General features: G+C 52.0%; 2 protein-coding genes across 2 annotated transcripts; both read left to right on the top strand.

Moving 5' to 3' along the window:
* The first annotated feature begins 27,570 nt into the window (after positions 1-27,570).
* Positions 27,571-58,419, top strand: Bdkrb2 (bradykinin receptor B2). The gene is made up of 3 exons (XM_006971710.4): positions 27,571-27,695; positions 51,404-51,508; positions 54,801-58,419. The coding sequence occupies exons 2-3, from the start codon at positions 51,435-51,437 to the stop codon at positions 55,909-55,911; spliced, it is 1,185 nt and encodes a 394-aa protein (XP_006971772.1). The 5' UTR covers positions 27,571-27,695; positions 51,404-51,434; the 3' UTR covers positions 55,912-58,419.
* Positions 58,420-66,855: 8,436 nt separating this feature from the next.
* On the top strand, positions 66,856-70,539 carry Bdkrb1 (bradykinin receptor B1). The gene is made up of 2 exons (XM_076551333.1): positions 66,856-67,618; positions 69,000-70,539. Exon 2 carries the CDS (start codon positions 69,010-69,012, stop codon positions 70,006-70,008), a length of 999 nt encoding a protein of 332 aa, XP_076407448.1. The 5' UTR covers positions 66,856-67,618; positions 69,000-69,009; the 3' UTR covers positions 70,009-70,539.
* Positions 70,540-70,918: the final 379 nt, after the last annotated feature.

Below are 70,918 nucleotides of genomic sequence, written 5' to 3' on the forward strand. Positions count from 1 at the left end.
TGTGGGGCAGGCTTTGAGGTTTCCTATGCCCAGTGTCTCAGTCGATTTCCTGTTGCCTGCACAGGAAATCAGCTACTACTCCAGCATCATGTCTGCCTGCACACCACCATGCTCCCCTTCATGACGATAATGGACTGAACCTCTGAACTGTAAGCCAGGCACCCCAATTAAATATTTTCTTTATAAGAGTTGCTGTGGGGCTGGAGAGATGGCTCAGAGGTTAAAAGCACTAGCTGCTCTTCCAGAGGTCCTGAGTTCAATTCCCAACAACTACATGAAGGCTCACAACCATCTATAATGAGATCTGGTGTGCAGGCATGCATGTAGGCAGAACACTGTATACATAATAAATAAATCTAAAAAAAAAAAAAAAGAGTTGCCATGGTCATGGTGTCTCTTCACAGAAATAAAAACCCTAACTAAGAGTGACACAGTGACTCTAAATCAAGTCAAGGAGACAAGCAAGTTTGGCCATAACAGCCTCTGTCCCTGGCCACAGTGCACCCACTGATGAGCAAGGCCTGTGGCCAACCCAGCATTGTCCCTCTTGCCTGGCACTGGACCCAACCCTTTGAGGTTGGGGGATGGGAAGAATGCACTTGCTGATAACCCAGGACTTGCAACTCAGCTTCATTCTGGATCCCTCCAGTTCACGGTCTGGTCCCAGCACCTCAGCGCTGGCCTGAATGTGGGCCCCAGCATGCATCTCTCTCTGCTTCTGGACTGAGGACACTGTGTGGCCAGCTGCCTCGTGTTCTTGCTGCCATGCATAGAAATTAGGAGGTAAGGGCCTTCGCCAAGAGGGAGAGGAGGAGGGAGCAGCATGGAGTGCAGAGAGAGAGAGAGAGAGAGAGAGAGAGAGAGAGAGAGAGAGAGAGAGAGAGAGAGAGAGAGAAGTACAACCTAGCAAGATGGGCAGGGAAGTGCAGACAAGCTTGCTCACCGCCCTCTAGACAGCCATGGTCCTGTCTGAAGTGGGAACTGGCTCTGACTTGCCCGGGAGAGGGCAGATGGTGGTCAGGCAGCTGGAGGAGGAGAGGTGGGACAGGTCGTGAGCTGGAGGAACTGGGGGGGGCTTCAACACATGGTGTGCTCCAAGCCTGTGAGCAGGCAGCCCCACAGGAGGAAGGACCGGCTGGCATCTGGCCTCTGCACCCTAGACACGAAGGCCAAGGTCTGCTCACCGCCACATGTCAAGGGTTTCACAATTGAAGGCACCAGGAGTTCATTGTGCTTATTTACCACTTCCGGCTGACACCACAGGCACACATCAGAAGGACCACAGGCCTCCTTGGCCTGAGGCAGGATGCTGCTGCCCACACACACAGCCTGAGGCTCTGTATCTGCCTCCATCGGACTTGCCCATGAATTCCTTCCCAGACATGATGCCCTCGCTGAAAGAAACTGAAGAAGCCCAATTTTCTTTTCCTTTGTTTTCTTGTGTGTCTATGTTTGTCTTAGCTACTTTTCTCACTGTTTTGTAAACACCATGTCCAAGGTGGCTTACAGAGGACAGGATTTATTTGGGCTACGATTCTAGGGGGTTAGGTTCCACAATGGCGGAGAGAAGGCATGGCAGGAAGACTCTGAATCACCAGGAGCCACACAAAAGCAAGGAGTGAGTGACTTGTGCCTGCAACCCCAGCACTGGGAGTGAAGGTAAGAAGATCCTGTGGGCTCACTGGCCAACCAGTCTACACAGAATTGCTCCCTCGGAGTTCAGAGAGATAACCTATCTCAAGACAAAGCCGATAAGCAGCTGATGGAAGGCAATCCGATGCTGACCTTTAGCCTTCACATGCACCTCCCTGCACAGGTAAGAATGTCTGCACACATGTGCACACATGCACGCCACACACACACAGCACTTGAGTTTGGCTAGAAGGCAGGGGTAGGAAAAGGAAGTGTGCAAACAGCCCCCGCCCCAGCTTATCTGGGAGGCCCTGAAGTTATGTTCCCAACACAGCCAAATATACGCTGTGTTAGGGTTTCCTTTTCATAACCAATAACACCAAAATATAACTTCATTAATTGTATTCATAACAGAGCTTGACCCCGGTGCTTGAAAGTGTCCCCAAGACTTCTCGGACTCAACAGAGGGCAAAGCAGGGGGAGATTTCTGTGCTTCTGTGTGCCAGGTATTTTCGTGTGAAGAGGCACACACGTGGGAAACTAAGGCCTGCTCACTTCATGCATTCAGGTATGAGAGTGTACAGTATGGAGCACGTGTATGTGCATGTTTGTGTATGCCCCACACCCACTCACAGAACGTCAGGAAGGGGCTGCTCTGTCCAGGAAGGCATCCCAAGTGGCCTCTAAGAAGTGACTGTGGGTGGCCACCATGGCAGGTTTACACTCTTCACATGCTTCGCTCCTCACATCATCATTCTGAGCCATTTACTTATCTGAGAGGCTCTTCCCAGAAACCGCAGCTGGGGAAGCCTCCAGGACCGAGGGACAGCTGTGCAGGTGGAGCCTTCTGAGTACTGGGAACTGGACCCTGCAGAAACTTCCCAGCTGCCAAGCTATCTAGCAGCCAAGGAAAAATGGAGTTCTAAAAAGAGCCCTGGATTGAACCCGGGTCTGGCTGCAAGTCAGATCTTGGCCCCTGAGCTCCTGATGCGCCTTGGACTTCTCCACCTTCCCCCCATGTCTCTCAGAGCCCCAACCTCCACATGCCACTGCAACGCCCAACCTCACAGCAGGTCCTGCTGGAGCACCTCAGTGACAGCAGGAACCCCCTCCCAAAACCCGGCGGCACATCACTGAGGCCCCCACGATCCTAGCCTGCTGGGCATGCACTTGTTCCATCCATTGTTGACTTTGTTCCTGGGTTCATAGCTTCGGCCATCACTTGGTATCTCTTTCCCTCTGGGATAGCCAGGGCCATGTTGGCACTAGTTGACAGGCTGTGGGTCAGAGCCCACGAAGAAAATAAATAAAAGGACACATGCCGTATGCAAGAACACACAGTACATGAAAAAGAGGCAGGACCGTAAAAGAAGGAATCAGTATTGGCAGACAGTCTTCACTTGTCCTGGGGGCAACATCTGAGGCCTCTTTGTATATGTGTGTGTGCCCGTGTGTGTGTGTGTGTGTGTGTGTGTGTGTGTGTGTGTGTGTGTGTGTACCATGTGCACACAGGAACACAAAGAGGCCAGAGGAGGTATGGGATCCCCTGACTGGAGTTACAGATGGTTGTGAGCTGCGATGTGGAGCTGGGAATTGAATTCAGGTCCTCAGCAAGAGCAGTAAGCGCTCTTAACTACTGAGCTGTCTCTCCAACCCCCATCCGAGTCCTCTCAGCGTGCTTTTATGAAAACTGTTCAACGTAAGAAATTAATTACCTAATTTTATGAAATAATGACTAGCAATTTTCTCACTGGAGAACATATTGAAAACGTGAGGGCTGGGAAGGAAGATGGCTCAGTTGACAGCGTTGCCTTGCAAGCATGAAGACATGAGTTTGATCCCAAGAACCTGCATTGAAATAAAGCTAGCATGGTGGTTCACCTTTGAAGCCCATCCTCTGGACAGACGGAGACTGGCAGATACTGGGTCTTACTGGCCAGCCAACCTAGCCTGTTTGGTGAGTTCCAGGCCAGTGAGAGACTCTGCCTCAAGAAAAAAAGAAAAAGACAAGGTAGACAGTGGCTAAAAAATGATACTGTGGGGCTGGAGAGATAGCTCAGTGGTTAAAGGTTAGGCTTGCAACCAAACAGGCGAGAATGATGCTCTGCTGGAGTCTGGCACCACACATGCATGTGCTTCCATGCACGCGTGTGTGTGCGCACACACACATACACACACATATACACAAAAATATATTAAAAATAGAAAGAAAATATTAGCCATATGTAGTCCAAGTGACCACCCAATATTTGGTGTTTCCTCCAGTTTGATTTTTAAGTGTGTGTGTGTGTGTGTGTGTGTGTGTGTGTGTGTGTGTGTGTGTGTGTACTGGCATGTGTGCTTATGTATGTGTGAGCGATGCAACTAGGAATGAACTAAACACTGTTCATGGTTTCAGTTTACATTTTGATGTGAATACTTTGCTACACGTTGCCGTCCAAGCTCACATTCCAACCTGCCCTCTTTCTAGCCCTGTGATCCTGGATCACTCATTTCTCCTTGCTGAGGTCCCACATTCTTATTGCCAAAGTAACCCACAGTCTCACCAAGGCACAGGCCACTGGCATTCACCAATATCCATTTCTTTCTCTTCATGACGATGCCATGAAATCGATTTCCCAGCCTCCCTTGCAGCTCAACAAAACCACATGACCGTATTCTGGCCAAAGAAATGTAGGAGAAAGCAATACTGGCTGCTTATTTTTCTACTTCCTGAAGTCTGTGGCAAAGGGTCCTTCTTTCTTTCTACCCTCGGGTGATCGTGAGGACCAGATGGATCAAGGCAACTGGGAAACAAGATGGGAAACCGAAGAGGGAACAAACCTGGGGCCCCAACCCGGAGCTTGAGGGAGGACACCAAGGGCCTGGGATGTGAACAAAAGATAAACCTTTGCTGCCTAGGAGCAGGTCAGACTTTCTTATTCCTGCAGCCTGGCAGCTCCTGGCAAGCTGTACCTTCTAAATAAAATATGTGAAATCAATTGCCCATAAAGAGCACTCCAATGTGAGCCTTTAAAAATTAAAGCACAATCAGGGAATGAACAAGCCATTTGTTGAATTGGATAATAAACACTGTTTGTGGGATTTGGGAGAAGAGAGAAGCCACCGGGCAGGGTTAGTAAAAAGGAGGTCCTCGGTGGAATCTGCCAGGATGGGTGTGGTTCTAAGTCCTGGAGAGAAACCAGGAGATGATGATTCATTTAACCAACACATCAGCCACTCAAGAGACAGGAAGCACAGTGGGGACCATCGATCATGGAAATGGGGCAGTGCCCACGCATTGAGGGGGTAATGTGCTCAGCTACCACCACCAGTGGCTTTCCCATGTCCCTGGGAACCTGGGCTCCTCTCTCAACCTTCCCTGCACCCACCCAGACACTTAACACAAAACTCGGGGCCCCCTGGTACCCTAGAGTCCTCACTCTACCCCTACTTCAGCAAGTTCTTCTGTAAGAGGCAGTCTGAATAAAATGTCCATCTCCATCCCCCATCCTCCCTCCAGACGTGCCCGCCCCTCCCAGCAGCACATCTCCACATACCCCTGTCCCAATCCATCTTCCTCACCACAGCCAGGGGGGCCCAGGAAATGCAGTCCTGATCATGGGACACACTCCACTGATGGCACTGTGATGGTAAGTATGCCAACTTGACCAGGCTTTGGTGTCCTGATACGTAGTCAAATATTACCGCAGATGTTTCTGTGAGGTTAGCCTGGGTGAGAGTGCCTTGGTAATGTGCAGACTTTGAACAGAGCACACTGTCCCCTGTAATGTGGGTGAGCCTTGCCCAATCAGCTGATGGCCCCAAGAGAACAAAACACTGGCATCCCTGGGCAAGAGAGAATGCTGTAGCAGGAAGCTTTTGAACTTGAACTGCCTTGTCTCCTGGGCTCCAGCCTGGTGGCTACAGATTTCAGACAATCATGTGAGACGATTCCTTTCAATAAATTTCCCTATGTGTATGTATGTACACATATCTTGGTTCTGTTTCTACAGAGAAACAGAGCTGTAACACACACACACACACACACACACATACACACACACACACACGTGCACACAACACCACCCCCTGGGGCTGTCAGAGCTGCCAGACCCCTAGGACAAGGTCCAAATCCCTTTCTGTGGTTTTGAGACCTCTCTGTAGGCTTGAACTCCCAGACTTGGTCTTAACACCTCCTTGAATCCCACACATCTGCTCCAAACGTCTAGTTCTCATAAACAAGCTGCTACTTTAATCCACCCAGGAGCCTCCCATAGGCCATTCTGTCCCGAGAAATCCATCCTGCCTGATCCTCCAACAAACCTGTCCCACTGGCAGCAATGAGTGTCACTTCCTCTAGTCTCGGTTTCCTGCTGTCCCCTTCTCGCAATCTCTCACCACACTTGTCCCATGTGTGACAGTGCACATTCAAAGTCTGTCCCTCCCCATACTGTGTGCCTCCCGTCAAAGAACCAGGAGAGCAACCCTGGCCTGTGCACACAGGCCAGATGGATGTAATCTTAAAGACTGAGCAGATGGTGTCAACTGTCCTCCCAATGGGTACCTCTAATTGAGCACAGAGGGAGCCCTTTGTCCTCTTGGGTCACACACACTTTGATTGCATGGCTAACGCTGAAACCAATTTCTCCACCATTGCTCAATTGAGTGATTAATTAAAGCGTGCTGTCTATGGCAGCAACCCCACCCTTGACCTTTTACCCTCATATCCGCTGCTGCCCCTCCCAGATTTTGCTTTTTCCCACCCATCTCATTCCCAGAGCTGCCAGGTCTCATCCCAGCCTCCCTGTTTGCTTTCGGTTGGCAAAGGTGAGCGAGTTCGCCGCTAATTCCCCGGGTAACCTCTCCTCTCTGGCCCTGGTTCCTCCCCTGCGAAGTGGGTAGCTGGACAAGGGGATGCCAGGGATCCCCAGCTCTGGCTGTGTGCTGTCCATATCCATTTCCTTCTGCATCTTAGCCCCAAAGCAGTAACAAGGATAGAGGGAGAGATAGGAAGAGAGAAAGAGAGAGGGAGAGGAAGAGAGGGACAGAGGGAGAGAGGGAGGGAGAGAGAGAGAGAGAGAAGGAGGGAAAGAGGGAGAGAGAGAGGGAGGGAGAGACGGAGGGAGAGAGGGGGAGAGAGGGGGCAGAGCGGGAGAGAGAGAATTGAGCTGAATCAAAGCCTCTGCTTCCATCTGCTCCCTGGGGTCCGAGTTCTGTCACAGGATGAAACTCATCTGGTCTAACGACACTGGTGTTTTTCCAGCTCCTAACCACGTGGGGATCTTCATGCCTGAGTCAGGGACAGCCAAGTCCCCTCACCCTGGCCTCTCTCCCAGTGGAGAAGCTAGGCTCAGAAGCAAGGACCTGCTAAGGTCTAGTGAGCCCTGCCTGGCCTCCTCCCCAAGGCCTTCTATCTCTCTAGGACCATGGGTAAGATCCGACTGATCCATCCAATTCCTAAGATCGAGTTTGCAGGAGGTTGAAACAGGCATCGTGAGCTTTCCAAGGGTGTCTGACCCACAGGCTAACAGTAATGCTGCAGAGAGGTGAGGGGACCACCTGTCCCTTTTGTTAAGTGGGCTGGGGAATTTAGGCTTGAGTCTCAGAGAAGCCAACAGCTCCAGCAGAAGCCAAGGCTGAAAACCTCCTGGAGAGAAGGGAGGCACAGAGGATGCCTGGAAACAAGACCACGGAATGGTGGCAAGAGCCTAAAAGGGACTTAGCCCAGGTCCTCAGCCCCACCTGCTCACGTCAGCCATGCTGACACCTGTACTGTGCCTGCCTCTCACCTCCTGCCTGAATGTCGCAGTGGCTGCAGTGGCTCATGATCCCTGAGGGGCACTCACACAGTGCAGCAAAGAATCGCCGTGGGAATGGAGACTTCATGGAAATGTCAGTGCAGAAAATGTCTTCCTGTAAGTCCCTTGGCACATACTTGGCACCCCTGGCCATGGCTCATTCATAAGGTCTCTTACACAGCTTCCTCCTTCCTGGCATCTCTCTGTGCCTCTACAGTTAGTGGCTATGTGGTGCCATTGCTCACCTCAGTGGGGTGGCCCGAGTACATCTTCGAGGAGACAGACAAACCCTAGTTCTTCTTCAGGAGTGTCTGTCTCAGAGTCATGTGTTATGGGGATCTGACTGACTTTGTGACGGTTCATTTGGGTTGTCACCTTGATTTAGAGACATTCAGGAGGCTAGTGAAGCACACCTTGTACCTGTGAGTGCTGAAGGTGTTTCCGGAGCTCACTGGGGCTCTGAGTTACTCAATGATCCGGTCCATTGATGGTTACAACATCCATTGTACTGTTGCAAGGGGGGTGGAACTGTGGGAGACAGGGACTAGTTGGAGGAAGTAGTTCACTGGGAGTGGATCCTGGAAGGCTATAGCATGCCTTGACCCACTCAGCTTCCCGTCTAGGGTGCTGGGAGCGGCTCTGCTCTGCCCTCCCCACCAGGATGAAACTGTGAACCAAAGTAGGTCTACTCCTCCCTTAAGCAGTTTTGCTCAGGTGTTGTTGGCGCAAAATACTAACCCATGGGGCTGGAGAGATGGCTCAGTGGTCAAGAGCACTGACTGCTTTTGCCAAGGACCCAGGTTCGACTTTCAGCACCCACACTGAGTGGTTCACAACAATCTGTAATTCCAGTTCCAGGGGGATCTAATGCCCTCTTCTGGCCTCTCTGTGTGCGCCTGCATATACCTAGCACACACACACACACACACACACACACACACACACACACACACACACACACACACACACAGAGAGACAGAGACAGAGAGAGAGACACAGAGAGAGAGACACAGAGAGAGAGAGACAGAGAGAGACAGAGAGACAGAGAGAGAGAGACAGAGAGAGAGAGAGAGATCTAACTCTAAGATCATGCCCCTGCCACCCTAATGCTGTGTGACAGCTGGGCTGCTCCTACCTCTTGGCCTTCTGTACACGGGCTGACAACCTCCTTCCAGGAACTTGGAGCATCCCAGAACGTCTGACTACTGCCCAAGAAACTACCCCCCCCATCCCAAGCTGCAGACATAGCAACCTTACTCTCAAAAGTCCTCATGCACACTGAGTCTGTCACCAGGCTGATGTCCTGCCATGGCCTCTGCTCAGAGCTAAGAAATCAGAGTCTGATCCTGCTGAGCAAAGGGAGGGGAAATACGAGCCCTGGTGGGTACTACAATACAGGACCCGGGGAGGAGAACCTCCCTGATTCCGTTTTGTGGCTTGAGGCGACGTTCTGCTCCTGTCTGAGCCTCAGTTTCCCCCCAGAGAGTGTAGGACTCACAGTGTCTGTTTTACAGCAGTGTTCAATGAGATGGCAGTTACAGGAAGCCATACACTGAGTTTTACATGATAGGAGATACTGGAGGCTAGCTAATAATTGCGTGTTGTCCTTGGCTGGGAAGGGGAGGCAAAACTTCCCGGTTGGCTCAGTGTTTTTCTCCAGCATGTTCCAGAGATGTGCATGAGCCCTCCCACCCTCTAACCACAGAAAGTGAAAGGCCTCAAGCCGGTCTGATGTTGCTCTGGAGAGTAAATGCAAATTGAATTAAGTGAGCATTATGATGGGGAAATGTGGTGAGACCACAGAGTGACCTTGAGGGTGGGGTACGAAAGAGAGCAGGGTCGGCAGCTGGGAGGATCTGCCCTCTGCATGGCCTAGCTGGCTCCATCCGTGGGTTCTGCGGCACTGACTCAGGGTGCTGTGGATGCAGGAAGTCCATTCCAGAAGTTTCCACTGTCACAGTCATGAGACACGTTATAGGGACCCAGGAGAGTGGAGACTTAAAGCATCATGGGAGCACTGCTCTGTTAAATCCTCCGCCCCGGCACAACCTACACCAGCCCCTCCTGGGGCCATTTCCAGAGGAGGAAGAGCTTCCGGGGACTCACAACCCAGGCAGAATTGGGGCCAAGTGGTCCACCTTCCCTCTGCATGTTGCCCTCAGAGCCCAGGGAACTGTCTCCACAGTGCATGAGTGTTGGGGACCAGCACCCTAGACTATGGGACGTTTGTAAGATGGATTCCAGAGAGCTGTCAGGACAGACAGAACTGATGTACAGGGGTCAAATGAGTGGCACCCTGGACTGGCAGCCTCAGGCATAGATGTAGAGACATTTCTCCAGCCTCCACAGCACTCACTGTATCTGTGAGAGACTTAAGAAAGCCAAGTCCCTTGACCTCTCTGAGACACCATATGCCATACTAAGGGTTTTATTTCTGAGAGGGGAGGGACCTCTTGTCCTCTGTAAGAGAATGTGAGTGAGCACAGCAGAGCGGAGCTAGGGATGGGCAGAGGACCTAGATCCTGCACTCATCAAGGCAGCCCTTCAGGCAGAGTGAACCAGGCCTCAGGCCCCGGCTCTGGCCATTAACAAGCATGGACCAGCCATTGCCCAGTATCTGCCATGTACAGGCATAGCCTTTAGGTTCCATCAGAACAGGAGCAGCCAGGATCTGATGTCTGGAATCTAAACTCTAGAATGGAGAGCCTTGTAGTAAGCAAGCATGAAGGGGACTGCCATGGAGAAAGAGTGGCCGGCTTGAGAGAAGAGGAAGGGAGCAGAGGGGAGAGGGTGGGAGCGGAGGGGAGAGGGTGGGAGTGGAGGGGAAGGGTGGACGCAGAAGGGAGGTGGAGAAGAGCAGAAGGGAGAGGGTGGGAGCAGAAGGGAGGGGGAGCAGAGGGGAGGGGGTGGGAGCAGAAGGGAGAGGGTGGGAGCAGAAGGGAGGGGGAGCAGAGGGGAGGGGGTGGGAGCAGAAGGGAGAGGGTGGGAGCAGAAGGGAGGGGGAGCAGAGGGGAGGGGGTGGGAACAGAAGGGAGAGGGTGGGAGCAGAAGGGAGGGGGAGCAGAGGGGAGAGGGTGGGAGCAGAGGGGAGAGGGTGGGAGCAGAGGGGAGAGGGTGGGAGCAGAGGGGAGAGGGTGGGAGCAGAGGGGAGAGGGTGGGAGCAGAGGGGAGAGGGTGGGAGCAGAGGGGAGAGGGTGGGAGCAGAGGGGAGAGGGTGGGAGCAGAGGGGAGAGGGTGGGAGCAGAGGGGAGAGGGTGGGAGCAGAGGGGAGAGGATAGGAGCAGAGGGGAGAGGATAGGAGCAGAGGGGAGAGGGTGGGGAGAGAGGGGAGGGGTGGAGTGAGGAGGGGAGAGGGTGGAGTGAGGAGGGGAGAGGGTGGACTGAAGAGGTGAAGTCACTCTTCCTCAGGGATGTAGCTGTTGGTAGGCTGCCCATGCTCCGAGGAATACCTACAAGTGATTGTGAGCACAGTAAGTTACAAAAAGGAAAAAAAAGGCAAAGGAAAAGAGGGACATGAAGGCATTAAATGGGAGGTAGGGGGAGAGGGAGAGGTGCTTTGGGTTGGATACAATCAAGATACATTGTACGCTTGTTTGGAATGTCAAAGAATAAGTTAAAAATTCTTTAAAATAATACCCTAATGTCGTCTCATGTGGCTTAGCAAGTGGATACTCTCCCAGGTGCACACTCCACACCTGCTCCTGGAGCTCTGTATCTTTCCTCTTACAGACTTAACGGTGCCTCCCAAAAGATGTTAAGGTCCTAAGGCCCAAACGAAGAAATATAACATTTGGGCAAAAGGTTTTGCAGAAAAATCAAGTTAAAATAAAGACCCACTGTGACTGTATCCTTAAAATTAGGGGAAACTGAGGCACAGGCTGGCACACAGAGAACATATGCAGAAGAGAAGGCACCAGCCACTAGGAGGCCTGGACCAGAGCCGTCCCAGCATCTTCTGGGGCCTGGGACCTTGCTGCACAGTGGAATCACACATCTGGCTTCCAGGATGATGCAACAGGTTCCTCTAGCTCAAGCTCCTGTGTTCCTGGCACTCAGTTCTGTCAACCGCAGCATTCATACACACCGTGTGTTCTGAACATTAAAGGGGAGCTCCTAGGGCCCCAACGGCTCTTGGGGTGCTAGTCTATCACGAAACCATCAGTAGGTAACATAAACATCACGCCTGAAGACCGCAAATGTCTGAGTCTGTGGGTCTTTCTGGAACTGAAAGCAAGCTGGAGTGGAGAGCTGAGGCCACAGTGGGAGGTTGGGAAGGGTGAGCTGGAGCCAAGAGTCCTTAGCTTAAAAATAAGAAACCTGCAGTATTTCAAGGGCCACATGCCAATGCCAGCTTACGTTTCTGGATGGGTTCCTGGACTAGCGAGGGACCAGGAGGTCACATCCTGAGAAGCAGGTGCATGACCGTGGGTGCTTGCTTGCTTGCTTGCTTGCTTGCTTGTGTGATGGGGGAGGGGAAAGCCTGAAAATCTGAGAGAAAATAGGATGTGTAGATGGGAACCCCTGGGCGGCTGGAGGCAGAGAAAGCCTAACTGGGTCTGGCTGTTCCCAGGAGACAGCAGCACCAGGGCACTGAGCTGTGCGACTCTACCTGGCAGTGCCCACGAGATGTCAGAATGATAGATTATGGTGCCTAGTCTAGTAGGGAACAGAGAGAAGGCAAGGAGAGACACAGGTGGAGAGATGGGCTGGTATGAATAGGAATGGCCCCCATAGACTTGTGTTTGAATGCGTGGCCTATAGGCAGTGGCACCATTGGGAGATGTGGCCTTGTTGGAGGAAGTATATCACTGTAGAGGGTGGGCTTTGAGGTCTCCTAGGCTCAAGCTACGCCCAGTGTGGCCCACAGTCTCCTTCTGCTGCCTGCGGATTCAGATGTAGAACCCTCAGCTCCTTCTCCAGCGCCATGGCTGCCTGCACACTGCCGTGCTTCCTACCGTGATGATGATGATGGACTAACCCTCTGAAACTGTAAGCCAGCCCCAGTTAAGAGTTGCCGTGGTCGTGGTATCTCCTCACAGCAATAGAAACCCTAACTAAGACAGGATAGGAGTTCTTGCCTCAGCAAGGGTGGAGACAGAGGCCACAGGAGCAGCTGAGCAGTGGTTACCAGAGCTAAAATGCAAAAGGGCTGAAAACGGTAGATTTGTCACATCTCAGTCTCCACCTGCTCCCCAAGCTCCTTTTGAATGTTACTAAAGGGGCAGTGACATGGTTCAGCAGCTAAAGGCACATGCCTTGAAAGCCTGATGCTCTGAGTTCAATCCCCAAGAGCCTGTGGAGGAAGAGAACCGACTCCTGAAAATGATAAAGAAATAAAAATTTTTGTGTTAATAATGTCTTGAAGTGTCTGTTGCTGCCATGGAAACACTACGACCAAGGCAACTTGGGAAGAAAAGAATTTCTTTCAGCTTACACTTCTACTACTACATCACTGAGGGAAGTCAAGGCAGGAACCCAAACAGGGCAGGAACCTGGAGGCAGGAGCTGAGACAGAGGCCATGGAGGGGCACTGATTACTGGTTTGTTCCTCGTGGCTGGGTCAGCCTGATTTCTTACATAGCCCAGGACCACCAGCCCAGGGATGGCCCCACTCCAAAGGATTGGGCCCTCCCCCATCGATCACTAACTAAGAAAATGCCCTGCAGCTTGTCTACAGCCCAGGTCTTATGGAGGCATCTTCTTGACTGAGGTCCCCTCCTCTCAGATGACTTTAGTTTGTGTCAACTTGACATAAACTATCCAGCATAATTGACCCTTGTCAACTTGACAAACACATCACCATTAAGCCACAACCTCTCCTTTCTCATTCATCCCCAAAATCTCATATTAATAACATAAATAGCTTTAAAAGTCCTATAGTCTTTACAAATTCAAACACATTAAAAGCTCAGTCCTCGTTGGGTGGTACACGCCTTTGATCCCAGCACTCTAAAGACAGAGGCAGTCAGATCTCTGAGTTTAAGGCCAGCCTGGTCAACAGAGTGAGTTCCAGGATAGCCAGGGCTACACAGAGAAACCCTGTCTTAAAACAAGCAAACAAAAAGTTCAGTCCTTTAAAAATATCTAATCTCTTTAAAAATTCAAAATCTCAGCCCTGTAGTGGTGGTGAATGCCTTTAATCCCAGCACTTGGGGAAGCAGAGGCAGGCAAATCTCTGTGAGTTCGAGACCAGCCTGGTCTACAGAGCTAGTTCCTTGACAGCCAAGGCTACACACATGGAGAAACACTGTCTTGAAAAAAAAATTAAATCTCTTTTAAAGATTCAAAATCTCAACTGTGGGCTCTGAAAAAAAATCAAAATTAAATTAAATAATTTCTTACTTCAAGGGGGAAGAACCAGGGCACAGTTACAATCAAATAAAAGCAAAACCAAACTTCAAAAGTATAAATGACACAATCTCCAATGTCAGATTCACTCACAATCTTCTGGGCTCCTCCAAAGGGCTTTGGGTCACTTCTCTGGCTCTGCCCTCTGCAGGACACACAGCTCGTCTTCTAGGCTCTGGCTGGCTCCACTCCACTGCTGCTGCTGTTGTCCTTGGTGGTCATCCCATAGTTCTGGCATCTCCAAAACCCTGGGGTCTTCTGCAGCAACTGGGCTGCACTTTCACCAATGGCCTCTCGTAGGCCCTCTTCATGGTGCCAAGCCTCAACTTCATAGCATGACCCCTTCAGTCCTAGACCTTCAACTGCCACCAATGCTGTACCTTCAACAGTGGCCTCTCATGGCCTCTCATAAGCCAAGCCTCAGCTGCTCTCCATGACCCCTTTCAGTTTCCAAAGCCAGTACCACCTGAGTGACTCTTACACATTACCACATTCAGCTGCCAGCAGAAGGTACAGCCTTGGTGGCCTCTGGAACACAACTTCTGTGTGCTGACTCTCTGGAAACACTTCCCAGAAGATTTCCCCTCAATGATGTTGCTCTCTTCTTCATCACCACTAATTTCTCAGCTCCAGCCAATCAGCATCCACTATCCCGCAAAGCAAAGGTTTCACTTTAGTAGTTCTGGTATCTTGTTAATCACAGCTGATTCTTCAAACCCAGCTGACCAGACACCACAGAATCTTCACACAAAAGGCCTGGTGGAGTCTTTGCTCCCCTCCGAAACCTTTCAGTCGAGGCCTCCATCCTCTGCACTGCCCTCAACCTTCTCATCTTCCAGGCTCCTACTGAACAACTCATGGAGCTCTCAACACTCAAAGACTTTTCTAGCCCAAAGTTCCAAAGTCCTTCCATGATTCTCCCCAAAACAACACGGCCAGGTCTGTCACAACAATACCTCACTATTGTGGTACTAATTTGTCTTAGGGTTTCTTTTGCTGCGATGAAACACCATGACCAAAAAGCAAGTTGGGGAAGTAAGGATTTATTTGGCTTATGCGTCCATACCAATATCCATTACTGAAGGAAGTCAGGACAGGAACCTGGAGGCAGGGACTCAAGCAGAGGCCATGGAGTGGTGCTGCTTACTGGCTTGCTCCCCATGGTTGCTCAGCCTGCTTTTTTGTGGACCACCAGCCCAGGGCTGGCACCATCCACAATGAGCTTGGCTCTTCCCCATCCATCCCTAATTAAGAAAATTCTTACAAGGATAAAATGCTGCAGCCTCTACAGAAAAAGGGGGGGGGTATTTATGAAAATGAACACTAAACAGAGCTCTTACTCACTAAAAATGTCACAGTGGGGGCCAGCAAGATGGCTCAACAGATTAAGGCACTTGCTGCCAAGCCTGCCAACCTGAGTTCAATCCCCAGGACCCACCTGGGAGAAGAGACCCAATTTCCACAAGTTGTCCTCTGACCTCCACACGAGTGCCTTTGCATGCTCGTACCCTGCTGCACGGATGTTAAACAGTCTCATAATTAAATACCCCAGAGCCAGATATTGGGATAAATGCTGAAAGATCAGAGAGACAAAGGAACAAGCCACAGCCATGTCTTACCTCCAGGATTCCTCAGCCTGAAAAGGCCTCCAGCTGAAGGACTTCAAGCTGAAAGGGGTCCTCAGCTGAAAAGCCTTTAGTTCCTGTCTCCTCACACCTTATATACCTTTCTCCGCCAGCCATCACTTCCTTCTTAGTGCTGGGATTAAAGGTGTGTGACTCCCAAGTACTGGGATTAAAGGTGTGTGCCACCACTGCCTGGCTCTGTTTCTCTCCTAGACTGAGTCAATCTCATGTAGTCCAGGGTGGCTCTGAACTCACAGAGATCCAGATGGATCTCTGCCTCCTGAGTGCTAGGATTAAAGGTGTGTGCCACCACTGTCTGGCCTCTATGTTTAATCTAGTGGCTTGTTTTGTCCTCTGATCTTCAGGCAAATTTTATTAGGGTACACAATATATCACCACAGTACCCCCTTAAATAAATAATATATGATAAAAAAAACTTTAATGTCATAATCAAGTCCAGAGGGGAGTCTTTGCAAAGCACACATCTATCTGATAAAGAACCTGTGGCTCTCTGTAAAAAATCTCTGAACTCATCCATATGGAAACAAGCAGCCCAATTAAAAAGTGAGAAAATGATTTAAACAAACATCACACACACACACACACACTTACACATACACTTATACACACATACTCACATATACACATTCATGTACACACATACACACACACTGACATACACACATTCACACACACACATACACACATATACACACTCACATACACATACATTTATACACACGTACACGTACACTTACACACTCATACACACACATTCACAAGCACACATACAAACGTACACACACACACACACACACACACACACACACACACACACACGACTGAGGACAAATAAGATTGAAAGGTGCTGAGAAAAATGCAAATGAACCCACAGTGAGCGGCTTGCAGCTGTTCATTGGCAAGCCAGAACCGAGGAGGTGTCTCACCTGCAAGAGCCCACCCCACTCCCAAAGGTCTCCCAAAACAGCACCACCAGCCAGGGACCGGAAGGAATGACCCCAAGATTGTCCTATGGCCTCCACATACATGCACACTCGTGCGCACATGAGCTCCTATGCCAGGCACAGGAACAGTGGCCATGAGTGACCTGAGTGTGGGGTGTCTAAAAGGAAGTCAGGCACCTTTCTTGTTGGTCTCCTTCACTTCTCTGCATATTCTTCCTGAGCTCGGATTTTGCAACCAACAAGTCTCAAAGGGTGGTAATGTTCTTCCAGCCTCTGTCTTGCTTGGGTGCACACAGGTGACTGGAATTCCCCAGTTGGGAGGGAGCCAGAAGCCATTATGAGAGATGGACACCCCAGGAGCCCTCCTCAGATGGTGGCATCAAGAGGACCCCGATTTCATGCTTTAGAGACAACATGGTACCCAGTGCCACACCTGGGCTCCTCGGCACACAGAGGAAACAGGCCTGACTACATGAGAGCAGATCGAAGGTGGTTTTAGAGGAACGTTCCCAGCAGCATAGTCTCCAAGCTGAGCTTCTAGAAAGCTCCTCTGGGTCACCCAACTTCACCAACTGAGCGCTGGACCACTGTGGAAACCCCGGAGACACCGTGGTGCCTCCCAGCATTCTGCAAGCACCGAATGGAAGGGGCCCGCTGGTGATTCAGTCGGAACACTTCCCCTCCGCCAGGCTCCACAACATGACGTCATCACTCTTCCATTCTATTGCTCAGAATGTCCCTCAATAAACCCCGGAATGAAAAAGTGACCCCCCGGGGGAAGGAGGAGGTCACCTTCTCTTTTTCTGAGTCATTCCAGGTCTGGGAAGAGTGCCTAGCCCGGAGCCCGGAAGTGGCTGTTACCACCCACCCGTCTGGGCTGCTTGGGGTGGGGGGGGGGCCCTGGCTATTTCTGGCATCCAACCCTCTCGGCTTTTGACCGGACCTTTAGGAAGGTAGTGCCTATTTATGAGACAGGACCAACAGGATGTGCTTGCTCAGTGTTACCCTAACGTGGGGCCCCCAGGGTGGCCCCTCCCCCACCCTCCCAGCACTACCGCTTTCATGACCCACCAATAAACACTGGAACTGACCCAGCCAGGAGGACAGGGTGGGTGGCCTTTAGAGGTATTCCAGAGTGCCAGGTTCTCCTCTTGTCAACCAGGGCTTCCATCTCTGAGGTGTCCTCCCACACCCCATCTCTTTCAGGGGCTCTCCCAGACCCCCGCTACGCCTACACACACACACACACACACACACACACACACACACACACACACACACACTCACACACACACAGGCCCAGTGTGAGGCTCTATGCCTCCCCCCCCCCCCCGCCCCCCACCCCCCCCCCCCTGCTTTATTTATTATCTTCCCGGAGGAGCAGCCTTTCTAGAGGCCCTGGCTCTGGAGGTTCGGGCTCCTTGGTTGTCACCCTGGGTGGTCCCGTTCCTTCTGTACACTGGAATCAGCCATCCTAGTACCGCCCACCTCTTGGGGCTGTCAGAAGGAAGACTCACAGGAATGGGGAATCCTCTCCTCTTTTAAAGTCTGGAGGGGGAGTGCGGCTCACCTGCATGGTGAGAAAGCAGAGACAGGTGTCCCAGCCCAGGGCACTCTGTGAGGGCGCATGACAGCGGGGCCGAGGTGGTCATGTGGGTGTGCATGTGTCTGATGGATGGACTGAGGAATAGGTGGGTAGGAGTTTGGGGAAGGCTGAAAGGGGGTCAGACAGAACTGGGTTCCCAGCTGTCTGCAGCCAAGCTGTGTCAATGGAGCACCTGAGTGTGATGGGTGGGTCACAAGTGCACCCTGTCCTCACCCCTACAGAGGTGCAATCTCACGGCAGCAGGTGAACAAGCAGGCACCCGGTCCAGAGCACCATTCCACATGGTGGGCGTCTGTGTTAGACGTGTCGAATAGGGCAGCATCCCCTAAGCTGGGATGGCGTCGAGGCTCTGGAGGCTGTGACTAAAGAGAAGAGAAATTGGTCTTGGCAGCCGAGACCAGAAGGGACCACTCTCCATGGAGTCGGCAAGTGTCCATGTGCTGTGGACAGTCACCCAGGTAGCACAAGGGCCTAGAGAGTGAGGCAGGGGTCAGAAAGGACCAGGAGGCCTGGGACACCAGGGTGCAGGTCCCACAGGCTGCAGGTCCCACAGGCTGCAGGTCCCACAGGCTGCAGGTCCCACAGGCTGCAGGTCCCACAGGCTGCCAGCACAGGAGCCTCAGCTCATATGCTCAGGGCTGTGAAACCATAGGAAGATGGTTGGCCATCTTGAAAACCCCTCTGGATAGAAAGTGGAATAGTGTTTGCTCCCAGGCCAGGATTCGTTCACGACACAGGGAACACAAAGGTCCCAACTTCAAGTGACGGAGTGTTGTATTATTTGGTGCTAGCCTGGCAGATCTAGGCCTCTGCATCTGTCAAAACCCAAAGGACTGGACACCACAAATCCTAACTGCCCTATGTGTTTGTTTAAAAAACAAAAACAAAACAAAACAACAACAACAAAAAAAAAACCCCGTTAAAACCATCCCTTCAGAGGCTGAGACTGTCGCTCAGTTGGTAAAGTGCTCGCCTAGCATGCATGGGACCCTGGGTTCGATTCCCAGCACTGCACAAACTGTCTGTGGTGGTGCACACCTATTAGTCCAGGACTCAGGAGGTAGAGGAAGGAGAATTACAAGTTCAAGGTTTTCCTAGGCTACACATTGATTTCAAGACCAGCCTGGGCTACATGAGACCCTGTCTCAGGGGGGAAAAATCACTTTAGCAGCTATGTGGAAGGGAGTGGGAGGCAGGAGGGCCATGGGAAACAAGCTAGGTTCTCTAGGAGACTCCAGGCAAGAGCAGCTGAATCCTGGCAGTTGGTGGCTGTGGAAACAGGAGCTCAGGTTGGTGGCCAATGGGAGCCTCAGTTTCCTCAATGGGACATGTGTGTCAATTCCCACCTGTTCTCATGGCGGCAATACCTGCAACCTGGCAGGACCTGTCCGGACCAAATTGCTCCCCATTTAGAACTGGACAATGCGGGATGGGGGTGGGGGGTGTCCTGTGGCTGCCTCAGGATGCCTGTACGTGAGCTCCCCATCCAGAGAACAGCTGCAGACACACAGAAAGCAGCTGAAGGTGAAATGGGGGGAATCACTCAGCCATGAAGGGCACCTGGCTGACGGAGCCCCCACCCCCAACCCCACCCCAACCTGTGGGTCCCCTGACGTCACCTCCCTGACAGAGGAATGCAGCCAGAATGTTGTGTATTTAGAATACTTCTCTCCCAGGGAGGCCCAGACCTTGAGCAGGGGCTAAATTAGGATCTGACTGAAGTGAGAGGAGGAACGGAAAACCGGCAGCTCCAGGAAATCGATCCCAGCATGCCTGGGAAAGTACAAGCACAGAGGAACACTCTCAGGGACAGGCAGAGCACTAGATCAGCAGGGTTGAGGGGTCACGCTTCACCTCAACCACCAATGAGCTGGGCCGCCTTGGGCAGATTATTCACCCTCTCTGGTCAGTGGAAGCAGACTTCAGACAGCCACAAAATTCTTCTTACATAAGGGTAGTGATGGAGAGGAAAGACCGGGTGAAACTCCAGCGTCCCCTTGGTTAAAGCATTCTTCCAGAAGCAGCAGGCTGTCTACCTATCTGTGAATGCCAGGTAAAAAGAAGTATGTTGCTGGTGGGACCAAAATGGTGCTGCCATGTGGAGAACAGGCTGGCGGCTCCTCCCAAAGTGAAGCACAGGGCTGGCGTATAACCCAGGACCTGCCTGAGCATGATGCAGAAGGACTGAAGCAGAGACCAGCAGAGCCTCCCAGGGGGATGCTCACAGCGCATGGTTCACGACAGTCAGAGCAAGCAGCTTCGGAGTGGAGCGACCACACCATGGGACGTTATTCAGTCATGAAAGGGTTGGAACCTGATGAACGCTAAGATGAGGATGGACTTCCTATCCATTTTGTCAAGTAGCTCAGGCTAGGCACGAAGGTCCCCATGTTGGATGTTTCCAGACACACGGGTTATACAGAATAGGTGACTCTGTAGAGACAGGAGCTTGCTGATGGACAGAGCCTTGGGGGGACAGAAGAGCGGGGTGACTGGTTCGTGAGCACAGCCCCCCTTAGGGCTGATGGGGTGTTTGGGAACTAGGCATGTGCCAACATGGCCGATTCCCCTGGGTTCAACAGAAAGACCGTTTAGTGTCTCGTGAGTTTCTCTTTTCTCAATGGAGGAAGTGAAGGGTGCTTTGAGCTCCTGCCAAAAATGAGACATGATGCAGTGGGGCTGGTGGCTGCCTTCTGGCTGTCCAGCAGCCCCTGATGGATGTGTTCCTATTCTCACTGCTCCCACGGGGACTTGCGGTTTCATGTCCCTGCAGGTTATGAATGGCCCTGCCGGGCTGAGGTCAAGGCCTGAGTTAGAGCTGCCTGGCCCCAGCCACATGCCTGGCCCTCTGTTGGTGGCCTTCTCTCAGCTCCCTTATCTGATGTCACCACTGGCAGAGCTGACTATCACACTCTAAAAGGACAGGGTCCTGGAGTTCTGTGTGCTAAATCAGCACCAGAGGGCAGGAGGACCCTGGCAGGTCCTGGTACCTGAGAGGACAGAGACAGGCAGAGGCACAGCCCAGAGATGGTGGGGACATTGTGTTGGGCCAGAAACTACAGGAAAGGAGTGCAGGGGGAAGGGGGCAGCAAACGTGGAGAGCAAGAGGACTAGGTGTTAGCGGGCTGGACGCCTGGGCAGCGAAGGGGGCGCCTGGCCGACCCACAGGCAGGACGGTGATATGGATAATCACAGAGGACCCCTGCCTGCTGTGCCATCAAACATCATGCCACCAGCGGTGGTCAAGAAGATAAAGTCTGAATCTGGGACAGGGAGGGAAAGTAGGAACCGTTCCAGGTTCCCTTAGACACGCACTCCTTCGCATCCTCAAACATACCGGCCGATTTCCCCTGCCTCCTCTGTTCTAGGCTCCTGAGTCCTTGAAGAAGATCTCACCTAAGCTGTGCTCCACCGCTAACTTGAGGGGCTCCTCTTCCTGAGCCTGGGTCTCCGACAAAGAGGATGGGGGAGGGAGGGGGATCGGGCAGCTGAGTGGAGTATGAGAGAAGAGATAGCGCGAAGACCCAGTAAGATCAGTTTCCTGGATTCCCAAGCAGTGTCAGAGTTAGGAGAGGGTCGGAGGGATGCCGGGAACCAGCCCTGGATACCCCCGTGAAGTACTTCCCAGCTTGGAAAGGCCCCGGCCAGCGCGCTGGCCTCAGGAAGTGAGTAACTGCCTCTCCCTGCCTCCTGGCAACCGCGCAGGCCAGGCAGAGTTAGGAAGTGCGGGACCGACTGATGTTGAGGGAGCCTTCCTACAAGCCACTGATGGCGCCATCCTTAGAGAGACAGGCGTGCATCCTCCTCCCAGAAGGAGCAGACAGAGGGCAGACAGGCCTTCCAGCAGCCCCTCTCCCAGCTTCCCCCTGCACTGGGAGTCGCTAAGACCTCACTTGTTTCAAGTTTATTCATTTCCAATCCATTCCGCAAGCCTAGACAAGGGGCCTAGTGTGTCTCCTCAGCACTGTGGCAAGGGGACCAGGCAAGGGGTCCAGCATATCTCCTCAGCGCCATGGCAAAGAGCCTGAAGTGTCTCCTCAGAGCTGAGGTAAAGGGCTCAGCCTATCTCCTCAGCACTGTGGCAAGGGGACCAGTGAATCTACTCGGTGCTGAGGCATCCCTAACCATGAGGTGCAACAGCTTCAGGGACAAGACAGACCTACGTACACATCTCAGTCTTTACAACATAGAAGAGTTAGATGTCAGAGTTGGGGTCTGCCTTCCAAGCCCTGGTGAGGAACCTAATTTTCACCCCTTTCCCTGGTGTCACCCATCAGCTGTCTTCCTGGAGGATCCTTCTAGGTCTCAACCAGAAGAGGGGGTGCCTGACTTAGTGGGCTCAAAGTGAGTCTGAGGTTGGGGTGCTCTACCCCGACCCACTCTTCCCATCTGCACCAGGACCCGCTTTTAGACTCTGAAAGAAAACATTCCTCCTGTAATATCAATGGCCAGAGACCCCATCACATGCCTCCCACTCAGATGCCTCCACTACACTGGCTACCCACTTACACCAAGCGCAGCTGTGGAGAGAGAAGGGGAAGCCACAGCTCTGAGTGCCTCTCCTTCCAAGGTGGAAGCCAGTACAGAGCCTCCCCCCCTAAGCTGAGAAGGGGGAAGCAGGTGAACTTGGCCTCGCTGTCACCTCTCAGGGTGCCCTGCTCAGTAAGGAAAACACAGCAAAGGGTTGAGGGGTGAGCTTGATGGGGCAATGGGACACTTGCCTAACGTGCATGAGGTCTCAGGTTCGAACTCCAAGAAAGGAAGAAAGAGAAGGAAGAACAGAAAAGGGAGAGCGGGGTGGACAGCTCAGTAGCTGGGGTACAGCACCCCCAAACAAGATCCAGAGTTTTAGTCTTATCACAGCATCCCATCACTAAGATTGATAGAAACAGGAGAAATTCACAGTGTACAACAGCATGTGTAACAGGATAAACATACAGTATCATACATGTTGCATAAGAAGCCAGTTATATGTAACACACATATACATATATGTACACAGACTCTCTCTCTCTCTCTCTCTCTCTCTCTCTCTCTCTCACACACACACACACACACACACACACACACACACACATCAAATTCCTAACTACTCCAAGCAGTGCCCTTTCCAGGGTATTTAGTTTTTATCTTATGCATGGAACTCCAACAATAGAGAACTACACACATTAAGTCTACTCTCAGGGTTTGTGTATGCGCATACATGTAGGCCGGAGACCGACCTTACCTGTTATTTTCTAGGCACTTGATTATTATTATTATTTTTGAGACAAGTTTTTCTCATTGACCTGGAACTCGCCAAGTCGGTTAGGCTGGCTGATCATGTGGAGCCCCAGGAACCGGACTTTCTCCTCCTCCTCAATGCAGGGATTAAACACAGAAGCCAACACAACACCCATCTTTCTCACATGCATTCTGGGTATCGAACTTTGGTCCTTAACCTTGTGGAGCAAGCACGCTACCCACTGAATGGTCTCCCAGCCGCTGTTATCAGCTTTTCTCAGCTGCACCTGAACTTGCAGACAGAGGCATCAACTGGGGCTCAAGTTGCAGCTGGGCTGTTCACATGTGCAAGATTTAAACAGGTTAAGGAGCCTCTCTCGGCCTCTGTTTCCTCATCAGGCTTCATTCATTGTAAGAAGACTGTGGAATCACGTGATCACATGCATGGTCCAGGGATTGCCCAGTCCCATGAATAAAGGCCAAATCTGTATTCCATGACGTCCCAGCAGGGCCAGGTAAGAGATCCCTGTTTGGGACCCCAGGCCCAGAGAACCAGACAGAGCAGGCAGCGAAGCACATGTCAACTGTGGGAGTGCTGAGTGCCCTGCAGGGTGATAGTCAGACAAGCCTGTGTCTCCGACAGCTAAGAACCAAAGTCAGGACCGACCTGTGCATGCCACCGAGATGCTTGGTTTTAATGCAACTTGCCACAAATTAGGATCGCCAAGTAGGAAGTCTCAGTGGAGGAGTGGTCCCATTTGCCATACTTGACATGGGAAGAACCACCCCAAATACGACATCAGCTACTGGGCAGCCCAGGTTTAAAAACGTGGGGTGTGGCTGAAGGAAGAAGATCCTTTGCTTGATTGGCTTCCTCCTTGCCTCTGGGCTGATTCACCTGTTGCTGCTGACTTCAGAACCAGAGTTTCCAGGCTTCCATAGTACACTGAGTCCTGCAGCTCCTGGGAGCTGTCTGGGTTTTCAGTTCCAGATTGGGACTGCTCAGGTACCAGGCAACTACTGGTTCTCAGCCTCTCGGGTGTGAGAGAGCTGTTCTTACTGTTTCAACATAAGCTGTTAAATAAATTCTTTTAACACACATATGTATGTAGGTAGATACATAGATAGATGATAGATACGTAGATAGACAGAGATGTAGATAGATGATTGATAGATAATAGATAAGTAGATAAATAGATGATGGTAGGTAGGTAGATAAGTAGATAGAAGATAATAGATAAGTAGATAGATAATAGATGAATAGATAGATTATAGATAAGTAGATAGATAGATAGATAGATAGATAGATAGATAGATAGATAGATAGATAGATAGATGACAGATAGGCCAGTGGTAGGTAGCTTTTTAGTCAAGATACAGAGTTCTGGACAAAAACACAGGCCAGTTCTGGAAGCTTTGAGGACTTCTTCCTCACCTACTGACACACAGAGAATGTTCTGGAACACTGTGTCAGAGAGGTGGACATCCACAAATGTGTTACCATCCTGCTTTGTGCTCTTCTGCTTTACTTGATCTTTCCTTCACCCCAGTTAGGTTGGGTGGGAGGACTCTTCCCTTCTCCAATCCAGGTATGGGGTGCCCCCTCTGCGGGATGATAAGCAGCAGTAAAACATGGGGCTCCCTGCCAAGAAAAACCCCAGAGCTGGTGCAGGACACGCAGGAGTTGGGGAACACAGATGAGACATCATGGTACCTAGACAAGCACATCAGGAGGTGTTCCCAAATAGCCTCCCAGAAAACAGCAGCTGCCATCCAGGACCCCGGGAGACAGAGACCATATCCAGTGCAAAGGTCCAAAGTTAAACATGATCCTGCCACACTTGGGAAGCTGAGGGGACTTCACAGAAGGCTGACGGTGGCTGGAGAAACTACCAGCAAGAGGAAGAGGGGGACATAAGGGAACTTTTGCATGTGCGAAGGGCCCTGACAGGGTGGGGTGGCTGTCAGGGCTTCACAGGAACATCTGGCCTCCTCCATTTCCCTCCCTGAATACAGTGCAGGGGCTGAAGGCTGGAGTCCTGCCAGGCTGAGCCTCTCTCCACAGCCGCCACACAAACACACAGAGTGTTGAGCATAGTGTTGAGGTTGGGGTTGGGGATTTAGCTCAGTGGTAGAGCGCTTGCCTAGCAAGTGCAAGGCCCTGGGTTCGGTCCTCAGCTCTGGAAAGAAAAAGAAAAAAAAAAGTAGACTAAGCCAGAGAAGAGTGGCTACTGCTTTGAAATGGCTCTACGACCGACCGACCGACCTTGCTCTCAGGCAGGACTGACCTGGTGTGTAGCTGGCTCCTCACTTCTGCCTGCCAGTGTATGTGTAAGATGAATGGGTGGGTAGATGGACCAGTGAAAGCAGGAGAGGAAGATGATGAGGAAGGGAGAGGAGAAGAAAGAGAGGAAAGGAACACGGGTATCTAGATGAAGAGGCCCTTGGCAGTGCCGATAAACAGGGGTGTGGGTGTTGCATAAGATTTCTAGACTCAGTTGACAGCTGGACACGGCATAGCTCACCAGATGGACACATGCATCCAACAAGAGAAGGCTGCTCCCAGGGCCACGCTGCTAGGGTTTGTCCCAAGACAGGGTGACAGCAAGCCAGACCTGTAGGGGCACCTTCTGGGTGGCAGGTAGGTGGGGCTAGCTGAGTCTCACACTCCCTGGGGAATTATCTGAGTGCTCTCATGATACAGGACTCTGCATAGCTGTTGAGTATCTGGCCCCAAGGGGAAGGGGTGCTGCCCACCTGAGTGCGAACCCAGGAAGAGAAGTGGTTGGAAGGTAAACTGAGCCAGCCACTCCAAACCCTCCAGCATCCAGCCAGAACTACAGAATGGGGACAAGCTAGTGGGGCTTTGGGGGTTTTGTTCTTGGCTTTGAGTCTGGGTCTCACTATGTACAGCCAGCCAGACCTCTAACTCCAAACGCTACAGCCTCAGCCCTGTGGGTCACCAGCTCAGTTTTTCTGCCTGTTCTACGAAACTTGCGGAGGAGGCCAGACGGTGATGGTGCACACCTTTAATCCTAGCACTTAGGAGGCAGAGGCAGGTGGATCTCTGTGAGTCCAAGTCCAGCCTGGTCTACAAAGTTCTAGGACAGCCAAGGCTACACAAAGAAACCCTGTCTCAAAAACAAAAGACAAAGAACAACAAAACAAAGCTCGAGGATGGACCCTTCCCTTGCGACCCTTCAGGGATGTGGTGGGGGTTGTGGTCTTCCCTGCAGGAGTGGGTGGACACACAGCTTCTGCATCCAGCTTTAGCCAGCCCGCAGACTCGCCCACCTAGGTGGACCAGAGGCCCTGGGTCACTGGGAGCTCCCTGGGGTCAGACAGGCCAGAGGTGCAGATGAGGTCATGGGACACCCAGGTCAGGGCTAGATCCCAGGCTGATCCATAGCCGCCGTTCTTGGATTCAGCCCCCCGCCATCCCTATGGTGACATTTGACACCCTCAATATGTGAGCTTAATTGAGAGATATCCAGGGGGCTGGAGAGATGGCTCAGAGGTTAAGAGCACTGGCTGCTCTTCCAGAGGACCTGCAGCCACACGGTGGCTCACAACCATCTACAATGAGAGCTGGTGCCCTCTTCTAGCCTGCAGGCCGAACACTCACTGTATACACAATCAGGGGCAGGGAGCCGGCAGCTGGGGCTCTGTGTGGATTCCTGGAGCCTTGGGCTCACTCTGGACTAGTCTGTGACCTCCCCTGCACCCTCCGCTCCTCTGATCCCGAGAGTAAAGCACTGTAGGTCTTTAGCAGATTTTCAAAGGAAATGAATATGACCAGAGAGCTTAGAAGCGGAGGAAGAAACAGCTTCTAAGTTCCCCAAAGGAATTCAGCGTCTGGCAGGGGCCCACACAGCTCACCCAAGGACTTAGCCAACAGTTGTGTCCCTTCTCTGGGATGTTCGCTAGTTTCTGCCACAGCACCCTTGGGAGGTGTGCACAGAAAAACCAAAACACTTGCAGAACTCCCCCGGCCAACTGGCTGCCTTCTGCTTACACCCTCTATGTAATAGCCCACTGTTTGCACCTAAAACTCAGGAGCAAAACAACCACCTCGGGAGCCCCAGTCATGGCAAAGCAGTGTTATGTTAAACACGGGCATTCACGTGGTCCTCCAGGAGCCATTCTAGCAGCGGGGAAAACATTTGCCACTCCAGGCTCCCCCGGGGGCAGTCTGCACCAACGGAAGGCTACCTGTGGCCATCCCAATTTGGCCTCCTGCAGCTAGGAGTCCAAAAACCTCACGGCGGGCGGGCGGAGAACTGCTGCTGATCCCGGCAGCTGGGAGCTTGAGCTGGGCCAGAGGTGGAGGGAGGAGTGCCCAGGAGAGTGATGACATCACCGGCCAGCCCTTGAAAGATGAGCTGTTCCCCGTGCCACTCCAGCTCAGCTCCTCAGAAGACTGGGGAGGACTGTTGGGGACGGCTCGGCAGGCCGTCGCTGGTGGACCTGGACCGAGGGACTCACTAGAACGCAGACACAGCTTGCTCCAGAAAAGGTGAGTGTCCGCGGCAAGAGCTCGTCCCCGGAGAGCACAAATGTCTCAGCACAGAGAGGTCCTGGCCAGAAGCTGGGACCAGCCCCAGGCTCCCAGGGGTTCTGTGGTCCTGAGGAGTTGGAGGAAGGCTCCCTTCCTCCTCTAGGTCTGACAATTGGCTGGAGGAAGGGGTGTAGTTACTTATACAGGAGGATTTGCCCTGTTGGTTCCAGCTCATCACCCCTTTCCCCCACTGCCGCCGCAGCCGCCACCACAAGTGACCGGTGATTTGAGTTTTATAGGCTCCATGTGGACACAGTGGGCTAAAGCAGGAAGCAGTGAGTGCCAGGCAATGGCGGGACAGGTGCCGTGAGAGCCTGATTTTTCACTCACTGAGCCACTGATAAGCTCGGAGAGACTCTGCAATGTCTGAGTCCTGCTTTCTCTGTCTGTAAGGCGTGCTCGGCTGCTTCTTGGAGCCGAGGTTAGGACAGCAAAGAGACTTTGTCTCCACTGGCTGATGTGGCCGTCTGTGTGAGCTTTAATCCACTCCCGTCCTGGTCCTTCTTCAAGGTGCTGGCTATGAGTGAGCTTGGTGTGCTATCTTGGGTTCCAGTCTCAGCTCCTCTTTCATCCCATGGGTGACATTGTTGGTGAGAGTTTTGTGTCGCAGGGCCAGGGCCCCAAAGAAGACTCGGTGGCCCCTTTTAACGCAGAGACAGAAGTGTGGCGCTCCTGGGACATACCCCCATGTGTGGCCTGCAACTCAGATTGCTGGGTTGGTAGCTCCGTGGCCTGTGTGGGGTGGCAGCGGTGATGCTCACGGGTTAGGCAGGTTAGAATGTGCCTTCCTGAGTCACAAGCTGCCTGTGGCTCTCTCCAACAGTCCACAGGAAGCAGGAGCTCTGGCTGGGTGTGGGTGTGGTGCCTTGCCCACCACAACTCCACAACTCCTGGCCCTTCTGTGTCAGGGAAGGGATTGTAGGGGACCTGGTGCCCCTGCCCTGTGCCCCCAACAACAGTGAGGGTGATGGGAACACCCCACAGTTCTGAGACTCAGGGACGTAGAGTTTGCTGTTTTCCTCCACTTGGATGGGGGTAGGGACAAGCAGGGAAGGAGGGTTGGAGAGAATATTAAAAATGGAAAAGCACGTGCGTTTGCCTGGCAGGGCACCCTAGGAGCGTATGCCAGCTCTACCCTGGACTTCTACACTGCAGCTCGATGTATTAAAAAGGCCCCTGTCGTCACGCACTTCGAGGAGCCCAGCACCGATGGGGAAACTGAGTCTGGAGGAGGCAACAACCTCACCCGCGTCCTTTGCGCATTGCCCAGAGAATCCCATAACTATAGGACTCAGGCTCCGTCAGCTCTAAATAAGGGAAAGATGGAATGATTGACTGAGCCAGTGTGAGGACACTGCTCTGCAGGGAATTCGTCCGATGACAAGCAAAGGGGACCGAGCCCAGAATAACTGGACCACGTGACCTCTGTTACCATGTGACGGGATGGGCAAAAAATTTCAGGGTGTCTGAGGGTGACATTAGGGTTGCCCCTCTCTGCTGTGCGGCTGTGGTCAGGAAGGGACCACGTGGGACAAGGGAGAGTCCTGCAGATTGCCGGGGAGCCTGAGCTTCCAGAAGGACGATGGGAACTGCACCTCTATATCTATCTGCTCATGGGCTGTAGAGTTCACTTGAGAACCGTTGGATGGGCGGATGGGTGGATACACAGTGGTCACAGAGAAGGCCCCAAGAGCACACAGCTTGTTACTAAGTCAAAGAGCTGGTTTGGAAAGGTAACGCTATGAGCGTTATCTCCCTGTGACATTCTGGAGAAAGATAAAATACAGGAGGGACAGGGCAGGGGTTAGATGGGAACTCTGTGTTTTCCCCTTAAGTCTTCTGTGAAGCTACGTCTGTTCTTAGGTAAAGCTCACAGATCAGGTGAGTTTGTGTGTTCCTTTAAGAAGTTAAAGGGTGCCTTTAATCCCAACACTCAAGAGATAGAGGCAGGCGGATCTTTGTGAGTTCAAAGCCAACCTGGTCTATAGAGCAAGTTCCAGGACAGCCAGGGCTACACAAAGCAAAGCTCAAAAAGCAAAGGAAAAAAAAAAAAAGAAAGAAAAGAAAAGAAAAAAGCCAAAGGTCACAAGTTAAAGGATCAGAAACCACTGACACCTGAGTCCCCGAGTGACCACTTCTAACATGTGCTCCTTGATTCATGAACCCCCAACCTGTAAGCAATGGTCTTTTAGTGCGCGTGTTGCCTGGACCAGAGAGCTGCCCGTTGCCCATGACCTGGCCCGTCTCAGGAGGGCTGGAAGGCTAGCAATCCCCTTCTGGAGTGGAGGTAACCAGCGTCCCCAGAGCACAGCTCCGTTTACTATTGTGAGGGTCTACAGTGGTCAGCTCTGCTTGGCCTCTGTAGGTGGGATGTCCACAGCCCTTCATCTGCCCTCTATGAAAGGGGCTGAATGGTGGGCTTTCCTGGTTTTCTGAGGAGTCTACACCCCAAACACACACCCAGGGCAAACTGAAGAATCCATCTGTCTCTGGTCCTGACACCATGGGGAGGTTTCTGAGACTCTGGAGGCCAGAGAACTGGGATCCCCTAACCCTCACATTGTCCGAGGCCAGAGTGAGGTGAAACAAACAAGACCTGGGGTCCAGTTCTCAATGGTGTCACTTGCTGAGGGAGAATTTCTCGCCTCTGCTTGCTTGCCTGTGATGGGGACAATCGTCCATTTCAGAGGAGCCCTGCAAAGCCCCTTAGAGTACAGACTAAATGGATGGCCTGAGTATGAGACCCCTCTCCCTCCTCTCCCCTCCCCACCCTCCCCTCCCCTCTCCTCCCCTCTCCTCTCCTCTCTCCTCTCCTCCCTTCTTCTGAAGCTAATCTAGAATTGAATCCCTCTTTCCCCCACCACGTGGTCTAGGGCCAGCAGTTTAGCTCTCTGAGCCTTGGCCCCTTCAGCTATAAATAGTAATTGAATCAGAAACTACCTAAAAATTCAAATTGGAAACCTCCCCTGAGAGTCCGGGGGTGTGAATGGACAGCCCTGCTCTCCCACAGCAGGGCCACTGGGAGGACAGCACAAAGAAGGTGAGGGAAAGACACAGGCAGGAATACCACCAAAGCACAGCCAGCGGGCAGTGGCTTCTGGAGCAACATACTGTGAATTGTAGAGTGCTATTGGAAGGCGAGGTTCTCCCCCCATCCCCCGCACACCAAAAATGTTAGCTTGAGAGATGCACGTCCATGGCTCTGATTTGATTGTTATACGTAGGCTGCATACGATCAGTCACTGCAATGTATTCCGTGAAGAAGCACTCATATCTCAATTTAAAAAAAATGAGGGTCAGGGATGTACCTCAGAGCACCTGACTGGTAGGGCTGAGGTCCTGGATTCCTTTTCTGGCACCTCAAAAAATGAGGTGGTGCAGTGCTTAGTTTTTTTTTTTTTTTTTTACAACTTGATACAAGCTGGAGATATCAGAAAAGAGGGAACCTCAATTAAGAAAATGCCCCCAAAAGACTGGCCTGTAGTCAAGCCTGTGGTGCATTTTGTTAATTAATAAATGGCTAGGAATGGCCAGCCCCCTGTGGTCTGTCTCCTCCCTGGGCAGGTGGTCCTGGGTTGTATAAGAAAGCAAACTGAGCAAGCCAGGAGGAGCAAGCCAGTGAGCAGCGCCCCTCCATGGTTCCAGCTCCAGTTCCTGCCTCCAGTTCCTGCCTCCAGTTCCTGTCTTGGAACCGTGTTCCTCCATGGACTGTGTGCCAGATTATGTAAGCCAAATAAACCCTTCCCTCCCCAGGCTGCTTTAGGTCATGACCTTTCTCACAGCAATAGAAAGCAAACTGAGAGGGATGGGTTGCTCAATTGGTGCATGCAGAAGTGAAGAGAGTGTAACTGGGAGTCTCCGTGTGTGTCCTTACACACGGACAGGGCATCTCCCCTGAAAGTCGGGAGGCATCTGAAAAGAGAAGGGATGGGATGCCAAGAAACAGGCTGCTGGCCCTCAGGGAGGGGATAACAGGGCTGGATCAGGCCCGGAGGGAGGTTGAGGGTAACCGCGCTTTCCTCTTCACTCTCTGAAGCGCTTACAGACATGCAGGTCCCTTTGCAGAAACTTAAATGAGAATTTAAATCTTAGAAGCAAAGCAAACAGGACTAGTTAGAAGAAGACAAGCTTCATGGTGCCTGACACCTGGAATCCCAGCTCTCAGAAAGCTGAGGCAGGAGGATTGCCCCAAGTATGGGGCCATCCTGCTGGAACTTGTGAGTTCTATACCAGAAACCTAGGCTTACTAATATCTCTCTAGGTATAAAAAGGTCTAAAAAGGTGGGTGGGAGACTCACACACCTTTGCCTGTACCCAGGAGCCAACACCGCAGAAGGACAATGGGGTCAGGGGGCGGGGCTTGAGGGTGGTAGGACAACCAGCCTTGGCTCTTCAGAGCCCTGCGGGACTGTGTAGGAAAATGTATTCACTGAGCACCTACTACCTCTGCGTGGCTCTGTGCTGAGCCCTGGGACTGGGGAGGAGGTTTTTGAAACCACTTCTACTAAAAGTAGACTCGGATACACGGGGATCCTTGAAACAGCCACTGCTCACACAGACTCAGATCCCAATGGGGGATTTGTTTTCCTGGGGGGGAAAGAAAAAAGAAACTTCTTGATTAAGTATTCCAGCCAAATAGGAAGTTCGTCACATTAAATGGTTTAAGAAAGAGGACAACTTTATAGAAAAGTTGATCAGAGGAGCCTTTCAATTAAAGCTCATAGGGCTCTGAAGTTGGTTGGAACTTGACTAGGATGCTTAATAAATGTTTGGAACGGATGCTCAGAAAAGATAAACAGTTTGTAACTGCTGGGGACTAAATCTCATGTTATTTCAACTCAAGCTAAAATTGGAAGTGGAGGGCTGGGCGGGCACGGATGAGAAGGGCTAGAGGTCTTCACCTTATTCTTTCCGTGTGTAGGTTGTGTGTGCACCCACATGTGCACACTTGTGTGGTATGCATGAGTGTGTTCAGACCCCTCACCATGCAAGCACTTGTGAAGGCCAGAAGTCAGACCTTGGGTGTCCTTCTCCATTACTCTCTATGTTTTGAGACAGAGTCTCTCCCTGAGCCTGGAGCTTGGAGCTTGCCAATTGGTAGACTGGCTGGCCAGCGAGCCCTGGGGATGCTCCTGTCTCCACCTCCCTAGCACATAGATTACAAGGACATACCCCGTGTGTGTGTGTGTGTGTGTGTGTGCGCGCACACACACATGTGAAGGTTAAAGGTCAATGCTTCCTCTGTTGTTCATCACGGTAGCTTTCGTGACAGGGTCTCTCACTGAATCTGGCCCATCCCCTCTGAGATTATAGATGTGTGTGTGCCTTTGTGCCTGGCTCTCATGGGTGGTGAGGATCCGAACTCAGGTCTTCATGGTTGTGTGACGAGCACTTTACCCACTAAAGCCATCTGCAGTCTTGATTTTCATCATATCTGGGAACGGTCCATTATTTCTCTGCCTTTGGTGTTAATCAACAGATACGGATTCTCACGTTTGTCAGTAATTTAAAGACAGCCTTTAGAAGAGCAGTAGAGATGGCGTCCGTGGCACGGCCCTTACGTTTGCAGAAATCAACCGTGTGGTCCAGACCTGTTGGAAAACCTCAGCAGGCAGAGATTAATATTGATAGAAGTCCCGTGTATAAAGCTCTGACAGGCCGTATCGTCCGCCTATACTATGGAAATGAACATCTGATATAAAATCTAAACGTCATGGACCACTTGAAAATTCTAGAAACTACTCCTAAAACTCATTCAAAGGGTTGCAGTGGAATTGCAGATATTTGAGAAATGATCAACTCTAAGACAGCACGACTTCCTAAACTTAGGGGGCACAGCCAAGGCCACATCGGAGGAGAAATCACACCTTCAGAAACGTTAGTCACTAAACCACAAGGGTTGCAAACAAATGAATTCGTTCCGATTCACTTTTAATGTATCTGTAGCCAGGTTGGGCTTTGGTAGCACAGGTTCATAGTCCCAGTCTTCAGGTGGCTGAAGCAGGAGGATTACAAGTTCAAGATCAACCAGCCTGAGCAATGTAGTAAGACACTGCTGTCTCAAAATAAAAATAAAAATCGATCAGGACTGTTGCTTTATAGGTGAGTACTTGCCTCACACACGCAGAGCCATGAGTTTAATCTCCAGCAGCAGAGAACAAAATTAGATAAGGAATAATAACCAGAAACATAGAGAGAGGAAAATAATGGCACAAAAATCAAGAAGGATTAACTGCAAAGAAGAAAAATACTGATATCATAAAGCTATTCAAGGAGAGCCTGAGAGCTGGCTCTTTCCTGGTTGCTGTATATTAAGTACATGTAAGGATTTCGCTACAGCATCCGCATACATACACATAGGTCACATGCTCACTCACATACTTCCGCTCCTTCTCTTATCCCCCTTTGAAGAGAGGGCTGGAGAAGGGAAACGTGGGTGTGATTGACTCTGTAGGAAACAGGTCAGTTGCTGGGTGGCTGCTCCGTTGGGTGGTGAGGAGTAGCCTGTAGGCAAAATTGGGGCCCACGGTGCCCCAGCTTTTACTGAGACTACACTGTGGAGGTAAGAGTTGCCCAGCTAGGGGTCTCTACCAGCTCCCCAGAAAGATCCCTACCCACCTGGCCCCCAGGAGGTCACTGTCTTGTGGCCAAAGGTCTGTGCCTTAGACAGACGGCTCCTTAACTCCAGAAAGGTGAGCTAATGGGGAAAAGATGCCTCCCTTGCTCCAGGGCTTCTATCCGCTTGTCACCTGTTTCTAGTTCAATTCTCTACTGGAGTTCCTATGCCCACAACCGAGGCTCACAGCTGTGCCAGTTATTTAGACATTGGTATTACAAATAATAAACTAATGTTTAGGAATTAGGACCAATAGGTCCTGCCCGACAATCTGGGGTTAAGCTCTACCAATGACTGTAGACACTGACTCTCTCTCATCTGTATGGTTCAGGATGAGGACCACTGTGGGATGGATAGAACAGGGTTATGTGTGGGCTTGCCTGCTCTGTGCCCAGGATTTGAGAAGTTGGTTTATTCCTTATCTTTTTTGTTTGTTTGTTTGTTTGTTTGGTTGGTTGGTTTTTCAAGACAGGCTTTCTTTGTGTAGCTTTGCATCTTTCCTGGATCTCGCTCTGTAGACCAGGCTGGCCTCGAACTCAAAAGATTGCCTGCCTCTGCCTCCCGAGTGCTGGGATTAAAGGTGTGCGCTACCACCGCCCAGCTATTCCTTATCTTTAAACCTCTTGTTAAGTCTGTTCTAGACTCCTCCAGATCAGAGGCCTCTGCCCGCAGAAGCCTGGGCCTCATGGGAGATTTTGTGTAGGCTTCAAGTTCAAGGCCCATACCTTGTGAAGCAGAGAGTATGCCTGAATAGAGGAAAGGGCGTGGTGTGGGCTGGAAACAGCCAGGTAGATCGCTCCATGGTGATGGAAGTGTGTGTAAGCCCTCTCCTGGCCCCAGAGGACCATAGCCACCCAAACCTGTCACTGCCACTCCGTCTGATAAAGCTGCTCTGTGGGTGATGTGCCCCCACACGAGAGCTGACAGAATAGTAAAGGCCACACAGTAGCTAAAGCAGCACTGGAACCTGACCTGGTTCTTCTTGTGTCACCGGGCCTCCCCAGACAGGCAAAGGGACGGATGGACAAGCTGGTAAGGGGTCTTGGGAGGCGAGGAGTGCAGCCTGGTGAGGATGGCAGAACCCTGAGCCCCAGGCTAGGCACTTCTCCCCAGTGGGAGGGGTCCCAGAGCCACCTAGACCTGGAGCACCTTGCCTGTTCTCTCCCTCTGGGCCCTAGACCTTCCCAGCGTTCAGTGCAAAGATAAGCACCAGTCAAGAGGCTTTCCTCGCAAGTGGCGATTCTCTCCCAGGGTCCCTTTGGGGCCTATGACTAAGAGAATGGAAGGGAAGACATCTGGGCCCCTGGCTGCCCAGAACCACCCTTGGATCGGGGGAAAAGAGCCGGCCATTGTAAAGCCCGAGTCAAGTAAGGAAGATAGTACTGATGAGTGACTGGGGTGAACATGCCAGGTCCCCGCTCACCCACCCACCCACCCCACCCCACCCCCCGACCCTGCAGGTGGAGATTCGGGCTCAGAAAGCTGGTCACAGCATAGGCAAGTGGCAGGGCTGGGATTTGAATGTCAATTAGCATGACTCCATCATGCCAGTCCGTACTCAGTCCATGCCCCTGGTGTACCAGAGTTTGGGTGGCTTAGGGAGATGGCGAGGGGAAGTCCCCTCAAACCTGGAGTATGGTGAGTTCCAGATCTCCCAATTCCCCAGCAGCTAAGAAAAAAATGGAACCTGACCCCCCTCATAGGCTATGAGACTAGCTGAAAGGACAGCATCCCTACCACATTCTTGAATGCATTTTTTTGCATTGCAAAGAGAAAGAGGATAGATAAACATCGGATTGGAAGCTAGGAGTGGGGACTCACCGCTTGCTTTGGGCTTTCTTTATTCTTTGTAGAGGTTCCTAAGCTGCAAGAAGAACAAGACTGGCCAGGAGTGAATACATCAGGCTCCAACAGAGGAGAGTCTGTATCCAGGAGAGAAAAGGGCTGTGGTTCTGGACGCGTCTAGTTTCCAAGACTATTACAAAGTACCCGAGGCGGGTAACTGTATAAATAAAGGGAGTGTACCGCCAAGTGTGGTGGGACACTTCTGGAATCCCAGCACGAGGGAGGCTGAGGCAGGAAAGAGGAAGAGATGGTGACGGGGAAGGACAGGAGAGAAAAAGAAGAATTTTCTTTAACTCGTATCCGTGTTGCTAAGTTGGCCTTTGAAGCCCCTCCCCCTGTCTGTCACATCATGGTGAATGACAGAGGCAGAAGCGTATCCCTTTGGAAGGCACACCTCCAGTGATTTAAAAGCCTCCCTGCTAAGCCCCACCTCTTAAAAGGTCCCTCACCGCCTCCCAACACTGCCACCTTGGGGACCAAGTCTCCAACACAGGAACCTTGGGGGACAGACTCCAACTACATCCGTGCACAGCAGATGAGGAACGGTCCTCTGTGAAGGAAGCTAACAGGGAGGGCACACTCATGTGGGATGTGCTCAAAGGGCTCAGTCGTGAAAATGCCACTCAACATGACCCGGCCCATGAGAACACCGTGGAAGGACCCGTTTCCGCCCATCTCCTGGGGTTCCGTTGGGCTTTCATGGCAGAATCAGGGAAGTAGGGCTGGATTATGTGATCACGAGAGGGCTTTGTTCACATGGTAGGGAGCTTGATGGTCCCAGGGTCACGTCTGAGGTCCCTAACATGGCCAGTCCCAGGTTACCAGAAGCCCACTGATTCATCCGTGCAGAATGGTAGTTAAGCGACCAGAGACTCATGGGAGAAACAGTTTACATTTCTCCTTAAACAAAAACACGAGTGTGTATTAATTTGCCAGCTCCTACATAAGCAAAGCCTGGCAGGTTGTCTTCCGTATACAAGCTAACCATAATTCACTCTCTATTTTGTTTTTCAAAGGAGAAAATGCGTGGCTTGTTATTACAAGAGTACTAGGTGTGTGTGTGTGTGTGTGTGTGTGTGTGTGTGTGTGTGTGTGTGTGTGGTGATGGTGGTGGTGGGAGCAGGGGCAGTCGGGGTGCACTGGCCTGTGCTTGCCTGTGTGGGAGTCAGAAGTCAATGTCGGTGTCTTCCTTTATTGCTCCCCACTTCGTTTTCGAGACAGACTCTCTTACTGAATCTGTAACCCAACTTCCAGCTAGACGGAGCGGCCAGCAGGCTCCCGGGAGCCGCCGCCTTCCTCTGCCCTTCCCCAGCATTGAGGTTACAGGCATACGGTGCTGTGCGCGGCTTTCTTGTGGCTGCTGAGGATCTGAGGCCGCTCCCCAGCCCCACAGATGCTCTTCATTTTAAAAGCCAACTCAGACACCTCTACAAAGAATAAAGAAAGCCCCAAAGCAAACGGTGGTCACGTGGCTAACACGTCCGTGCGGTCCTCGGCAGCACACCCTCCAGAACGCATCATCTGCGCCGCGGATACAATTTAGTGCCCAGAGCTTTAGAGCGTTGACAAGATCTCAGAGGTGGCATCTCACTTTGGCAAGTCCTGGGAAGCACGCTTTGGCAGCCATTGCCCGGGTGTAGAATAGGCAGGCTTAGGCTGTCCCCTAAGGCCCTCTTAAATGAGGGTGAGCATGTCCCTGCATGAAGCACTTCCTGGGCTTTGATTCTTCACAGAAACAGCACCCAAAGAGAAAAGGGCCTTTTGTTGTTGGTGGTGTTTTAAAGGCTTGCAATTTGTTCACTAAATTGTGCCAAAATCTAATTTTCTGGAGGCAAAGTCAGAAGCCGTTATTCTACCCTCTCCTCCTGCCTCACCCCTGTTCAGAAAAGACATCGAAGATGTCACCTACTGCTGCCCCCCTTGGCCTGTGACATGCCACATGAAGACCAGGCTATTTTTTACATCGTCTTGTTTCTGAAGGCCCCTGCAGGGACGGGCCATCAAGAGTGGATCCTTGCAGATGGGCAGCTGGTGCCTCAGTAGGCACAGACTCCCATTAATAGCAATCCTGAAGACTGGTTGAGGCCCTCCTAACAGCCTGGCCCATTCACCCATAGGGCTCAGAGCACTTCCAGACCCAGCGTTAAGTGGAGAAATGGAACTGTGACCCAGCTTCCCCAGGGCAGGCTTTGGAGAAGGGATGGGTCCCAGCAGGCCCAACTGGCAACGAGCTGGGCAGGGACTCTGGGAGGATTTATTTCTGGCTCCAGAATGTGAAGTACCGGAGAAGCCAGCAAGCCAACGCATGTCAGAGGCTCTGCTCAATCCCAGCTCAGACGTGGGATTTTTCCAGCCCTGTTGTGGCCCTGTGTTGGACTCATGCAAGGTCAGGTCCTGGCTGGGGCCTCCCAGCCCTGGGGCAGGTCACAGGTCCCCTCCAAGCCCCCTCCAGCTAGCTGGACTACAAACAAGGCTCGCCTGCTGTGGGCTGGGGGTGGGGCGTCTATGTAACAGATGGTGACAAGAAGGCGGCCTGATGGGGAGGTGGCTCAGATGGTACAGTGCTTGCTGCTTATGCATGAGGACATGAGTTCGATCCCCAGGACCTACTTTAATAAAATCCAGGTGTCAGCTAGAGAGGGGCTTATCAGTTAAAAGTCCTGGCTTCTCTTCCACAGGACATGGGTTCAGTTCCCAGCACCCCATGGAGGCTAACAACAGCCTGGAACTCCAGTTGCAGGGGATTTGCTGCCCTCTTCTGGCCTCTACAAGCACTGCATGCACATGGTGGTACACAGTTACCCATGGAAGCCGAACACCCATACAATTAAATAAATAAATCTAAAAAGAAAGGTCCAGGTGTGGTGGGGGCACACTTGTAATCCAGCGCTGGAGAAGCAGGGGCAGGTGGATCCCTGGGTCTAGCTGGTTAGCCAGCCTAGCCTAAGATTAGAGATCCGTGGGAGACTGTCCCAGAAAAGAAGGTAGATACTATCTAAGGAAAACAGCAGAAGTTGTCCTCCTGTCTATACATATGAGAGAGAGAGACAGACGGACAGATACAGACAGATACAGACAGAGAGGGCGCACTTGAGGAGTCTGTAAGGACAGAATTATAGTTATGAAGTAGCAAGGAAAATAATTTTATGGTTGGGGGTCACCACGATATGAGGAAGTGTGTTAAAGGGTCCCAGCATTAGGAGGGTTGAGAACCACTGACTTGTGGTAATGAGAGAGCTCCAGACAAAACGTTCCCGGGGCTTTGGTTGTGACCTACTCTTGCGTTGAAGTAGGTGCATGCTGCCACGTGTCACTCAAGGTTGATGGGCATGTGGTGGAACCAAGAAACAGCTGTTTCTAGAAAGGATTCTGTAAAGCCCGGCGCCCGCTTAACAGTGAAGACAACCCTTGGTGGTGGTTGTATGAGTCAGGGTTCTTTTTTTGATTTGTTTTGTTTTTCGAGACAGGGTTTCTCTGTGTAGCTTTGCGCCTTTCCTGGAACTCACTTGGTAGCCCAGGCTGGCCTCGAACTCACAGAGATCTGCCTGCCTCTGCCTCTGCCTCCCGAGTGCTGGGATTAAAGGCGTGCACCACCACTGCCTGGCGAATCAGGGTTCTCTAGAGTAACAGAACTTATAGAATGAATAATATGTAAAGGGGATTTATCAGAGTGACTTACAGGCTGTAGTCCAGTGAATCCAACGATGGCTGCCTGTGAACAGAAAATCCAAGAACCCAGCAGTTTCTCAGTCCACTAGGCTGGATGTCTCAGCTGGCCTTCAGTAGACACTGGAATCCTGAAGAAGTAGGCTCTAATGCCAGTGAAGGAATGGATGTCTATCAAGGTGAGGGCAAGCAGGCAAAGGGCAAAAGCTTCCTTCTTCCAGCCAGGTGGTAGTGATACATGCCTTTAATCCCAGCACTCAGGAGGCAGAGCCAGGTGGATCTCTGTGAGTTCGAGGCCAGCCTGGTCTACAGAGCAAGCTCCAGGACAGGCACCAAAACTACACAGGGAAACCCTGTCTCGAAAAAAAACAAAACAACAACAAAAAAATCCCTTCCTTCTTTAATATCCTTATACAGGCTTCCAGCTGAAAGTGTGGCCCAGATTAAAGATATGTCTTCCCTCCCCAAGACCCAGATTAAGGTGTGTGTCTTCCTACTTCAAGTTAAGCAGAAATACCTCACTGGTGTGCCCTCCATTTTGGACTGTAGTCCATTCCAGATGTACTCAAATTGACAACCAAGAAAAACCATCATAGCCGGGCGGTGGTGGCCCACACCTTTGATCCCAGCCCTTGGGAGGCAAAGGCAGGTGGATCTCAGTGAGTTCAAGGCCAGCCTGGTCTACAAGGTGAGTTCCAGGACAGCCAGGGCTGTGACACAGAGAAACACCCTGTCTCAGAAAGTAAATAATAAATCAATAAAAGAACAGCCATCATAGTGATAGTAAAGAAGACACAGAAGAACAGAATCTGAGGGACTGCTTTGAAAAATATGGCAAGATTGGAACCATAGAAGTTATAGAGGACAGGCAGAGTGGGAAAAGGAGGATTTGCTTTTGTACCTGTTGGTGATAAAGACACAGTTGATAAAATTGTTGTTCAGAAGTACCACACTGTCGATGGGCATAATCGTGAAGTGAGAAGGACCCTTGCTTTTCTTTCTTTCTGTTTTTTGTTTGTTTTGTTGTTTCATTTTGTTTGTTTGTTTGTTTTGAGACAGAGTTTCTCTGTGTAGCCCTGGCTGTCTTGGAACTTGCTCTGTAGACCAGGCTTGGTCTTGAACTCAAAGATCTTCCTGTCTCTTCCTCCCGAGTGTTGGGATTAAAGGCGTGCACCGTCAGCTGGCGAGAAGGGCCTTTTCTAAACAAGAGGTGCAGCCTGTTGGATCACAGAGAGGCCAGGGAGGTGGATCTGGCAATTTTATGGGTTGTGGAGGCAACCTTGGAGGTGGTAGGGATCATTTGGGCCATGGTGGAAACTTCGGTGGGAAAGGAAGCCATGGTGGTGGAGGTGGCGGTAGCAGAGGTGGTTACGGAAGTGGTGATGGTGGATATAATGGATTTGGAGGTGACAGTGGAGACTGGGGTGGTGGTCTTGGTTACAGCAGTAGAGGAGGCTATGACGGCAGTGGACCAGGATGTGGAGACCACGGTGGTGGATATGGTGGTGAGGGAAGAGACTACAGTGGTTACAATGAAGGAAGAAGTGTGGGTGGAGGTAACTGTGATGGTGGTGGGAACTATAATGATCTTGGAAATTATAGTAGACCACAATAATGGAAGCTTGGGCGGTGCCTGTGGTGGTGGTGGCTATGGATCTGTGGTGATATGGTAGCGGAAGATTTTCAAAACCTTTTATCTACTGTAGCCTTCTCCTTTTCTTTTCATTCATCAGGTATATTGCCCTGCAAATTGTGGTACCAAAAATAAAAAAAATTAAGGAATTTTTAATTAAAAAAAATTTTTTTTAAGGTACATTTCCTTATCTTTGCAGACTGATTGTGAGACAGATCAGTAGCAGACCCAGACTGAGATGGTGACAAAGTAAATGATACCTGCTTGGGATTTGCATACTATAGGGGGCGGGGCTCCAGGCTGCTTAGAAGGGGACAGGCTGTGTAGAAGGGGACAGGCTGTGAGCTGGAAACCATTGAAGTCTAGGGACAGTGTCTTATCTGGTCTGTCTGTTATGTATCAGTTCAAAGTTTCCACAACCTGGGTTCCAGCATTTAAATCTCACTTCTTATCTGCTAGCTGTGCCTCAGTTTACCTATCTGTAAAACAGGGCTGATAGGAATCATGCCTACATGCAGAGGTTTATCTGTCACCACGCTCAGAAACATGGAAAGAAAATACATGGCCATGTGTGGCCCTCGGGGCACATTTTCACCTGTCTGGATGGCACCGTATTCAAAGACGCCAGTCCATTTCACCAAGAAGAGGAACCATTTGTCCCAGCTTGTCCAGACAGAATCAAGATGCTGCTCCTGGTTTCTCTAGAGTCCAGGACTGATGAGAAACAACTTCCAGGACTGGCCTTTTCCAGTCTTTCCTGCATCTCTCTGGGCTCCCTGCTCTGAGGCACTTAGAAGCCTGCCCCCCTCCCGTACCTTCCAGGAAGCGCTGACCAAGCCCAGAGCGCTGGAATTCTGAAGGGTGACTCCCTTCTTTGAAGGGCTTTTCTTCCATCAGACAGAGGTCATGTGACTAAGGGGATGCTCCATCATTGGCAGGACTTTGAGCAGGCCTGAATGGGTCCTCTGAGGTTGGGGAAAGCCGGGCAGGGAGGCAAGGAGACAATGCTTCTGTGCCATGTCCAGTGAAGGGAGCTGACTAAGATGGGCTCGGTCCACCTTTGGGTGTCAATGAAGGTGTGCTTCTGAAGAACTCAGTGAGCAGATCCCATGGCCTCAGCTTGCATGCTTCTTGGGACGGAGAGCTCACTGCTTCCTCTTTTTTTTTTTTTTTTTTTTTTTTTTTTTTTTTAGTGGGAGGGGAAGACATCTCCAGAGTCACCTGTTATCTGTATCTCCTGATGAGGAAAAGAAGGTCCATAGACACCAGCTTTTACCCAAAGACACACCTGGTCTCCAGGGCTCAACACCAGACCAAACTCCTTTTTTTTTTTTAGACAGACAAGGAGGGTTGACTCCTGGCAGAGAAATAGAGAAATCAGGGAAGGCTTCTCGGTGGAGGTGACCCTCAGATAAAACTTCTGAAAGGTGGCGCGAGGCTGCTGCTAGAGGTCTTAATTCTTTTAGTCCTGCTCACTGTGTCTTCATCACAGACTCTCACCTTGAGCATGGCAAACACAACAAGAACAGACCTTTGGATAGAGGAAGGCCAGCCCCATGTAGTTGGACACCAGTCCCATGAAGGGAAAGCGCCAAGGGCTAAGTCCCTTCATAGCCAAAGGCACATCCTGGGAAGCTCATGACCCTGGATGTTATAGTGCGCATACAGGAAGGGACAAGACTTGAGCTCCTCCTGCCTCAAACTCAATGGGATCTCCCCCTCCTGTTTGCCAGAACTGATTCGTGACATGGGATTGTTTTGTCTGTGGCTGGCTCGGGTTCCCCGCTCAGTCCACCTTCTTCCTTCTTGTTTGGCAAACCTGGCTGTGTGGCAAGCTGGTCACGGCACACACACTTGGCAGTGGTGGAAAAGCTGGGGCAGTGGCCACCCTGGCAGAAAGAAGCCTGTGACCTGCCATGCTCTCTCAAGGTCTCCAGACAACGGACGGACGGACGGACGCTATCGCAGACCCTCCCTCGGGGCAGCTGGGGAGGCTGCAGGGTCACAGCTATCCTGCAGGACCCACGTGCTCCTACCTTGTCCGCCACCCTGGGGAACTGCGTCGCAGGAGCATGTGTTCCAGTCTGGACGGGCACGTAGCCTTCCTCTCTAATGCAGTTTGTGGTTTTGTTCTCTGGAAAAGATTTATATCGCTTGTGACCAGTGATTATTTCACCGTTCAGGACAGGAAGCCTGGGGCCTTCAGGGGCGTGGGAAGGCTATGTTTGTACCCTTTACCTTCACAAAAGGCTTGTGCTCCCAACATCCCGTGCGTGCCCACAGTATGGGGGGAGGCGGGCACTAACTCCAGTTGTGACACTGGCCGCGCACCTCGTGGCCGTCCACCTCAGGATGCGGCAGCCGTGGGACAATAAAAAGAATGAGGGGCTGGGGTTGGGATTTCGAGGTCCGGGATTCAAGGTGAAGTTCAGCTAACTGGGTGTGTCCTGGGAGAATACTTTTCCCCTCTGGGCCTCAAGTTCTTCTCTGAAATGCCGCGTGAGAACCTTCCCGCCCAAATACTTCAGGACTTCATCAAGCTAGGGCCTTCAGTTACCAGGACACCTGAAGGAACATTCCCAGGGTGACTGGGGCGGCGGGGTGGGGGGTGGGGGTGGGGGGTGGGGACACCTCCACCCTGGCCCAGCCCCACAGCGCCTCTGGCTGCCCCAGTTTTAGACAGGCAGTCTTGGTTCCAGTTCCAAGCTGATGTGTCCAGGTTAGTGGGGGAAGTGAGGGGGCCTCGGTTTCCTCCTCTGCTAAAGAGAAGGAACAGGAAAGCCCGGGCATCTTCTCCCTTGGCACCAGCGCTCACACCTCTAACAGAACTGCTTGCCGAAGCCTGCTGTTAGCAGGAAGGAAATGCTGTGTGCCTGGAACAGTTAAAGTGTGTCTTGCCATTGTTAGCATCCCCCACAACCTCCCCAAGGGGATGACATTAGTATCCCGGCCCAGCAGCTACAGAAACTGAGGCTGCTGATCCAAGATTATCTACAGCTAGTGGGTGTTGGAGCCAGCCTTGGGTTGGCTGTGGGTCCCAGGGACGAAATCCCTAGGGCAGCTCTGGGTACTTACTTGGCCCTGTTCGGTCACATTCCTGAGCACACACGACAGTGACAGAGAAGTTCATAACACAACAGGACATTCTCCCAGAACACATCCAGTTAGTGCTCAGCCTTCACTGGAAGACATATGAGCACTAGCACACACACACACACACACACACACACACACACACACACACACACACAATGTACATATACACAAACAACAATGTATACATACACACACTATGTAGACATATACACACATATTATTTACACACACTACATACAAACACACACACTACACCTACAGACACTGTACACACATATAATGCACAGGCACACACACACAGTGGCCACTCTTCCTGGCTTAATTGTCAAACTCTGCTCAAGCCCCATTTTAAAAATAGGTAGCAAGACAGAGTCCAGGGTGGGAACATTGTCATGCAAGAACCCCATAATATGGAGTCATCGGAGCGGTTAGATAACACCAGGGACAGGTTGGAGGCGTCTGTTCTTTCCTGCACTGAAGGTCCCCCAGAGATCCCCATCAGAGCCTGAGTCTGAGCAGATAGAGGGCTAGCGAGGCCCTGGGCAGTCACACGTACAGCACTTCTCTGTGGAGAAGCTTCTCCATAGACAGTTAGGCTGTGAGCTCACATCTCTCAGCTCTTCCTTGGGATGCAGCCTACACCTGGAGACTGGGTGAGAGCCTCTCTAGGGCCAGAGAAAGAGTCAACGTGCAGACTTGCTCAGCCCTGGGTTTAAAGCCTGCCGCTGATTGGGTGTGAGCTTGAACTACTTGGAATGATGACTTCGATGTCTCTACATTTCCGTCTGGGGTAAGAGGGTCTCAGCCTCCAGGGGAGTGAGGATGTAGTGGAGGCTGTTGCCTTTTGCCTCCGTTCTGCCGAGATATCTGCTTGAGAACAAAGAAGTATGCGTCACCGGCCCACTGCCCGTCAACTGGGCAGTGCTGGCAGAGTACCTGCCACAGGTTAGGCACTTGGCAGAGGAAGCGAGAGGAACCAACCACAAGGCAACTAGAAGAAATGGCTAAGGCAGGAGCGAGAGACCAGGCTACCCAAACACTCTTATGCTGGAGTTTTGCCCGAGAAACGAAACCAATGGGAGATTCAAATCATAGGGTTTATTACAAGGAGTCGGCTGGTGGGCCTGGGGAGAGCGTGGGTACCCTGACACCTAGGGAACGGTCAACCCTAAGTCTTGGACCTGGACTGAAGCCGCCAAACCTAAGCAGTGTTTCTTCATCTTCTGTGAACCCGGGGTCTGCTCCAAATACCCTCCTTCCGGTGAGATCAAGTCCACGCAGATGATCCAAGGCACAGGCTTATCCAATCCTTCAGCACCTCAACATATCATTGTCATCTACATGTGCTGCAACACATCCATAGGTATCCTGAATGACACACGGGTAGACAGTTGGGGCATATGGATTTTAATCTCTACAAAGAGCCACCATCATAATACATAGGCCAGCACTGAGGGACAGGGAACAGCAGCCCAGTTAGGTTGTCCCACAGGAACGACCATGGCAAAGCATTTGAAGAAAGCCCCCTGGGAGGTAGGGGCGGCAACTGGACAGTAGGTGTGCCAGAAGCAGGCAGAGAGGTATGGCCAGCAGGCGGCGGGGCAGCAGAGTGTGAGCGCAGGAGTGTGAGCACAGGAGTGTGAGCATCAGGAGTGTGGGCATCAGGAGTGTGAGCACAGGAGTGTGGGCATCAGGAGTGTGGGCACAGGAGTGTGAGCACAGGAGTGTGAGCACAGGAGTGTGGGCATCAGGAGTGTGGGCACAGGAGTGTGGGCATCAGGAGTGTGGGCACAGGAGTGTGAGCACAGGAGTGTGAGCACAGGAGTGTGGGCACAGGAGTGTGGGCATCAGGAGTGTGGGCATCAGGAGTGTGGGCACAGGAGTGTGAGCACAGGAGTGTGAGCACAGGAGTGTGGGCACAGCAGTGTGGGCATCAGGAGTGTGAGCACAGGAATGTGGGCATCAGAAGTGTGAGCACAGGAGTGTGGGCATCAGGAGTGTGAGCACAGGAATGTGGGCATCAGAAGTGTGAGCACAGGAGTGTGAGCACAGGAGTGTGGGCATCAGGAGTGTGGGCACAGGAGTGTGGGCATCAGGAGTGTGAGCATCAGGAGTGTGAGCACAGGAGTGTGGGCATCAGGAGTGTGAGCACAGGAGTGTGAGCACAGGAGTGTGGACATCAGGAGTGTGAGCACAGGAGTGTGGGCATTAGGAGTGTGGGCAGCAGACAGAGGTGTGAAGCTTCGGGCAGAGCATAGGAAATGTCGGGAGCCGGGGCTGAATGAAGAGGCTGGAGCAGCACAGACCACATTCAACAAAAGGGGACCGGAGCAGAGGAACAGCTTAAAAGGCAGGACGTGTGTCTCGAGGTGTCTATGAGACCCGCCGCAGAACAGGGCAGCCCCTTGAGAGGGCTGACCGTGTGGACGGCATTTTTACTTCCAAGGGCAAGAGTGATGGGATTACACTGCAGATCCATCAAAATTGTGGGGAGATTCAGTGTGGGGAAAGGAAATAACATTCTAAACAGGATCAGCCAGCCACAGTGAGCAAGAAAAGACAAAGAATGGAATGGGCCCTCTGAGGTCCTAGGCAAGCACTCAGGCAAGTTCCCCTGGCCCCACTCCCCAGCCCCCGCCCTGCAGCAAGAGGCTCTGCTTCTCAGGACCCCCTCTGTCCTTTAGTGCTATTTCCAGAACGTTCCAAAACCAGAAGTGTCCAGATGCTGGGAGGGACCACACGCACACGTCCAGTGTTGGATCTGGTTTTCTGAGTTGACGCTTTAGGAGTTCTGAGACTGGAGAGCCCGCTGTCCACCCCCACCCACACCCTGTTATCTTCTTCCTTTAAGGGAAAGGGCTCCCTGGAAACCCACGCTCAGGGCAGCACTTTGCTGCTGGGGCTGATGCAGGTTATGAGGTTTCCCCCACCCCAGCCCCATCTGTGCCTTGGCCGGAGGTTTACCTAGTGATGGTCTATAAACAGCGTCCTGATGCAGTAACCATGCAAAGCAGGCACTAGAGGAAATTCATATCCTGGGAGGAGTCAGGGAAGGGACTCGGGAGACCTGGTCCTCCCTGGCTCTAGCCTGGGCGGTGTGAGGCGTTTTGTTTAATGGTTCACTGATGTTGTTCAAGAGGCCGAGACATGGCAAGCAGAGAGTGGGAAGATCAAAGAGGCAGGGGCCTCCCCTGGGAATAAACATATGGAGTGGGCACCCAGGTACACTTTGCACACAGACAGAGATGCACATGGGTACACATGCACACACACGTGTGTGTATGTACAGTTTTTGTTGAGATGATGAAGTTTAAGAGAGCCACGCCATAGAACACAGACAGAACAGTCTGGAAGGTTCCCAGGGAGCAGCAGGCTGGGCATCTTCTGCACCTGTGAAATCAGTGTCCAGCCATATATAAAATCAGGGTCAGAACCTGAGTTGTGAGCAGGAGAGCAGGCTGGGTGGAAGGGCCCCTCCCTGAACACACACACACACACACACACACACACACACACACACACACGCACGCACGCACGCACGCACACACGGCTAAAACAAGGCGCCCCCTGGTGGTAATCAGGAAGGCAAATTACTGGCCAAAAGCAGGCTCTTGATTGGCACTGACTCATGTCCCCCCACAACGCCCCCATTCCCCCGTCCACCCATCCCCCCTCCCCCCCCCCCCCGTCAAAGTGCCTTGGAGGGAGGGGCTATGATGCTAACTACCATGATACAGCTAAGAAAAATACCAGCCCCATGGACGATGTTTGTCTGTTGATCAGGATTCTCCAGAGAGAACAGATAGAGCAAATGCATATTAAAAGGATGTTTATTAGATTGCTTACATTATATGGTCTGGATAGTCCAACAACGACTGCCTTCATTTTGGAGAGGCTGAGAACCCAGCTCTGCTCAGTCTACAAGACCGGTTCCCCAACAGTCCCAATCTGGTGCTAGAGGCCTGGAGGATTCCCAGGGAGCCTCTGGTTTTCAGTCTGTGTCTGAAACCCACAAAAGCTGGGCAGTGCCATCAGTGACAGCCCGCGGCCACCACAGAGCAGGCGAATTTGCCGAGAGTGAATGAAGCAAGCAGACACAAAGGAAGTTTTCCAGAAGAAGACGCCCACACTGAGTGTGCAAGTGAGTTGGAATGTTGGAAGCCCCCCACCTCCAGCATCTGTAGGAGTTAGCGGAAGCATCCTATCTCTGAGAACCAACATCTGGGAGCGGGCAGGGCCCCCCTCCTGCTTCCCTGCACATGCGCACACACTCACAGCACATCACTGTCATGAGCACCAAGTTCCCACCCTTATTCTTTTGTAAACATTCTCTTTGTAGCTGAGCTTTCTGTCCCAAACTGTGTTTGTCAGGACCCCAGGAGGAGCTTGAGGGTACATTCGAGATGAGTGACATATGAGAGGTTGACCCAGGCCAGGCGGTGGTGGCGCACACCTTTAATTCCAGCACTCAGGCAGCAGAGTCAGGTGGATCTCTGTGAGTTCGAGGCCAGTCTGGTCTACAGAGTGAGATCCAGGACAGGCACCAAAACTACACAGAAGAAACCCTGTCTCGAAAAACCAAAGAGAGGAAGGGGGGTTGACCCAAGGGTCCACATGCAGAGGTGTAGACAGCATGTAGGGTCATGTGAGGGATGGTACCTGGCTGCCTACACCCCCTGCTCTTCCCCTTCGGACAGTGGTGCTCTTGGTGGAAAGCTGGGGACTCTGGGCCCTAAGGGCCTCTAAGGTAGGGAGCTGGAGTGCCAATCTCCACTCCCTCCATCTCCTGATTGTACCCCTGGCCAGACCCATGGGGAAGCCAGGTGGCAGAGCCCAACGGGTGAACCCAGGGAGACTGCTAAGCCCAAGGCAGCGGAAAACGGGAGGCGGTCTGGAGCAGGACCCAACAGAACCCACACTAGAGTCCCAGCCAGGAAGTGTCCAGGTAGACAGTAGCAGGCCTTTAGTTGCCAAGTCCCCTGGGCAACAGAGCACCTGGTGACCACATGTGGGGTAAAGAGGGGAGACACACTTTGCTTTTATCTTGATAGCAGAGGCTGTCTGGGCCACATTGCCCAGATACTTATGATGAAGTCACTGAGGGCACTGGACACCTCTCCAGGGCCATGGAGCCCAAGGACCCAACATCTCCAGGGACTGTCACTATCTAGATAAACTTCACCTGGCCACAGGATCACCGGCCCCTGCACAGAAGAAGTGTCTCTGGCCTTCTCCTGGATAGCCAGCCTGTGACTAACAGAAATCTCGTCCCCCCGGCCCCAATAAGTTTTTTTTCTTTTGGTTTTTCGAGACAGGGTTTCTCTGTGTTGTTATGGTGCCTGTCCTGGATCTCGCTCTGTAGACCAGGCTGGCCTTGAACTCACAGAGATCCTCCTGGCTCTACCTCCTGAGTGCTGGGATTAAAGGCGAGCGCCGCCGCCACCACCACCACCCGGCCCCAATAATTCTTAATATGTCCTTAAACTAATGCTTCAAACACACAGCATCAGACACACAGCTGGATTTTCCCCTAGAGGCCTGGAAGGGTCTCTCTGAAAGGCTGGCTATGGGGTATTTCTTCTCTTTCCCAATCTCCACTCCTTGGGGAAGCAGAAAGACTTAGCTCTTGTGAGTTCCTAATCCTGGCCTTGGCTTTGGAAGGTTCCAGTAAGCCTCATCCAGCATCATCTGGGTGCCTTCCATACATTTCCTCCCCCCCCCCCCATTGTCTACTTTGGTCTCGTCCCCCACTGCCAAACAGGGACACTGGCTTCTCAACCTGGAGGCCTGTGCTGTGTCCAGAACCTTCTAGCTTAGGAGCGAATGACCGCTGAGTGGGACTTGTGTGAGGTACACCCGTACTCATGCATGCACACACCACAAATAAATGCATGCACCCCAGCTTCCTACACACCTCCCAGGCAGGATTGCTCTGTCACATGGAGTCCTGGACAGAGTGTGCCGGCCTGATGGGCTAAAACATCTGACAGAAACAAAACTGAGTGAAGGAGGGGTCTGTTTCGACTCACAGTCTGTGATGGCCGCGAAGGCGTGGCAGAGGGGGCACATGGCAAGGCTCCTCACACCATAGGAGACAGGAAGCAGAGAGTGACTCAGAACCAGGGGTTATACGACCTTCAAGAGGCCTGCCCCTGGTGACCCATCTCTGCCAGACAATCCCCACCCCCTAAAGGTTTCATGGCGTGCCAAAACAGCTCCATCCCTTGGGACCAAGTGTTCAAAACACAAGCCTGTTAGGGGACAGTTCAGACTGAATGTGTAATGTCATCTATTATGGGCACCAAGCTCCTCACATGAGACCTCTGGGGACACAGCCAAACCGCTGTCCCTTGTATTTGATGCTGGTTGGCAAGTATTGGTGACTATTTGAGTGGCATCCCTCCCCCCCCCCTTCTCCAGAGCCTGTAAATTTCCTGAATGTAGATCCCGCACCGGTACTCATCCTGTGTGCCTGCTCTCAGCATGGGGTAAGCATTTGTATGTCCAGAAAAGGCCCTGGACTCTATCTTACATTCTTATGGATGATGTGGGGTTTTTTTTCCAATTATTTTTGTATGTGTGAATCTATGTACTTCTTGTGTGTCTGCTGTCTTGGGGGCCAGAATAGGGTGTTGGATCCCTGGAACTGGAGTGACAGACAGTTGTGAGCTACCATGTGAGCGCTGGGAATTGAACCCGGGTCCTCTGTAAGAGCAGCCAGTGCTCTTAACCACTTGAGCCGTCTCTGCAGCCCAGATATGTGTGTTTTGATCAATACAGCTAATGATGTTTTCTTCTCTGCTTCCCCAGGAAGAGTCAGCCCTCTCTGTCCTGAGACCAAATGCACTCTTCTTGGAAGCTACCCATGCTCCTAACTGTTCATGACGACCCCATGCCCACCACAGCCTCTTTTGGGTGAGTTAAGGGATCTTCAGTTGACTATGGGTCACTCTAGGGCTCCAGGAGGCCTGCATCCTGTCCTGGATCATGGCTGAAGGGGCATTTCACATTAGGCCTGAAGAGCAAAGCTTCCATCTTAGTCCCCATGGACCTGTCAGGAGCAGCAGGAGTGGCCTATTATGGGACTCGGAGGGGCCATGAGGACCCATCCTCATAGGTGAGCTGTCTAAAACATGAACTTGGAAAAGAAGGCAAAAGAACCAAACTTTGGCCTCAGTACCCAACAGATCAGAGAAGTTCCAGTTGTGAAGACAGGGTCACCACGGGATTGACATCTGCTGGAAGACATCTAAGGGAAGCCTTGGGGGAAACTGAGCCAGAGCAGAGCCAGGAGACAGGGCTCCACCCTGATGGACCAGTGCTGGCAGAACAGCAGAGGGCCCTAACCTGTCCATCCTATGGCAGGTGCAGCAGAGATGTCCACCCCAGCAGGCCACTGAGAGTTGTCCCCATAATTCTCAATAATGCTCACTGGCCAGGCAGCACTCCGAGAAAACTCCTGGGTTTTCTCGGAGTGCTGGCCTACCGAATGAATACCGAATGGCTGAGATGGTAGACTTGAGTCTCTGATGGGCAAAGGGCTCCCCCAAGCTGCTGCTAAGAACATGGCCTCTCCGTGTCCACAGAAATAGAGCCAAAGGGCTGGAATGAGGATACCCGGGAGATTCCAAAAGAGGCTGCCTATTCAGGATGCAGGACAGCCTGCAGGTGGTGGCTTCTCTCTGCTTTGTGATGCCTAGGCTCAGCTGGAAGAGGCTGAGCCGTGGGAGCAGACACAGGACAGGCTGATCGGGGTTGGCAGCTCCACTTGCAGAGGGTTTACGAGTGTTCACACCCTAGGGTGTCTGGCTTCCCGTGGCCAGCACCCTGTGAGGCCAGGAAGGTTCTGTGATGCATTTAATGACCTCACTTTGAAGGTCACAGGCTGTTACTGCCACTGTAGGTCAGGTGCAAGGCATTACGTCCAACCGCATCCATGGGAAGATGTAGCTGAAGTGTTCCTGTGTCCCACCCAGTCCTGTAGCCGCTCAGACCTGAATAAACACACAGAGGCTTATATCAATTACAAATTGCATGGCCAGGGCCTATGGCTCAATTTTCTTGCTAGCTAGCTCTTATAACTAAACTCAGCCCATTTCTATTAATCTATATGTCACTGTGTGTTCTGTGGCTTTGTCTGTGTGCCATTACATGCTGCTCCCTGGACGGTGGGATGGTGTCTCTCTGCCTCTCCTTTCTCCTCCTCCTGTCTCTCTTGGATTTTTCCATCTAGCTCCATCCTGCCCTCCCACAGGCCAAATCAGCTTTATTTATCAACCAATCAGAGTAACACATATTCACAGGATACAGAAAGACATCCCCCCGTAGCAAGAAGAAGAATTGGACTCTGCTGCCCAGAGGGAGCTATATCAGAGAATTTTTCTGTAGCAGGCATCTTTCCAGAGCATAGATCTTCCCCCTTGGCCCCTCCATAACATCCTCAGGGCAACAATGGAGACCGTCATTCAGTCTCACCTCTGGCATCTCCCACACCTCTCTGAGACCACCTTCCAAACATTAACCTCACTTCATGACCTCAAAATGGATGAGATGGGTTCTCCCATTAGCTGCTTTGCCCTCCCCCATCCTCAGGACTTTTTAAACTCCTTTGGGACCAGCTCCAGGACTCTTAGTGATGGTGATGAAGATAGAATGCTGGGCCTGTGCCCTCCTGAAATCACCACCTACCTAAGACTCATCACACAGGTGCCCTTGTTAGGAACAAGGCAGGTGGCCATGGGACTCCTAATCCCCATGGGAGCTACAGGGGCTCCAGACACCTCAGGGTCAAAACTGTATCACCCATGAGTCTCAGCCTGTCTCTACTTTGGCACCAGCCTAGAAGACACTCAAGGGCTCTTCCCAGGAAATCCCAGGATGTTGAACAGAACCTTGCCAGGTATACTGCCTAGTGCCTCCTCTTACCTGCCCAGCAATGGGCCTCTAGGAAGGGGCCCCCTGCCTCTCCCAGCACCCATTCTACAGGGAACATGCCAATCACACTCGCCTCCCGGGTGTACGTTAGGTTTTCTAATGCATCTTTACAATCTATCTTTGATTTGAACCTTACAACCACCATACAAGGCCACACGGGAAGAGAATAGCACACTGGTCTAAGGAAGGAGAAATGGAAGCCCAGAGACGTCAAGCAACATACCCAAGGCCACACAGCTAGGACTGGAACTTAACATTTGTCCAAGCCGAGTGCCTCTTTGCTGAACACAGAGATACATCCTCTCACTCTAAACACTTCTGGGAAGAGATTTACCTCACAGTGTGTTAGTGTCACCTGAAAGTGAGAGAGGAGTCCAGGAGTTAATGCCAGTGAGGTGTCATCAAGGACTTGGAAATGGTGGTACTAGTTTGACATTGATTTCAATTTTCACAGGTTGACAGAAATAGATAATTACTCATGTTTGCTGAACCAAACGCAGTGCTTTGGACTTTTGAGATCTCTACTATAATCCTAAGAAGTTTATTTTATTATTCCCATTTTATTGGTTAAGGAGTTCAGAGACATTAAGTAACGGTCCAAGGTCACACACACAGTTAACTGATAAAGGAGCTAGAATTTGAACCCAGGTCCAAAGCCTCGCCTTCTCTCTTCCCATTAACCTCTGCTGACCTCTGCCTTGCTGCCAGTGGGCACGGGCATAGATGTTCCCTCTGCCGGAAGACAAGGGTTGTTCAGGGAAACCGCTGTGGTCTTGGGGCCATGCTGCAATCTCTCCACCAGGCATGACATCACTGTTCTAATCTAATTCAGTGCTCATCCATGACCCAGCGTTGAGAGGCTGAGGGGTGACAGCCCCTTAGGCAAGAGGCTTGGGGAGGTAGTGTGCACATCCTCTGATCATGGAGACTTCAGGGGGGTCCAGGCATGGGACTCACAACTGTTAGTGTAGCCAAGGAAGGAGTCCCACAGAGCTCAGACCAAGGCAGGCCATGTTCCTTTGGTTCCACGAGCAGAGGACCTCGCAAAAGGGCTCTCTCCCTTTCAGTGTTCCATGTGCTGTCCACAGAGGGACTGGAGTCCTGCTACCTTCCATATTCTCACCACCCTGGGGAGCCACTAGCTGAGTGGACAGACCTTTGGGTCCCCCTGGGCTTCTGTATTCCTCCCTTCCCCACCCCTCTTCTTCCCCCTCCCTCTCCCCTCCTCTCTGTGGCCTAAGGGTACAACCGTCTCTTCTCCCCTTTCTTTCAGCACGGAAATGTTCAACCTCACCACACACGCCCTGGGGTCCGCTCTTAACGGGACCCTTTTAGAGGATAACGGTTGCCCCGACACCGAGTGGTGGAGCTGGCTCAATGCCATCCAGGCTCCCTTCCTCTGGGTCCTCTTCCTGCTGGCCGCACTGGAGAACATCTTTGTCCTCAGTGTGTTCTGTCTGCACAAGAGCAGCTGCACCGTGGCGGAGATCTACCTTGGCAACCTGGCCGCTGCGGACCTCATCCTGGCCTGCGGACTGCCCTTCTGGGCCATCACCATCGCCAATAACTTCGACTGGCTCTTTGGAGAGGTGCTGTGCCGCGTGGTGAACACCATGATCTACATGAACCTCTATAGCAGCATCTGCTTCCTGATGCTCGTGAGTGTCGACCGCTACCTGGCACTGGTGAAGACCATGTCCATGGGCCGGATGCGCGGTGTGCGCTGGGCCAAAATCTACAGCCTGGTGATCTGGGGCTGTACGATGCTTCTGAGTTCACCCATGCTGGTGTTCAGGACCATGAGGGACTACAGGGATGAGGGCTACAACGTCACCGCCTGCGTCATCGTCTACCCATCCCGCACCTGGGAGGTGTTCACCAATGTGCTGCTGAACCTGGTGGGTTTCCTCCTGCCCCTGAGCATCATCACATTCTGCACAGTGAGGATCATGCAGGTGCTGAGGAACAACGAGATGAAGAAGTTCAAGGAGATCCAGACAGAAAGGAAAGCCACCGTGCTGGTGCTGGCTGTCCTGGGGCTCTTCGTGCTCTGTTGGGTGCCTTTCCAGATCAGCACCTTCCTGGACACACTACTGCGTCTCGGCGTGCTGTCCGGATGCTGGGATGAGCATGTTGTCGATGTCATCACACAGATCAGCTCCTACGTGGCCTACAGCAACAGCTGCCTCAACCCTCTGGTGTACGTGATCGTGGGCAAGCGCTTCCGGAAGAAGTCCCGAGAGGTGTACCAAGCAATGTGCCGGAGGGGAGGCTGCATGGGAGAACCCATCCAGATGGAGAACTCCCTGGGGACTCTGAGGACCTCTATCTCGGTGGAACGCCAGATCCACAAGCTGCAGGATTGGGCAGGGAACAGACAGTGAACAGAGGCCGCCAGGCAGGACTCCTGTCAAGATGTGTGAAGACTGGTGGGGCCCGGGTTACTCAGCCTGGGTTCAGGAAGGAGCTCGAAGCATCCTAGCCAGCCCCCAGGAAACAGGCCGATGATTCTAACCTGTCTCATGGCACAGGCATGCTGTCAGGAGTGGGTACCCTGGAGGACAATGGGATTATTCTTATTGTCTGGCACTCTGGGGCCCCATGAATGGAGGGGTCCTGGGGTAGGGATGGGAGCGACAGCAGCTCTTTCCCACAGTGGGTAAGGGAAGGACAGATCTCCAGGGAAACTGTTGCCAGCTTTAGTCCTGTGGCTACATGTGCAGGAGGCCCGGCTGACCGGCTTCCGGGTTTCATGGTTTGATGATTTCTTGGTCTTCTGAAGGTTAGCTCTGAGGAGTCCCTGGTAAGGACCCAAAGCCTGGGATCCCGTCCGTCACTCCTCTCACCCATGGACAAGGTGGACAGTGAAAAACACACCCCCACCCCACCCCAGCGTTTATGGAGCACTTGCTGAATGCACAGCGTTGGACACTGTGGGCAAGAGGGAAGAGATCCACAGTGAAATCTGTCTTAAAGGAACGCTGACGTAGGTGGAGGATGCCCAGGACCTGCAGTCCCTGGAAGGTGTGTGAACACGAGAAACTGGTGGGGGGGGGGTGATAACGGACAGCACAGCAGCCTGGTCCTGCCCCCCTCTTCCTCTGCTGCAATGTGAGAGTATCTGGTGATTTGGAAAGTGATAGGTGTCGTGTGACTGCGTGGCATCAGAGCACACATCACGTGGAAACACTTGGCACAGAGAAAGTCACTGAGGCCCAGGAACTACCCTGTGGGGAACAATGTTAAAAACACAGGACATGCCTGCAGGTATCTGAGGCCCTCACTGGCTTCTGCCTTCCCCTCCCAGTACCCCACCCCCATGCACACACAATAGGCATTTGACACATGGGGAGGGCAGGAGAGGGCACTGAGACAGAGAAAAAGAATTCTGATGGGACCTGCCCAGGGAAGCCACAGCTCACAGCCTGGCTGCAAATCGGGAGCTGTCCAGGGGAATCCAGGCTGCTTCACAGGGTCCCTGTCTCAATGACCAAGGGGTGCCAATCACTGGTTTATTTGAGAGCGGCTCACCAAAGGGCAGCTAACCCACCCTAAGTCACTTATCCCAGGGCATTGATTCCAGGCCCAACTCCCTACCTGGCCACAGATTGCCTCGTGAGTGTTGGAAGGGGTGGGCTGAGCTGCCTGGGAACTCTGACCCCAGATGGCTTCAGGGCCAGTGGGTTCCCCAGTAGAGCCTATTCCAAGGGCCTTGGCTGGGCTCTGTTGTCAGTGGTGACAGCTGTCCCAGCGACCCTGCCAGAGACTTGGGTGACAGACAGACACCACACTCCCAGCTCTAGAATCTTCCATGAGTGTTTCTTTTTCCACGTGTCCATATCAGTTACTTTTCTTGTAGCTGTGACAAATGACCCAACGGGAGCAGCTTGTGGGAGAGAAAAGATTTATTTCATCTCACAGTGTCAAAAGGGTTTCAGTCCACTGTTGCAGGGGCAGTGTGGTCACCAGAGCATGTGACAGAGACATCTTAAATCGGCGTGGACCAGTACACGGAGACACAACTGAGACCAGGGACAGGATATGACCTTCAAAGGCGTGCCCCTAGTGACTTTCACCAACGGTCTGACTTCCTAGAGGTTCCATAGCTCCCCCAAATAGGGCCAGCAGTCAGGGAATATGAGCTCAAAACATGGACGAGGGCAGGGGAAATTTCAGACTCGAACTATAACAGTGTGGTTACAGACCGGTCCCTGTGACTAACGCTACTCCAAGCCCCTGGGGAGATATGAAGAACACACCTCACAGTCTCCAACACCAAGTCACTTAGGACCTGGCCACTCAATAGCCCAGGAGCTGTGGAGACTCAGGGAGCGAGCAGAAGTCGGTGGTGTTTCTGGCTAGGCTGGAGCCAAGGGAGCGCCTACGGAGGAACGGGGTGGGGGTTGGGATAAACCTCGAATCCTGACCAATCTGAGTTTGAATTTCCTAACAGCGAAAATCCCGGGAAATTCCTTTTCCACCCCATACTCCCTGGCCCTCCTCCAGTAAACCTAACACTTGTAGCCGGAAAAGGAAAACGGGTGACAGATACGAAGTGGATGCTCGGATTCTGTGCTACAGTGGAACCCAACCATGCCCGTACTGTAAATGAGAAGCAGGGCCCAGTCCTCAGAGGAGATGTTGGTGGACCGTGGCCTCCAGGAGCACAGCTCGCCTCTGCCTGGGCTCCACAGGGTGGCTGAAGGTCTGCACCTGGGTCTCCGCAGGAGGAAAGCCCCTTGTGCTCTGTGTGGACACCCTGAAGAGAAATGGTGTCTGTCCTGTGGAAGACCCAGGGAGCTTGTGCGGAGGAAGTGGCTGGGGCGCCGATGAGCGGGGAGCGCGCCGCGTGAATGCTCTTCTGTACATTGGAATAAACAGACGAATCTTGCATAATGTTTCCCTGTGTCACACTTCCTGAACCCCTGAGCTCTGGGATACTGACTCTGGCAGTTCCTGAAGCTTCTGTCATGGAGAAGATCAGTGGTCTCCAAGCGTGTCCCTTATGAGTTAGAAGGGGAGGGGGACATGACACACAACACACAATTTGTATAATTATTAATATGCTTTGAAATATGCACTCTTAAATACATTAAACAAACAGTATTAGAACTTTTCAGAAAATGCATCTTGGATATTTTCCTCCACACTACTTTCCTCCACAGACAGCTCATTACCCCTTTCAGATGCCCTATCAGAGAGTGCCAGGGACGGCCAAGTCCAACCCTTCATTTCTATGAAACACTTTCATTTGACCTTCACCTCTAATCAAGAGCATCCAGTACGGTATCAAGATAAAAAGCCACGGCATGTGTATTCCCCGTGATGGGGATCTCAATGCATTCCATTCGGGTACCAGCTCCATTCTCCATGTTTCCATTCATTCACTCATTCATCAAACAAAACTTCATTCTGTGACCCTGCAAACAGTACTGCTCATCCATTCCAGAAACCTGGGGTTCAGTGTCCACTGCACCCCCCGTCTTGTTCACCCCTGAATGGATAAGCATTCCTTTCAGGTTCTGCCCCCTTGATGTTTCCGGGTCTTTCTATGACCGATCATCATGTCTTACTGCCTCTCTCCTCCAATATTAGCTGTCTCCTAATTCTCATTCTTCATTCAATAGCAACAGCATCTTTCAAGACTATACTCCCAGGAGGCTGTGGTCATGAGGACCAGCTCTTTGGGAGCTCAGGGTTCAGAGTCAGGGAGACGTGGAGTACCATTCCGGTTCTGCCCTGGGCTCCCATTTGATTCTCATCCATGTCGTGGTAACTTTAAAACTGGAATGAGCAATGGCATCAGTCAAGTCAGAGAACTGCCAACGGGGTCCATGCGGGAGAGTGTCTGGTACATACTTGACAGAATGCCATGCCAGCGGGGTCCATGTGGGAGAGTGTCCGGTACATACTTGACAGAATGCAGGTACATACTTGACAGAATGCAGTGCCAGCGAGGTTCATGTGGGAGAGTGTCCGGTACATACTTGACAGAATGTGTGTCATCTGTGATAGGGATGATGGTAATAATGGTGGTGGTGGCAATGATGGCAGTAATGCAGAAATGATAGTGATGAAGTTCTTGCAGAGAATGGTGACTATGGTGGTGATGGTGACTGTGGTGGTGATGGTGACTGTGGTGGTGATGGTGACTTTGGTGGTGATGGTGACTATGGTGGTGATGATGACTATGGTGGTGATGGTGATGGTGACTTTGGTGGTGATGGTGACTATGGTGGAGATGGTGACTATGGTGGTGATGGTGACGGTGAGGACACTCTCCACAAGGAAACCTTTTAAGTGCCCACCCCTCTTGGAATGAAGCTTCATGTTCACATATGGCTTGCAAGACCCTTGGTAATCTGGCCCCCATCTATCCCACTGGCTCCGTCTGCTCCATCCCACCCATTCTCTACCCTCCAGCTACGCTAGGCTCAAATGCCTAGGCAGGTCTCAGGAGGCACTCCACTGCTCCTTAGGTGACATTCCTCTTGTCAGCCTACACCCCACACTCAGTACCCCACCTCTGAAGTGCCCGAGGCAGATTCCTGCTCCAGGGGATAAAGACGTGGGCACGACAAACCACCCACTTAGGGCACAAACCTGTGTATGATCCTGAGGGAAGCCAGGGGCTGAGGCTAGAGTCTCAAAAGTCAGATCTAGATGTGGGATTGTCCACCCTTCTCCCACCACACAGGCCCCTGTCTGGGTTCCAGGAAGTAAGATCCATGGGCAGAGTTCCTGGCAGGCCTCAGGAAATCAGTCAAGAGCAGGAATTCTGCATCTATCTTCTCTGGCTAGGGCAGTCAAGGCCAAGTGAAGACACACACACACACACACACACACACACACACACACACACACACACACGCACGCACGCACACACACACATCTGCATGCCAGATGACCCAATAGGAACTCACACTAGGCTGTGGATGATAGCTCACATGTGACCCCATAGGAACTCATGCTAGGTCATGGACAATGGCTCATAGGTGACCCCATAGGAACTCACACTAGGCCATGGACAATGGCTCACTGATTTGGGAAGCCACTGAACACAGGCTTCATAGTTCAGAATGTGAAGGCTCTGCTTCCTAGAACTCTGTCTCTTTGCTGCCCAGTCCCTGACCTCATTGCCAAGCCTCACACAGCCCTGACCCCTCACCCAGGTCCAGGGAGGATGTGGGGGTCAGGGATGAGCAACAGTGGTCAGGAGTTGGCAAGGACAATGGCTGAAGGCTTAAGTTTGTGGGTTTTGGCTGAGGTCAGGCCTAGGTCAAGCAGGCCCATGGAGTGTTTCACACAGGGCTAAGAAGTAAGGTCTTCATCCTCACCACAGCAGACCTCACCTCTCCCCATGGAGGTCAGCAAGGTCAGGAACTTCCTAGGGTCCGTAGTTCTTAAGAGGGGTGTACAGGACTTAACCAACAAGAACCACCAAGTATCACAGAAAGGACCTCCAGGTAGCTTCTCCCATGAATTACTTCTATACCAGGGCCTGGCCTGCTCATACTACAATCAACAAACTAAACTGTCTTGGAGCCCTCGTGGGTACAGAGGTCCCCCATTTACAATTGTTCTACCTAGACATTTTCAACTTTACGATGGCACCAGGCTTTGACTGTCCAGTCTGAAACTTTTCCTAGGCTAGTGATACATCTGAGTATCTCTCGGCACTGGGCAGAGACACCACAGCCCCGGGGCAGCTCCAGAGTCATAGTCACGGGGGAAACGACACACTATGGAGCTGTGCTACCAGGCTGAGACATTGCCAGGCATCGATGTATAGCACAAATTTTCCATTCTTAGTGTGTTGAATTGATGATGAGTTTGTTGAAATGAAGTCCCATCGCGAGTGGGCAAACACGTGACTTTACGCTGATACACTCATACAAATTTGTTGAGATGTAATCCATATGCCCTACACTTCCCCTGTCTCAGCTTTTAGTTATTTACAGAGTTGCACAACGACCGCCACTATTTAATTCCAGAACATCTTCATCATCCCAAAGTGAAATCCCAGATTCATCAGCTGTCGCCTCGGATTCCTTCTGTCCCACAACTTCTGGTACCCACTCGTCTCTGTCTCTCCTTTTGTCCCCCCTCGGACATCTCACGTTGGCGTACTCATGTGTGAGTGCCGATGGTGTCTGGCTTCTCTCACCTGCTTCCCGCTGGGATGTGACAGTTGTGGATGTCCCCACGTGACCCAAGCTGGCCACTTCACTCCTCTTTTCTCCCCTGGCTTTGGCCTCAGTTTCCCTAACTGCAATATGGAAAGTTAGTTCTCTAAGCAAGAGCATCTCCAGGAGAGGGTGTGACTCTGGAAGGGGGGGTTGGAAAACTGTAGAGGGTGGTGTCAGCGAGACAAGGGCTGTCCAGCAGTCGGGCCAGGCTCCTGGCTCACATCTCAGCTCACCACTTCATGGCTGGAGGAAGTTGGGTGAGGTTCGTTCGCTCCTCTGCCTGTGTTTTCTCATCTAGGAAAGTAAGGAGCCAGGTGCTGTGACAACTGGGTGAGATCACTGTTTGCTGGGGGATCCCGTGCATCTCCCAGGAAAGCACACATCCGTGTGGAAGGAAGTCCACGGTGTGGGCCCACTGACAACAGCAGCTTGGCAGAAGTCAGAGGTTAAAGTGAGGTTATGCTGGAGCCGAGTGAGCCCTCAGTCAGACAACTGTCACCATTCCAAGAGAGAGGAGGGCCCAGAGTCAAAGAGAAGGAGGGGACGCATACTAGAGCGATGTGCCCTGAGCCCGTGAGTGCAAAGAGTAACCATAGCCACAAGGATCTGAGGGAGCAGTGAAGAGTCCCCTCAGGGCCTCCAGCTGCCACAGTCCCAACATCCCTTCCCAAGCATGAAGGAAAGCATCTTAAGAAAGACTAGCACCGTCCAGCCTAGTGAGTTTCACAGATTTTACCAAGTGAAAGAGATTGGAGCCTTTCCCATGGTCACATAGCATGTCAGAGGCCATGCCAGGCTCCCAGATGCAGGAGCATGGGCCTGGGACTGCTGGGTTTGTATACCCATCTCTGCAGCTCCAGAACCTGTGCTAGCCCACTTCTTTCCTCCCCCCGGCTCCCAGGGGCAGGTGTCTCCACCTCTCAGCTTGCAGCTCACAGTCACCAAGCCCCTAGGGAAATGCTGTTGTTTTATAGACGATGCTAAAGCATGACAGAGGTGGTTCTGAGCCTCCTGAAGATGCTGCCTTTCCACCGTGTCATCCATGTGGCTCTCCCAATGGGACAGCAACAGCATTTGCTCTTCTAAGGCTGACCTTAGTCCTGCTTAGGTCATGTCCTAATGCTGGATAGTTTTATGTCAGCTTGACACAAACTAAAGTGGAATGGAAGGAGCCTCAATGAGAAAATACCTCCATAAGACTGGGCTACAGGAAAGCCTATAAGGCATTTTCTTAATTAGTGATTGATGGAGGAGGGCTCAGCCCATGGTGGGTGGTGCCATCCCTGGGCTAGTGGTCCTGGGTTCTATAAGAAAGCAGACTGAGTAAACCATGGGGAGCAAGCCAGTAAGCAGCACGCGCGCGCGCGCGCGCGCGCGCGCGCACACACACACACACACACACACACACACACACACACACACACACACCATGGCCTCTGCATCAGCTCCTGCCTCCAGGTTCCTGTCTTGTCCTGGTTTCCTTCAATGATGAACAGAAATGTGAAAGTGTAAGCCAAATAAACCCTTTCATCATAGCAATAGTAACCCTAACTAAGACGGTAGAAGACAGCCATGCAGCCCTCCTGAGCTGACAGGACCACAGTCATGTGCAATGGTGAAAACCGAAGTAGCCCCTGCTAGGAGCCCCCAGCCCAGTTGCCTCCCTGGGGCATGGCCTGCAGCTCTGACTGCATGGTGACTGATCTGCAGCTGAGGATCCCAGCTCCTGCAGGCAGCGTGGGAAACAAGTTCAGCTGCCCTGCTGGGCCTGACAGAGTGAGGCTTGAGGTCCTGGGGAAATGATTCCATGTCTCACACCTCCTACCCTGACATCCAAATCGGGGGCCCCAAAACCAGAGTGTTGCCTTGAGGTCAAATAATCTGCCACCCGGAGAAAGGCACAGTGGCACGGCCTGGTTCAGGGAGACCCGAAACACTTGACTGTATATCGGGGCCTTCTGGGGTGGCCTGGGCTTTCCTCCAGCTTTCTGTAGGAAGAGGGAAAGTTCTGACAAGGGGAAGGACTGAGTCACCTCTGTACCCCTGGTGCACACACTGGACCTGGCACAAATGGTCCAGGACATGTTTACTGACCTAGTACAAATGTTGCTGCCATTAGGTATAAATAAATAGTTTCTGAATTCACTCAACAAATCCTGAGCACCCACAATGCATCAGCCTGATGATTGGCGTTGAACCTGTGACCTTAATACAAGGAGATAAACCCATTTACTTGCCAGGAGAACGCTCACCCAGTCAGGTGAGAGCGAGCACGTGTGTGTGGAACATGTGGAAAGTGACAAGGGGAACTAAGGGCCAGGAAGACAGGGTGGAGTCTCCAAAAATAGCTCCATCAGGAGATGATTTGTGGGTAATGGGAAGACCTAAAGGGGTGAGCATGTGGCTTCCTGGGAAGGCTGCTCCAGGCAGAGGGAACCAGCAGTTCAAAGGCCCTGTGGTGAGGCATGTGTCAGCCCCGACACCATTGAGGAGATCTGGAGGGTTAACTGGGTGATCCAGGCAGGGCCCTGGGAGAGCTGTGCTCACAAGCAGTGGAGGCTGCCACAGATGGCTCTGAAGACCATCACCCTGCCTTTGTTTCTGCTGGAGACAGGGTGTCAACAGGGTAGAAATGACTTAGATTCCAGAAAATAAAGAAATAGAGCCGATTGTCGGAGTTAGGAGTACCTTCAGATAGAGCCTTGGAGAAGGCTCCTCTTGAGGACTGGAGCCAGGGTTGAAACTCCCTTGAGGAGTGCCTAGAAGCCCCCGTGTGCTTTTCCAAGCAGCTCAACACAGGACCCAAGAGCATAGGTGGGTTCTTTGTCAGCTCCCCTGGTTCATGGAACCCTGGCCCAGCTTCCACCCTCTAGTGGGCATCTCCTCATCCCAGGACACAGCCCAGAGCCCCCTACCTCAGGATAGTTGCAGGTGGCTCGGTCATCAAGACGCTCTCACACTCACAACCGTCCCCTGAAGGTGTCCAAGTGTCCCTGTATTCCTCAGTCTGGTGCTGGGTATAAGGGACGTAGGAGACCGAGATAGGGATGAGGTTTGAACAGGAAGAAAGGTGCAGAAGGGCACTGTCTCAGGTTCTCATGGTGAGTCTTAGAAACATCAGGAAACCTAGCTGTCTGCTCACTCACAGGATGTCTCCAGGTGTCTGTCTCAGCAAGAGGAGTGGAGCCATTGTCCTGGAACGTCCACACATGTCTTGAACATCCGTCTAACAGGATGTATGAAGGAAAGAAAAAACAGTAAAGCAAAGAGAAGAGCTTCTAGTCCTTAGTCATAGCCATGCTGTGTAAAGTTCCTAACCTGTGCCCAGAAGGTGGACAACCACTGTCTGAGTCAGGGTTTCTATGGCTGTGAAGAGACACCATGACCACAGCAACTCTTATAAAGGAAAACATTTAATTGGGGCTGGCTTACAGTTTCAGAGGTTCAGTCCATTATCATCATGGTGAGAAGCATGGCAGCGTGCAGGCAGACATGGTGCTGGAGAAGGAGCTGAGAGTCCTACATCTTGATCTACAGGCAACAGGAAGTGAACTGTCTCATCGGGTGTAGCTTGAGCATAGGAGACCTCAAAGCCTACCTCTACCGTAACACACTTCCTCCAACAAGGCCACACCTCCTAATAGTACCACTCCCTTTGGGGGCCATTTTCTTTCAAACCACCACAACCACCAACCTTGAACAAAGGTGAGGGCTGGGCTCTGAGGAGGCCAGGGCATCTCACCTCAGAAGAAGCGTACCCCACTGTGGTTTGTGTGTTTTTCTCTCCACTGTCTTCACCTTGGATGGAGGTAGAGGTATTGTGTGATAGGAGTGGAGGAGATCTTGTGGCACCTGGCAGGCAGGGCCTGTCTAGAGCAGCAGTAAGTGGTAGAGAACCCACCATGCAAGACCAGTGAGGAGAACAGCAACTGGGGAACTAAAAATTGGACCCATGCATCTCAAGTGCCAGGACTGACATTCTGTGGAGAGCCTTCATGCATGATTCAGCCTCCGTGTCCTGAGGAGGAGAGCTGCCCAGCTAGCCTGAGGGCCTATCTAGAAGCATCAACTGGTCAGGTTCTCCTCTATGCCCTGGCTTCTCCACTTTTTTTTTCCTTTCACCCAGGGGACTGACTCAACAAAGAGAACTCAACCAGTCTGTGTGGATGAACCAGCCCTGACTACACATGTGGGAGTTACAGATGGAGCCCACTCAAAAGAGGCAGAAGACCCTCATGGAGGGTCCATCCCGTCTTACACTCATTTGGCTCCCACGTTTACCTCTCCCTTCATCCATTACCCAAGACAAAGGGACCCTCTGCTCCCTGACCCTAGGCCAGCTTCCCACCACAATGAGGATAAGCCTGTTTTCAAAAACTTTCCATCCTAGCCAGGGTGGCCCCGGCCCTGAGCCAGACACCTCAGATTCATTCCGCAAAGCCCAGCTTCATCAGCCTTCACAATGCTTGTGGGTACAGTCCCACCCCCAACCTGGCCTTCTGCCCTTGGCTGTTCTCGTTCCTAAGGGAGGACATGTCGACATATCTTCTGGGTCAGAGAAGCTGAGATGAGGCCCTTCCTCATCCCACCAGAACTAGTTAAGGGCTCGGCTGAGAGCAGGTCAGTGCTAGGCAGGGGGACATGTCCCCAGGACAGATGCTTCTCAGCCATGGTCCAGTCAAGACTGTGGGATCAAGGGCGAGTCAGCACTGGCTAGCAAGACCTGGCTACACTGCCAAGTAGAAAAGCCCACGGCTTGTGCTTTTCTCTGGCCCAGCCAGCCCTAGGAGAATACAGAGCACCTGCTGAACCCTGGCTGGCTCACAGTGCCCCACCCCTGGGGAGTGGTACAGCCCAAGGGGGACGGCACGGGAACGTCTCACAGGTTCCAGCTCTCTCTCTTTTATTTTTTTCTTTCTGCTTCCATGATTTCGCGACCCCCTCTAGCACCAAGAGAAAACATCTGGAAATGTTGCTGGGGGTTGTGAAATCATGGAAGCAGAAAGAAAAAAATAAAAGAGGGAGAGAGGCCGGGTGCCAGACACAGCAGGAGCATCTTTGTCTGGATGAGTTGGACTCATCTCTAGAAACAGAGTTCCAGCCACAAACCTGAGTGGTTTCCAGCAGGAAGGGCAGAGCGAGACAGCCGGAGGAATGAAGAGAGACGGCTGGCCAGAGGCGGAGGATCCTGGCGCCCAGCTCTTAAAAATGGTCAAGAATTCCTGCCTCTCTGAAAGTCAGGCCTCGGGTAGTTCAGCTTAGTGGATGCCGACTCACACCAAAACCAAACCCAGAGCCGCCAGCAAGGATTAGAAACAGCTCTGCTGATCTTACTCAACTTCGAGCACTGGGTGAGTCAAACTTTTTCTGAGCTCACTGTTTGTACAACGGAGTCCACACTGATGGATTCTTGGCTATGTGTCTTTCGCTGCTCAGATTCAAGAGGGGACCTCCTAATGTGCTCCCGAAAACCTGTAGCCAAATCCCAGACCTCCTGGAGCCAACAGGGAATGGAGCAAGCCATCACTGAATATACTGACGGGGGTGAGCTTTGGAGACGTTGGCCACGCCGAACTGTGTCTGCGGAACCTATTTGCCAACACACAGTAGTTAGGCAAAATCAAAGGCCACAAATGTCAGAGGAGAAAGTGCCAAGTTGTTGAAGAACCTCCTTCTATCCCTAAGTGCCAAGAGAAGGTGACGCCAAGACTCCTCCCACCCCAGCCTCCTCTGGCTTGAAAGACTCACTTTTTGGGTAATCCCCTGTGACATCATGGGAACAGAGGTGGTTTCATTTAAGACCAGCGTAAGTCCAGAGAGCTGCCCAGTACAGAAACCTTCCAAGGTAGCTGTCGCCATCAAATCTCAGCCGAAGCTGTGAGCTTCTTCGTTTTCTGTCTGGGTAAGTCTATCGCCATCTGTTCTCCTCTTAGGACCGTTAAATGCAAACGGAGATCATGCCTCTTAGCAAAAGACAACAGACAGAAAATGTTTGTCTACATATGTACTCGCAGAACGGACAGGCTACAAACCTTCATTTTAAACAGAATTTGTATCCTATGTCCCGTCTGTTTGGGTCTGTTTCTGGTTTGGAGGAACGGCTTTTTGTTGTTTTGGGACAGTTTCCCAGTGTAGTCCAATACTGCTTCGGGCTCTCCAATTCTGGGTTTGCAGGCATGAGCCATAATACTCAGCTTATGGTTTGGGCTTTAATTGTGTGAGTGTGTGTGTGTGTGTGTGTGTGTGTGTGTGTGTGTGTGTGTGTGTGTGTGTGTTGAGACAGGTCCTTCTATGTACTTGTGGCTGTCTGTCCTGGAACTCACTATGTAGACCAGGCTGGCCTTGAACTTGCAGAGATCCACCTGTCTCTGCCTGTGGAGTGCTCAGATTAAAGGCGTGCGCCACCATGCCTGGCCTTGTCCCCTCTTCTTGGAAACTTTCCCCCCTTCATTTTGATTTTCTGTGTATGGGGGTTTCGCCTGCATGTATGTACGGACAGCATGTTCATGCAGTGCCTGTGGAGAACAGAAAAGGATGCGGAATCCTCTGGGACTGGAGTTACAGATGGTTGTGAGTGGCCATGGGATTGCTGGGACTCAAACACTGATCCTCTGGAAGAGCAGTCAGTGCTGGTCTTAGGGTTTCTACTGCTGTGACAAAACACCATAGCCAAAGAGCAAGCTGGGGAGGAGAGGGTTTGTTTGGCTTACACTTCCACATCATAGTCCATCATTGAAGGAAGTCAGGACAGGAACTCAAACAGGGCAGGAAACTGAGCCAGGAGCTGATGCAGAGGCCATGGAGGGGTGCTGCCTAATGGCTTGCTCCTCACAGCTTGCTCAGCCTGCTTTCTTATAGAACCCAGGACCACCAGCCCAGGGATGGCATGATCCACTGTGGGCCCGGCTCTCCCCCAACGATCACTAATTGAGAAAATGCCTTACAGCTGGATCTCATGGAAGCATTTCCTCAACTGAGGACACACAAGACCAGCCAGGAGAGTGCTTTTAACCAATGAGCCTTTCCTCCAGCCCCCACTAGTTCCCTCTTTTAAACTAGGTCAGTCCTCTCCACCTCTAAAGGAACAGGTAGCAAATACTGTCAACTTTGCAGGCCAGACAGCCTGGGCCACACCCACTCTGCTCTACTATGGTAGTACAAAAGTAGTCAAAGGTGCTATTACATAAGCAGTGAGTACGGATGTGTGCCAATAAAACTTTATTGTCTGGGACAGACCACAGGCTGGGTTTGACCTCCTGTATTCTCTACTCTGTCCATTTCAGGTCACTGTGGATGGCGTCCCAGGCCTTGTTGGAGCTGCAGCCCTCTAACCAAAGCCAGCAGACCCCTCCCAACATCACCTCCTGCGAGGGTGCTCCAGAAGCCTGGGGCCTCCTGTATAGGGTGCTACCAGGGTTTGTCATCACCATCTGTTTCTTTGGCCTCCTGGGGAACCTCTTAGTCCTGTCCTTCTTTCTCCTGCCTCGGCGGCGGCGGAGGCAACACCGCTTAACCATAGCAGAAATCTACCTGGCTAACCTGGCAGCTTCTGACCTGGTGTTCGTCCTGGGCCTGCCCTTCTGGGCAGAGAACATTGAGAACCATTTCAACTGGCCCTTTGGCACTGACCTCTGCCGGGTGGTCAGCGGGATCATCAAGGCCAATCTGTTCATCAGCATCTTCCTGGTGGTGGCCATCAGTCAGGACCGCTACAGGTTGCTGGTTTACCCCATGACCAGCCGGGGATGCCGGCGGCGGCGGCAAGCCAGGGCCACCTGCCTGCTCATCTGGGTGGCAGGGGCCCTCCTGAGCATCCCCACCTTCCTTCTGCGGTCTGTCAAAGTCGTCCCCGACCTGAACATCTCTGCCTGCATCCTGCTTTTCCCCCACGAGGCTTGGCATTTTGCAAGGATGGTGGAGCTGAACATTCTGGGTTTCTTCCTCCCATTGGCCGCCATCATCTTCTTCAACTATCACATCCTGGCCTCCCTGAGAGGGCAGAAGGAGGCCAGCAGGACCCGGTGTGGGGGTCCCAAGGGCAGCAAGACGACAGGGCTGATCCTCACCCTGGTGGCCTCCTTCCTGGTCTGCTGGGCCCCCTACCACTTCTTTGCCTTCCTGGATTTCCTGGTCCAGGTGAAAGCAATCCAGAGCTGTGCCTGGAAGGAATTCACGGACCTGGGCCTGCAGCTGGCCAACTTCTTCGCTTTCATCAACAGCTGCCTGAACCCACTGATTTACGTCTTTGTGGGCCGGCTTTTAAAGAGCAGGGTCTGGGAACATTATAAATGATGCACTCCCAGAAGTCTCATGCTCGTATCCCACAATGGGAAAGAACTCATCCGACGGTTCTGACAGAATTAAAACAGCAGCAAGACAAGAAGCCTGGCTTCTTGACCAACCGTCTGATACCGTAAAGGCCATCTGGTTGGCTGACCCACGGCCCACAAGGATGCCCGGAGAAATGCTGCTAATAGGGTAGCAGGGACCTTGCAGTTGTAATGAAGCTAAGGATCTGGAGATTAAGCTGATCCTGAAGTAGTTGGGGCAGGGGGAGCAAAATGATCACAGGGGTCCTTTGAAGCAGGGACTTAGGAGGGCTGGAACCTGTGAAGACTGAAGCAGAGGTCAGAGTGACGAGGAAGGGGCCACAAGCAGAGGACTGCAGGCCCCCTTAGAGGCTGGAGAAGAAAGAGCACAGACAGACGTCTTCTCTGCAACCTCCAGAAAGAACCAGCCCAGCCAACATGCTGGCTTTAGCCCTGTCCCCCACGACTGTGAAAGAAGAAAACTGTGAGAGAATAAAGTTGTGTTCTCATTTGCATTTGCCAAGTGTGTGATTACTGCTACAGCAACAACAGACAACCTACACAAACACCCAGAAGGTGTAAAAATCAACATCCTTACACTTCCATTCACCCAGACCTTCCTAGGCTGACTGAGGAATGCAGAGGTGGGGTAGCTGCAGACCTTGTCCACAAAGAGCGTGCCTAGGTCTAAATACCCCTGTCAGAATGGGAAGTTCCATTGGCTACAGACCCAGCAGCTCCCAGGGAAGGGTCAGTTCCTCCCCTCAGGTCTGTGCAGGGCAGACTCTGGGGCCTGTGGAGACAGACAGGAAGGGCTGGGTATTCACTCCTGCAGTGGGAAGGCACAGGCTGCTGCCCAGAGTTCACATGAGAATTGCTGGATGCCGGAGCCT

This window comes from Peromyscus maniculatus, chromosome 14 (genome assembly GCF_049852395.1).
Source record: "Peromyscus maniculatus bairdii isolate BWxNUB_F1_BW_parent chromosome 14, HU_Pman_BW_mat_3.1, whole genome shotgun sequence".
Classification (NCBI taxonomy): domain Eukaryota; kingdom Metazoa; phylum Chordata; class Mammalia; order Rodentia; family Cricetidae; genus Peromyscus; species Peromyscus maniculatus.

Coding starts and splice junctions, on each gene's coding strand:
- Bdkrb2 (XM_006971710.4), top strand. CDS start 51,435: ATGCACTCTTCTTGGAAGCTACCCATGCTCCTAACTGTTCATGACGAC. Junction 51,509..54,800: donor CCCACCACAGCCTCTTTTGG/GTGAGTTAAGGG, acceptor CCTTTCTTTCAG/CACGGAAATGTTCAACCTCA.
- Bdkrb1 (XM_076551333.1), top strand. CDS start 69,010: ATGGCGTCCCAGGCCTTGTTGGAGCTGCAGCCCTCTAACCAAAGCCAG.